This window comes from Hevea brasiliensis, chromosome 8 (assembly GCF_030052815.1).
Source record: "Hevea brasiliensis isolate MT/VB/25A 57/8 chromosome 8, ASM3005281v1, whole genome shotgun sequence".
Lineage (NCBI taxonomy): Eukaryota > Viridiplantae > Streptophyta > Magnoliopsida > Malpighiales > Euphorbiaceae > Hevea > Hevea brasiliensis.
In genome coordinates this window covers 92,426,331-92,498,419 of record NC_079500.1, presented here as the reverse complement: position 1 = coordinate 92,498,419, position 72,089 = coordinate 92,426,331, and the positions used below count along the sequence as shown (strand labels likewise).

Below are 72,089 nucleotides of genomic sequence, written 5' to 3'. Positions count from 1 at the left end.
TCCCTTATCAAACATTTATTAAATGTATTGACTTGTGAGAATTTAAACTCTTAATCTTTTACATTAGCGTTATGCCATTAATCCAGTGGCCCAATAGCTCACTTTCATATTCTTTGATATTATAACTTCCTTTTCAAACATTAACTAAAGAAACATTCATTTATTGTATTTATGAATATCTAATCTAATTGAAGTCCAACCAGCCAGAAAACTTTTATTGAGATGAATCATATTATATTAATAAATAATCATATACTAGAGTATATAAAATATATAATAAATAGGAGGCTTAATCACTTAAAAAAGTTAAATCTTTTTGTCCTTTTATAATTTAATTCAATTATTTATGAAAAAAAATTTCTCAAACTCACAATCAGATCTGAGAGAGAATATGCTTCCACCAATATATACCCAGATAATATATTTTAAGAGATATAAGTGAGTTTCAGTTGATTATAATTATACTAAATTTAACATTATTTTTATAATAAAAATGATTATAATTATAGTTCTATTTATATTTAATTAATATATAATTTTTTTTGCGACTAGTTGGATTATACGATAATTGATCGATTGGTTTCAATTAATTTTTTTTTAATTTTGATTTGATTTGATTAGTATTTTAGAGTTTGATTAAAATATTAGTTAATAAAAAATTTTATCCAATTTGATTCGATTAATCAAATGATCACTCTTAATTAACCCCTTAATGAAATTTTCTAACTCTTATCTCAAATGCTTGAAAAGACAAAAGATGATGCATCTGTATTCTGATATAGAGAATATGGATCAATTTTAAGAATGTTCCTTTCCTGTCCTCTTGAAGTAATGACACTACTCGCCTAAGACTCAGTCACAAAGTTAGTGCTTAGAATAAAATATCCAACGTGACAGTCAAAATGTCAAATGCTCAGTCAAAGAGTCAAAAACGAGCGAGAGGCTATTCAACCAAATAGTAACGAGCCAAATAAAAGGTAGTATGATCTAGGCCCAGACCGGATAGCAACAAGCCGAACGAAGAAGTAACGTTATCGTTCGCTTAACAAGCCGAGCAAAACTCATACCAAGCAATAGTAGCACCAATTGTGAATGAAGCTAGATTTTTATGAGACAATCTTGAATATTAACCTAATTCTCGAGATTAAGGCAATTATTATTTTTTTAAAAAAAGTCTATAAATACTAGAAGCAAGGAAGAATCAGGGACGTATATACTGTCCAAAATCAAAACTAAATTATTCTCTTATTCTCTCATTTTCAAACTACTATTTTCTAACTTGAGTATCGAAATGGCTGGTCGAAAGACTACCAACCTCACAGTTTTTTGTTTTACAGACTAACATAACAACACAATTAGCCTTTTGAAGCTCATAGTAGGAAGTATTTTGTTTTGGTTGAAGTCTTGCTTGCAAATGATGTATGTATGCTTTGCAAATTGCAATTTTAGCATCTCCATTGAGAAGCCATTTGCTATGCAGCAGCAAAATAGCTCAAAGCAAGGTACTGGATATTTCGTAATTCAATCTCGGTAAATCCTTCATTATTTTTTTTTTTTAAAATGGTGGTTGAAGTTTTTGAATCACACCATTGACTAAGTGTAACACCCCAAATTTTATTATTTATGAGTATTTTTGATATTTTAATTTTATTTAAATTTTAGGAATTTTTTTGAGATTTTTCGGATTTTAAAAATCGGGTTCGATTTTCCGAAAATATAAACTTTGATGATTTTTAAAAATTAATTTAAAGACCACGTGGCAAAACTAAAAATATATTTGGAGTCTACGTATTTTTACGAGTTTCACGGAATTTTTGAATTTTGGACCTCGTTTTCGGTCCGTGATAAAAATTCAAAATTTTGTATTCGAATCGAACCGGCCGAATCGAACCGGACTGGATCGGACCGGCCGAATCGAACCGGCTCCCTTTCCTTTTTCTTCTCCCGCGCGCGTCGTCCCTCTCTTTTCTCTTTCTTTTCTCTCTCCTCCCCTCCCCTGCGCGCGCGCGTCGCTCCAGTTTCTTCGGCCAAATCCGGCCGATCCGGGGTCTTGTGTCTAAAATCATCTACTCGGCGAGAGCTTTCCATAGACACCAAGAACGCCGAAATCCATAAAGCAGTTAGTCAGATTTTTGCTCGGGAAGAGTTTAGCACATTTCGAATATTGGGCTAGATTTCTCGGCAAGTGAATCCACGAGAAAGCGAGGCCACCAGCCGCGCTCCATTCGTCGAGAGCCGCAGCGACATAAATTTGAATTTTTCGACACCGTTTTTGGTGGGTCCCACGAACCGCGGTGTAATTTCGAGCATTAAATGAGCTTAGAAAATTCTGAAAAATTTATGTACTAACCCCGTGTTATGGGCTTCGTGTAGGTATCCTCGATTCGCGGAAATTCGGCGATTGGCCAAGATGCAAATTTCGGGCGAACGGACCGTGGCCGGAAAAGTCTCGAATTGGGCGAGGTTTTGGCTAGCCCCATTGTCGGGCGTCGGCGCGTCCGAAGTCGGAATCGGCAAAGGTAAACCGAACCTAGTTTTACGTAATTTTCTAGTGCTTAAATAGGATTAAAAATCCATAAAATATTCGTGGTAGCTTAGAAAATTACGATTCTTTTGCAATAGCTTAGTAATATTGCTAAGGACATGAGGCAAAGTTTTATAATTTTTAGAGCTTGTTTGGGCGGTTTTGCAAAAATGATCAATAATAAGGACTAAATTGAAATTTTGCGTATTGTGATGGATGATTGATTTGATGGGCGGAGGGCTGTGTGATATGATTGAGCTGTTGATGTATGGATTGTGAGTATAGAAGTGCGTTTTTAGCCCTTTTGCGGGTTGGGTAGGTCTAGGTATAGGGAGACTCTGTAGGATTTTAAACACGACTTAGGGCGTAATTGGTCTTTTCTTTATTTGTATTGAGTCAGTTGTATTAAATAAATGTAATATGATTGTCGGTGAGCGGAATGACCTTCTTCCTCCGCCCGCCGCCCACGATAATTTGTCGTCAAATGCGTGAGTAAAATATTAATTTTAATTATAATTTCGATATTATTATATGTTCGACATGCCCATGCATCACTTATATGCATATATTTATGTAGTTAAACTCTAGGCACGATTTATGTTGCATTCATAGCTGTTGATGTACCATGGATGTTGTTGTGGTAATTTGGAGGCGGTGTGCGTGCGTTGGCGTGCGTGTGATGTGGTGTGGACTATGGATAGGGCGGGGTAGTCACGGCTTGAGTAATTATGGGACCCGTTCCTTGAGGGTAGTCACGGCTTGAGTAATTATTTGGGACCCTCGATTTGGTTATTAAGTGGAAGTCAGAGCTTGAGTAATTGGCACGAGGTTGGATTTAAGAGAGTTGTATGGGGATCGGCTCCCATATGTTATGATTGATACTACGAGTGTGTGAGTGCTCCAAATTACCTTTTGATGTTATGATGTGAAAATGTTGTGTATGTTGCATTTCACTCTACGAGTTGCATTAGTTTGAGATAGTTATAGAGATTATAGTTAAGATTGATATTTTACTCTGCAGTCGAGCGCTCACTCTGTTCAAAAATTTTCTGAGCCACGGGAGGATATTTTGTTCAGGTTAACTTTGCCTTTTTACCTCGCGAGTTGTTTATCAATATTGTGTAATTTTAATTACTCCTAGAATTTCCGCATGTGTTAGCGATAATTATTTGAAATTGATGCGTAATATTATATTCATGTTGGACTGTAAACTTAATATTTTAAGTCTGTTTGATGGATTGGATGAGGAGTGAGCTCCCATTTATTATTATGTTGATGAGTATGTGGAGGGTGGTGAGCTCCCCAATGGATTGTTTATTGTGTTTCTGGTCGGGTGAGTCGAAAACTCCCGTTGGAAAGTCCATTTATGGCGGACTCTGTCAGTTTGTTTTCTTGATATTGGGCCCAAATGGGCCTTAGAGTTGGGTTAATGAATAGTTAAGGCTTACTACGGGCCTCGGGGGCTTTAGGTGGCCGAGTCCTAGTCTTGGTCAGGCCCATAGGTTGGGTCGTGACAAATGTGGTATCGAGCTTAGGCTCCAGTTCTTAGGGAATGTTGTCTAAAGTGTTGGGAAAAGTCTAATAGGAGTCACATGCGGAAAAATAGGGTCCATATTCGTCTTGCATTGTCATCTTTGCTTCTAGTTTACGCTTCATATATTGTGTATAAATATGAGTCTATAGAGTGTGCAATGTGCAATTTTGAATTTTGTGGGCTAATGCTGCTGAATTTCAGGAAAATGCGTAGAAGCGGGAGAGCTGCCTTGCACGAGAACGGATGTGCTGACGAGGTGTCGGCCACGGGATGGCGCTTTGCCAGGAGGCGGGGTAGGAGGCCTAGAGCTGCTCAAGTAGAAGAGAAGCTACAAAAAGTTCAGGTAAAGTCATTCATTGCACAGGGTCACATGGACCACATGGCGGCTACTCTAGATCTGCGAGAGAACCATCGACATGATGGCGCGATATATAGTCCACCCTCCACAGCGGCGATCCACGCACCAAGAGGAAACCTTACAAGCAGATCATAAATTTTAAGAAGTTGGTGCACGGTACCTATGATGTGTCGAGCGATGCATATCGGTTTTGGATTCTATGACGGTAGGAGCGAGTCTGATTGGTGATAGAAGATTGATAGAATGTATGCAGCACGTCATGGGGCCCATGCCTAGGCAATGGATGAATGACTACGTGTTACCCCGGATGGAGGGTTTGACATGGGCTCAGTTTGTGGAACTTTTTATCAATCGGTTTGTGCCAGAAAGCTTCAGAGATCAGAAGCAGTGGGCCTTTGAGGCCTTAAGGCGAGAATGGCAGTGCAGTAGATGAATATGCTCTGAAATTTACGGAATTGGCGAGATATGCCCCTACTGGCGGTATCTCTGAGAGACTATGAAGGTGAAAAGATTCCTAAAGGGGCTTGGCGGAGGTATGCGAACACGGCCATGATGTCGGATCGATCTTTTGATGTGGTGGTTGATCGAGCGAGACAGTTGAGATTAGCTATCTTTGTGGATGGCAATGGAAGAGCAAAGAAAAAGCAGGCGGAGGGTTCCTCGGTGTCCCTTCCATGGGTACTCGGACGGTGGTGGCGAGGTAATTCTGAGAGGAAAGGGTAGGAGCAAGAGAAGTGGTTTTGGAACCAGACCACGAGGATTGGACCGAGTGCGGATCGGCGGTGGTAACGATTCGAATACGATAGTTAGAGTGCAGTTGAGATCCTCCTTGGCACCTTGTGCCTGATGTGGAAGAGGACATTGAGGACCTTGTTTGATGGGATCGAGTATGCTTGAGTGTAGCCAAGGGTCACTTTGCTGAAGAATGCCCCATGTTGGCGAGCCACAGATGGGGTCACGGGGTTACATTGCGAATGTTCCTCGGCGATTGTATCCGGTGCTTCCAACATGGCGGCGATCGATTCGATGGCCAGGCGAGGACAAGGGGCGTGGATTTGGAGGCGGTCGGGAGGTAGAAGTCGATGTCGAGTTACGCCACTCGGGGTAGAGTCAAGCTCGGGTTTTCACCACGACCCACGGGATGCTCAAGCTTCAAATGCGGTTGTGGCGGTATTCTTACAGTTTGTTCTTATGAGGCTCGTGTTTTGATAGATCATCTTGCTACGAACTCATATGTCTACCCTGTGTTTGCAATGAGGTTGGTTATAAACCCTACAACCTTAGAATGTCCTTTGTCGGTAGCTACCCACTTAGTGACAACATAGATGTAGACATGGTATTTCGGGTAGCCCGGTGGTAGTGGATGGAAAGATCCTCCCGGCGGACTTGGTTCCTCTACCGATAATGGATTTCGATGTAATCACGGGGATGGGTGGTTGGCAACTCATTATGCCACCTTAGGCTGCGGGAACAAAGGTATACTTCCACATACCTGGTGTGGAAGAGTTTAGCTTTGATGGTGACAGGAGCGTGGCTCCATATAATTTGGTGTCAGCAATTAGTGCCAGAAAAATGTTGAAGCGTGGATGCCAAGGGTATTTGGCATTGGTGAGAGATACATCTGTAGAAGGTGTCAGCATGGAAAATGTTCTGTTGTCGGAGAATTCATGGATGTCTTCCTGAAGAGCTTCGGGGTTGCCACGAGAAGGGAATAGAGTTACGCATTGATGTTATTAGGGTACAAACCCCATATCGATGCCACCTTACGAGGATGGCACCAGTGAATTGAAAGAGCTGAAGAAGCAACTACCGGAGCTCGTGGACAAGGGTTTCATACGTCCGAGCACTTCACCCTGGGGTGCTCCTGTTCTATTTGTGAGAAAGAAGGATGGGTCATTGAGGTTGTGTATCGACTACAGACAATTTGAACAAGGTATTTGTGAAGAACAAGTATCCACTTCCTCGGATCGATGATTTGTTTGATCGGCTCAAGGAGCTAGATTCTTTTCAAGATAGACTGCGTCGGGCTACCATCAATTGAGAATCGGGAATGAGGGCGTGTCCAAAAGCGGCTTCGAGGACAAGATATGGTCATTATGAGTTCTTGGTGATGTCTTTTGGACTCACTAATGCACGGCTGACCTTCATGGACTTGATGAGCAGGTGTTCAAGCCATTTTTGGACCGTTTGTCATCGTATTCATAGATGACATTACAGTATACTCTCGACCGAGGAAGAACACGTGTGGCACTTGAGGATGGTGTTGCGGACTTTGAGGAGCACGGCTATCGCCAAATTTTGAAATGTGAATTTTGGCTAGAAAGCATCTCATTCTTGGGACACGTGGTTTCAAGTGGCGGTATTCAAGTGGATCCCAAGAAAATTGAAGGCACATGGCGATTGGCTTAGGCCTACAACGATCCTTGAGGTGCGAAGTTTTACAGGTTTAGCTGCTACTGAGGCGTTTTGTGCAAGATTTCTCGGGATAGCGGCTCCCTAACTAAGTTGACCGGGAAGAATGTTCCATTCATTTGGACGGATAGTGTGAGGTGAGTTTCGAAGCTCAAGGAGTGTCTAACCACTTGCCCTGTGTTGACACTACTGTGAGTGGTGAAGGATACAGGTGTCTTGTGGCGCCTCGAGTTGGCCTAGGGTGTGTTTTGATGCGAGAATGGAAAGGTAGTGGCTTATGCTTCAAAGCGGTGAAGAGGCATGGCGAACTACCCCACCCATGATTTGGAAATGGCGTTTGTAATCTTTGCACTTAAAATGCGGAGACACTACATGTATGGTGAAGTGTGCGAGATATACACGACCACAAGAGTTTAAAGTACATCTTCCAACAGAGGATTTAAACTTGAGGCAGAGGAGATGGATGGAGCTTACGAAAGACTATGATTGCACCATCGGTACCACCACAGGAAGGCCAATGTTGTGGCGGATGCCTTGGCGAGAAAATCTTACAGCGATTTGGCGCACATTTGTGAGAGAAAAGACCATTGATTCGGGAAGTACATGAGTTGATGGATCAGGTCTAATCCTAGATCTTTCGGATGAGGGGTATTGTTGGCTCACTTTTCGGTGAGGCGGACTTGAGACGAGTTAGAGTTTCCCGGCCACGAGACCAACAATTGATGAAGATCATAGAAAGAGTCTGACAAGGTGAAGGTGGTGAGTTTGGATTTGCCAATGATGGCGCCCTAGTGCAAGGTTCTAGGATATGTGTGCCCGATGTGGACAACCTCGGGAATGAAATCATGCAAGAGGCACACTATACAGCATGCTGATATCCACCCGAGTTCCACCAAGATGTACCATGATGTGAAAGATAGCTCTTGGTGGAATGGCATGAAGAGAGACATAGCGGACTTTGTGTCCAAGTGCTTGACTTGTCGAGAAGGTGAAGTTTGAACACGAGAGACCGTCGGGAAGCTGCAAGAGCTCCTATCCCGAGAATGGAAGTGGGAAATGATTACTATGGATTTTGTATTTGGGTTGCCTCGTACCACGCGAGGATATGACTCGATATGGGTAATTGTAGACCGCTTGACCAAATCAGCTCACTTCTTACTGTAAAGACTACATACTACGTAGCACGGTATGCGGCTCTACATTCGAGAAATAGTCGATTGCATGGAGTTAGGCTTCCATAATATCGGCAGAGGGCTGATTCACTTCTCGGTTTTGGAGAAAGTTGCGGGAGGCACTTGGCACCTGATTGAACTTGATCTGACCTTCCACCCTCGAACAGACGGGCGATCAGAAAGGGCGATCAAACAACTGGAAGACATGCTTCGCATGAGTGTCTTGGATTTTGGAGGTCGATGGGATGACGACTAGCTCAGTGGAGTTTGCCTACAACAACGATTATCACTCCGGCATAGGGTTGGCACCCTATGAGGCATTATATGGAAGAAAGTGTAGGTCTCCTGTGTTGGGCAGAAATGGGGAAGCGAAAGTGCATGATGTAGACCTAGTGCGGTACACTTGAGGTAGTTCCTTTAATCGAGGAGCGGCGAGGCGGCTTTCGATGGCGAGAAGAGTTATGCGGACCCAGACGGAGGATGTGGAGTTTGCGATGGCGACTATGTATTCTGAAGGTTTCTCCAATGAAGGAGTCATGAGATTTGGAAAGAAGGGCAAGTTGGCACCTCGGTATATCGGACCTTTTGAGGTTCTTGATAGAGTTGGGCGATTGCCTACAGGTTGGAGCTACCACCCAACCTTTCTCACGTTCATCCGTGTTTCACATCTCCATGCTCGGGAAATACATTCTGATCCTTCTCATGTCTGCATTAGGATGTGATAGAGCTAAAGAGAACTTGACATTTGAGGAGCGACTGTAGCCATAGTGGACTACCAAGTGAGGCAGTGAGATCCAAAGCAGATCCCTATGGTTAAGGTTTTGTGGAGAGTCGATCGGTGGAAGAGTGCACAGGAGTCGAGGCGGGACATGCGTAGCAAGTACCCTTACTTGTTCAATGCATAATCATGTGTTTTATTACGCCTTGTGTAAAAATTCGAGGGCGAATTTTTACGTAAGAGGAAGAATGTAACACCCCAAATTTTATTATTTATGAGTATTTTTGATATTTTAATTTTATTTAAATTTTAGGAATTTTTGAGATTTTTGGATTTTAAAAATCGGGTTCGATTTTCAGAAAATATAAACTTTGATGATTTTTAAAAATTAATTTAAAGACCACGTGGCAAAACTAAAAATATATTTGGAGTCTACGTATTTTTACGAGTTTCACGGAATTTTTGAATTTTGGACCTCGTTTTGGTCCGTGATAAAAATTCAAAATTTTGTATTCGAATCGAACGGCGAATCGAACCGGACGGATCGGACCGGTCGAATCGAACGGCTCCCTTTCCTTTTTCTTCTCCGTGCGTCGTCCCTCTCTTTTCTCTTTCTTTTCTCTCTCCTCCCCTCCCTGCAGCGCGTCGCTCGATTTCTCGGCCAAATCCGTGCGTCCACCGATTGGGCCGGGTCTTGTGTCTAAAATCATCTACTCGTGAGCTTTCCATAGACACCAAGAGCGCGAAATCCATCGAGCGGTTTGTCAGATTTTTGCTCGGGAAGATTTTAGCCCATTTCGACTTTTGGGCTAGATTTCTGGCAGTGAATCACGAGGAAGCGAGGCCACCAGCACGCTCCATTCGTCGAGAGCTTAGCGACATAAATTTGAATTTTCCGACACCGTTTTTGGTGGGTCCCACGAACCGCGGTGTAATTTCGAGCATTAAATGAGCTTAGAAAATTCTGAAAAATTTATGTACTAACCCCGTGTTATGGGCTTCGTGTAGGTATCCTCGATTCGCGGAAATTCGGCGATTGGCCAAGATGCGCAAATTTGGGCGAACGGACCGTGGCCGGAAAAGTCTCGGGTGGGCGAGGTTTTGGCTAGCCCCATTGTCGAGCGTCGGCGCGTCCCGAAGTCGGAATCGGCAAAGGTAAACCGAACCTAGTTTTACGTAATTTTCTAGTGCTTAAATAGGATTAAAAATCCATAAAATATTCGTGGTAGCTTAGAAAATTACGATTCTTTTACAATAGCTTAGTAATATTGCTAAGGACCGCGGGGCAAAGTTTTATAATTTTTAGAGCTTGTTTGGGCGGTTTTGCAAAAATGATCAATAATAAGGACTAAATTGAAATTTTGCGTATTGTGATGGATGATTGATTTGATGGGCGGGAGGGGCTGTGTGATATGATTGAGCTGATGTATGGATTGTGAGTATAGAAGTGCGTTTTTAGCCCTTTTGCGGGTTGGGTAGGTCTAGGTATAGGGAGACTCTGCGGATTTTATACGACTTAGGGCGTAATTGGTCATTTTCTTTATTTGTATTGAGTCAGATTGTATTAAATAAATGTAATATGATTGTCAGGTGAGCCGGGACAGCCTTCTTCCTCCGCCCAGCCGCCACAGTAATTTGTCGTCAAGTCTGTGAGTAAAATATTAATTTTAATTATAATTTCGATATTATTATATGTTCGACATGCTCATGCATCACTTATATGCATATATTTATGTAGTTAAACTCTAGGCACGATTTATGTTGCATTCATAACTGTTGATGTACCATGGATGTTGTTGTGGTAATTTGGAGCAGTGTGCGTGCGTTGGCGTGCGTGTGATGTGGTGTGGACTATGGATGGGGCGGGGTAGTCACGGCTTGAGTAATTGGGACGTTCCTTGAGGGGTAGTCACGGCTTGAGTAATTATTTGGGACCCTCGATTTGGTTATTAAGTGGAAGTCAGAGCTTGAGTAATTATGGCACGGGTTGGATTTAAGAGAGGCGTATAGGATCGGCTCCCATATGTTATGATTGATACTACAGGTGTGTGAGTGCTCCAAATTACCTTTTGATGTTATGATGTGAAAATGTTGTGTATGTTGCATTTCACTCTACGAGTTGCATTAGTTTGAGATAGTTATAGAGATTATAGTTAAGATTGATATTTTACTCTCTGAGTCGACGCTCACTCTGTTCAAAAATTTTCTGAGCCACGGGAGGATATTTTGTTGCAGGTTAACTGCCTTTTTACCTCGCGAGTTGTTTATCAATATTGTGTAATTTTAATTACTCCTAGAATTTCCGCATGTGTTAGCGATAATTATTTGAAATTGATGCGTAATATTATATTCATGTTGGACTGTAAACTTAATATTTTAAGTCTGTTTGATGGATTGGATGAGGAGCTCCCATTTATTATTATGTTGATGAGTATGTGGAGGGTGAGCTGAGCTCCCCAATGGATTGTTTATTGTGTTTACAGGTCGGGTGAGTCGAAAACTCCCCGTTGGAAAGTCCATTTTATGACCGGACTCTGTCCGTTTGTTTTCTTGATATTGGGCCCAAATGGGCCTTAGAGTTGGGTTAATGAATAGTTAAGGCTTACTACGGGCCTCGGGGGCTTTAGGCTTGCCCAGGTCCTAGTGCCGGTCCGGCCCATAGGTTGGGTCGTGACACTAAGGCCCTATTTGGCATTAAGTTTCAGAGCCTGAAATTGTTTTTTTGAATAAAAACACCATTTTAGATGCTGTTGAGAAAAACAGTTTGAAAAAAGTTGTTTTGTTATTTTAGTGTTCTTATGACTAAAACTGATCAAATTTAATTTTTAATTATTTTTTAACACTCTCTAACTAGTATATTTAAAAAAGTGATTTTCTCAACAGCAATGCCATACAGGTCCTAAATCTGATTTGAGTGATATTGTCCTAGATGATTAACTGTTTAAATGCTTTAATTATTATTATTATTATTATTATTATTATTATTATTGATAATCACAAAGATTTGTTCTCTAAAAATAAGTTGACCTGCTTATTTATAATAATTTTAAACTTGTAAATTGAGCTTATAAATTAAGAGATATTATTTTTCATTTTGGTGCTTATAAAATTTATTTTTATAAGCTAATTTAACTAAATATTGTACTATATTATTCTCATTCAATTTTTAAAATTTTTCTTTAAATCTTATTTAATATTCTTTTCAGTCATTTTAATAACAAATATTTTTATAAGTTATTTTTCACCAAACAAATCAATTATTTATTATTCTCTTATGAATACTTCAATCAAACACATAACTACTTAAAATTTTAAATATTTATAAGTTTAAATTAACTTATAAATATTAAATATTTATAAATTGATTTTCTTAAACCAACACCTTCCTAATATATATATATATATATATAGCTTTTTGGCAATGCATGTGCAATGAATTATAAATGAGGAATTTCATGTGCTTTTATAATGGGTTAAACAGCTGCATAATTATCACAAACAGCTACTTGTCCTATTTATTTTATCAATTCAATCATCTTATTTGTCTCTGCATAATCTTACTTGTCATAATTTTCATTGACATATTTAGCACAAAACACAGCAAAAAAATACAAAAAAAAGTCACGAATTTTTGCATTTTTTAATTTTAATAATGTTCCATCTAAACTTTGTAACAATCAATTTATAGTGAAATTGATGATGAATTTGCTTATCTAAGGAAAAATCTTTAAAATTTAGAGTCTGTTTATTTTATAGAAAATAATTTATATATGAAAAATATTTTTTATGAAAATATTTTTTATTATTTGATTGTATTATTAAATTAATAATATGTATTTATTTCATATATATTTAAGTATTTTCACATTTTAATAAAATTATTAAAATTTAAAAAATAAAAATTATTTCTTTTTTTTAAAAAGAAAGTTATTTTTCTTTAAAATAATTTAATTTTCCCTTGGATCAGAAAGTGCTGACTAAAAAGTTATTTTTCTTTAAAATAATTTAATTTTTCCTTAAATCAGAAAGTGCTGACTAATTTTTTTTAAGTGTTTCAAACATTAAAAAATATTTTTAAAAAAATATTTTTTATGAAACAAACAGAACCTTAATAATTAATAAAATAAAACTTTATTGCTAAATTTAGCAATAAATTTTAATTAAAGAAAAGTCTCTATCTTTTAGGCTCTGTTCGTTTCATGAAAAATAATTTTTATATAAAAAATATATTTCATAAAAAATATTTTTTAAAAAATATATTTTTTATTCTTTGATTACAATATTAAATTAATAGTATATATTTATATCATATATATAAATATTTTTATATTTTAATAAAATTATAAAATTTAAAAAATAAAAATGACTTTCTCTTATTATCTTTAAAGTTGATTTAGTTATCATTTTGACCAAAAAAACTGTTGACCTATTTTCCTAATTATCCCATAGATTAAAAATATGAAAAATATTTTTTTTAAAAAATATTTTTATGAAATAAATAAAATTTTAATTATAAAATAAAAAAATTATTATTAATTTACTAATGAAATAAAAATCTATTGCTAAATTTAGCAACAGATTATTAATCGAATAAAAGTCTATAATTTGGCAGTGGAATAAAAAATTTATTATTAATTTAGTAATGAAATAAAAATTTATTACTAATTAAAAATAGAGAAAATTTTGTTGCTGATTCATATATTTCTTATAGCTGACTCCAACGGCACCAAACACTTCAAAAATCAAAATCCACTCCATTCCACCCACCCCAAATTCCAAAGTAATTAGAATAGTAATTAATTAGTGGGTAAGTTAATTACATTATGGCTCCATTTATTTGGCATAAAATATTTTCTTATAAAATATTTTTTATATTTTTTAATATTTAAAGTATTAATAAAATTAATTAATAAAAAATATTTTTTTAATAAAAAAAACTATTTTTAAGAAAAATAATTTTTCTTTCTTAAAAGAAAAAGTCATTTTCTAGATTTCAATAATCTTATTAGAATATGAAAAACACTCATTTATACATAGCATAAAAATATACCATTAATTTAACATTGTAATCAAATAATAAAAAAAAAATTCATAAAAAATATTTTTCACATACGAATTATTTTTTGTAAAATAAACTCAACCCTTTATTTCTAATTGGGATGTTTTCCTCCCATAACCCTTATCTTGGACATTTGCCAATGTCCAAAACAACCTTCTTATTCATAGGTGCTTAAAATATTACAAGAGCAAATTAAATAATAAATCAAGACCTAACCTAATAGTATTTGGTTGTGAATAAGAAACTCAAAATTTGGAATTATCCAATCAATCATTAGTTAGAGGAGGGACAATGGAATTTTAATGATGTTTCTACAATTCCTTCCATTGTCCATAAGCTCATATCTAATATTTTAGTTTAATGATTCCATTTCCATGCAATATTTTTTTATTATTTGATTTTTATAAAAAAAAAAAATTGTGATGTGTCTTAATGAGTGAAAAAATAACTCAATTGAAGTAAATAAAAAGGAAATTTAAATTACCAAAAAGAAAAAAATATATTAAACAAATAGGAAATAAATAAAAATCAAGCAAGAATATTCAAAACACAAAAATTGAATTTTATCAGATTTTAACTCTTTTGATATTTTCTGATTTAACTTGCAACAAAGTAACAAAAAAGGATAAAAGAAAATCTTTTTATAATTTTTGATGTTTATGAACCGAAACAAATTCGATTGAAGTTTTGTTTTGGTGTTATATTGCTTAATCTTGGCTTACTTTTAGTGATTAAAAACTATTTCTTGTTTCTGGATTCATTTTAACAGAATTTCATTTTTTTATAATTAATCAATTTCATTCTCTTATTCACAATGCACATCAAATTGAAATTATATCATCAAATTGAAATTATATTTTGAAAATTATGTTAACAATGGAGATGCTAAAATATTTTATATTTTTATTAAGTTATGGAGATGCCAAAGTATTTTATATTTTTATCAAGTTTAATTTTAGAATTTTTCTATAAAAAGCTTAATTTTAAAGTCAAATAAAATAAGATTTTTTAATGAAATTTTAAATTTAGTATAAATAATTTTTTTTAATTAAATTAAAGAGATGAAAAACCTTGTTCACTTCTGCTAGCAATTGAGAGGTTAAATATAATTTTTAGAGTATAATTGTAATTTTAAATTATTATTAATTTTAAAATTTAATCTATAAATTATATTTATCAAATATTTTAAGTTAATGATTAAAAATTTAAAAGTTGAAAGCTAATCTTAAACTGTTTAATTTATAAACATTTTTTTAATTATTTATACTACAACAATTAAAATAGTACCATTAAAGTGAGTATCGAATGACAAGTATTGAGTAATATATAATCCAAATCGAGTAACTCTAAGATACTCGAATACTTAGACAAATGATTACTCTCCCAATCATATACATGATATTCGAATTACTTTATAAAAGATAAAGATCCCGACATATTCGCTAAATCAGGACTCTTAGACAGATAATTCCTTATTTTAGCAAGTATTTACATCAAAACTTAAAGCTTTCAGATATGCCTACTAATCAATTATCCTATCCTTTTACAATTCAATTCTTATAAGTGACTTAGCATTAAAGCGCTCTCTCTCCCTTATCTTATAGATCTAAAACCCAAATCTGGCATTCATTATCTATAGAAAATGAGAATAACATCAATTATTGATGCAAAATATTAATTTATATAATTTGAAAACTATTATTCTACTAAAGTTATTTTTATTTTTTACTATTTTTATATTTATTTGTTATCTTAATTTCAATTTAATAAATTTAAATTTTCCATTAAATTAATGACATTCTTATTTTCTAATTTTATATAATTTAATTAAAAAAATAGAGGTAAATATTGATGATAACCTCTATTTAATTTATAGAATATATTTTAAATTACAAAACATAAAATTTGAATTAATAATAGAAAGAATATTTAAAAAGAACAAGTAAAAAATGTTTAAAAATCCGTACATTGGAAAGTATTAATATTATTCCTAAGAAATTATTATTATTATTATTAAAGGAAGATTTCCTAAATGTGTTTTTTATTATTATTTTTGATGTAATTTGTTTTTGTATTATATTTAATAAAATTATTATTATTATTATATACATATATTTAATTTAATAAAAAATAAAAATTTATATTCAGATTATAAATTTATAAAATATCTTTTAAAATTTAAATTTTAATTAAAAATAAGAGAAATAAACTTATTTATCAATTGAATTAATATTCAACACTTTAATTAAAAAAATAAAGATTCAAATCAAAAAATGATTTGTTGATGTGAAATTACAACAGAAACTTTTATTAAACCATTGACCTATGCAAATGTTTCTTGTAGGTTACTTTTCTTATTTATTTAAGGCTTTCAATTAGAAAGACTCATTTAGTGCTCTTATTAAGTTGGAAATTTAATTCTTATCAATCATATTTTTTAACAAATAATTTATATATTATATAATAATTTTTAAAAAAATTGGTGATATATTTTGACCTGAAATGTGAGTTTTCCCTCACCTAATTAAAAAAAAAACTATTAACTCAATTAATGAAAAAATAATCAACTCATAGGTTATTGACTATAAATCAAAATCCAATTATGATAAAATAAGTTAAAATTTACAAAAAAAAAGATAAAAAAATTTGACCCAAAAAACCCTTTTTTATAAAATATTATATATATATATATTTTTTTTATTTTTCAAAATATTTAATATTTTTTAAATAGTACAAAATTTTCATTTATTATTAAAACATTTTGTATATAACATTTACGAATATTAAAATATATACTTAATAATAATATTTAAAATTTAAATATTTCTATATTATCTTTAAAATATATAAATATAATTTAATATTAATTAAATTAATAATTTAGATAAATAGCACAAGTGAATCTTATTTTTTTGTCATTATTCTTATTTATATTTATATTTATATTTTTTATATTATTCAATTCTCTTCAAATTCGATATAAATATAAAAAATTTTATTTTTCAATTAATAATAATTGATAGAGGCATATATGAATTAGTATAATTTTTCGTGGTATCATATTCAACTAATACTAATTTCAATAAATGTGTCAATTTGATAAATGTACCATAATAATTAGGGTAGATATCTCATATCTTAAAGTTGATAGAGTCTAATTATTAATAGACTTAGGAATATTTATTCATACATTGAGTATAATTAATAACTAATAGATGCTGATTTGATTTTATTTTTTATTTTAATTATATTATTATTTTTTATTTAACTTAAAAATTAATATAATTAATATTTTTAATTTTTTAATTTATAATTTTATTATTTTAATTAACACACTTCAACTTCGTTAAAATATTTTTTTTATTAATAATATAAAATTTAAAATATTTATTTATACTTAAAAACTTAAAATTAATTATAAATTTTTTCTTTATAATAATAATAATAATTATTATTATTTTATCTATATTTTTAAAATTTAATTATTTTTTTATTTCAATAATAAAATAAATAATATAATAAATTAATAATTATATATTTATTTTGATAATATAATAAATAATATAATATATTAATTAATAATTATATATTTAATTTAATAATAAAATAAATTATATAATATATACCCTTATTAACCATTTCACATATAACATAAATTAGCTATCATTAACTATCAATTATCAACTATCAATTAACAGTAACAGCTATCAGCTAACAATTATCAGTTATATTTAACTGTTAAACTAGATAGGCTTTTTATTTTATAATTAAATTTTATACAAAATATTATATTTATTTATAAATTAATTAAAATTATTTATAAATAAAAAATAGTCAAAATAATTATTTAATTTAAATTAAAAATATTTAAAATAAATTAAAATTTATAAATGATGAAACATTATATTTTTTTAATAATTTTTAAAAATATTAACAAATGCCCATTTGGATATTTTGATAAGTTATATTATTTTTAAACGAAATTAATTAAAAGAAACTTAATAATTTTATCAAACATTAAAATTATTTATTTTTAATTAATTTATAAATTAAAAAATAAATTTTAAATAACCCAAAGCAAGAGAGCCGAGTGTCCTCTCCACTGTCCTACGACAGGGCTCTTACGTCAGAGTTTATCCATTCTTCATTGATTATCCTAATAAAAATTAATTTTCCTTCAGTTTCTTTTATTTTCTATTCCTTTCATAAAGTTTCCTCAACTCCAAACAGGGGAAAATGAAACTAAAGGAAAAAACTGTCCAAACATCTTTACTAAGTTGAGCTCCTCTCTATTATCTCTATTCTTTAAATCCAAATCGTCTCTTATCAATTCATCCACAGAATTTTTATCTTCTCTTTTATCTCCAAAGTTATAACTATTAACTCCTCAATACAATCTTTCAAAGCTCACAATCCATCCATGCTCTGTCAATAAAGGAAAGAAATTCCAGAAAAGAGAAGAAAAAGAAAAGGGGGGGTTTGAGAGCCATCTTATTTCCCAGTTCTGTTAACAAGAAAAGGGAAGAAAATATTGATGGAAATGTATACAGTGCTATCCATTTTCAGTCCATTCAGTTACGGGTTTTCTGTTTCTTGCAGTTTCTGATTCAATTACAGTATCCAGAGCCTGAGGCTTCTTCAATGGATCTAACAATACGGTTCAGTGCACTGTGAATTTGCGGTTTATTATTCTTCTCTTTCTGTTTGTACAATCTGGGTTTTTTCATCTTCTGTATTGGTTTTGCCACGGATGCATGTTTTTGGGTGCCTCTCTTGGGGTGAGATTTGAGTTGGGATATATATAGAAGAGGAAAGGAAACTATTTGGTTAGTGCTTTTTGTTATTTTTTTGGGCAGTAATGGTGTCTGTAAATGACCCGATGGAATCATTTCTAAATTCTGTTCAAGGGGTGAAAGATGCAATGTCACCGCTTGAGCTTGGGATTCGGAAAGCGGCTAAAGATCTGGAGAGTTGCTGGGGAATTTCTAAGAACGATAAGGTTTATCATCTTGAATTGAATTCCACTGATAATAGGATTCATAACAATAAGGTTCAGATCTGTGCTGTGAAAAAGAGGAGTACTAGTAATATCAATGGCAATAATGGGAACTCTGTGTCTGGTGAAGAGAGAAAGAAAGGTTTATCCATCAAGTTTCCTATTAGAACTTTGTTGGGCATGTTTTCACAGAATCTGGAACATGGGTATAATAAGAACAATGGAAGCAAAGCTGAGTTGGGGAAGAAAGGGATGAAAGAGATGGAAATGAGGAGTGAAGATGGGTCTTGCACAAATTGTTTGCAGTTTGCAGTGACTTGGTCCTTCTTAGTTAATAGGTTTGTTCAGGCATTTCCTAGCCCTTTCAAGACAAGCAAGAAGCGGTTCCAGAACGTCGGTGATGATGATCGAGGTAATTTGCATTTGTGCGAACATGGATCGAAATCAAAGGTTTCGAGCGAATTAAAGCATAAGGAATCACAAGTTCAATATGTTAAAGCAGTCCAGAATGATAGTGAAAACCATAAAGAACGGAAACATGTATCGCTTGAAGGTGTTATAGGTTTTATTTTTGATCAATTGGCTCATAATCTACAGAAATTTGATCTGAGTTTACAGCAAGCAGACAGCAAAGATTGTGATTATGATTGTTCAACTCCACCCCCGGAATCCTTCCAGTTTGATCATTTGAGGGCAGTCATGAATATTTGGGAAGGTCGAAAGGTGGATGTAAATGGGTTGTTGGGGAATTTGAACTTTGCAAGAGTAGGCGTTCCTTCAGGTGTAGTTGGAGTATCTTCTTCGGCCAACGAAGAAGGTGATGGTGGTATCAGTGCTGGCAGTGGGGAGGAAACAGGGGGTAGTTCATCACAGAAGTTGGCAAGTGGGTTACTCAGTATTCCCTTATCAAATGTAGAGCGTTTGAGATCCACACTATTTACAATTTCATTGCCGGAGCTAATTGAGCTTGTGCCACAGCTGGGGCGATCTTCTAAAGACTATCCTGATAAGAAGAAGCTATTCTCTGTCCAGGATTTTTTTAGATACACAGAGTCTGAAGGTATGTTTGTCGTTTGCCTACACAATAATTTCATTGCTGCTTTAGTATTTTTTCATTTGTTTCATTTGAAAAATAGAATATCCAAAATGAAACATGACGAGGGTTCTTACTTTTAGTTATTGGAGAATGTATAATGTATATTCAATGTTTGATTGAAAAGTATACATAACAACAGCTGCACAAAGCTCTGCATGTCCGTCTAGTCTTGAAGAATGCGATATGGCTAACTGTAGTGACCATTTTCCTTCATTTTGTGGAAATGCAGAATTGTTCTCAGAATATTTTATGACCAAAGTGAAATTGGAGTACTACTAGCTACCTTTAATGTTTAATGGCATGTTGTTCATGCACCTTTTGTGGGATTCAAGCCTAAACTCTTGAACACATTCTTGCAACTTAGAGCAAACTTGAATTACTTGTGGAGATCTTTCGCATTTCTTAAAAAAAAAAAAAAAAAATTATGTTTTTGCAAATTTGAACCACTTGTCAAGAGCAGCAATAAGTGTAACTAAGTCTATACTTGTTTATAACATTGTGATACACAGATAGTGTAGAATAATATTCCTATTTTTGGTAATAAAAAGGTAAAAAAAAGTTAAAAGCAAAGGATCAGCAATCATCTGATTGTTTATCTTCTAATGGATTTTCATTATAGAACATTCTTTTGTTTATAAACTCATCTGAAAATATTGTTCTCATTTTAATCCACACATTCTTACAGGAAAGAGGTTCTTTGAGGAACTAGATAGAGATGGTGATGGTCAAGTAACATTGGAAGATCTTGAGATTGCTATGAAAAAAAGGAAATTGCCACCGAGATATGCTCGGGAATTTATGCAGCGTGCTAGAAGTCACTTGTTTTCAAAATCATTCGGTTGGAAACAGTTTCTGTCCTTGATGGAGCAGAAGGAACCGACCATTCTCCGTGCTTATACTTCCCTCTGTTTAAACAAGTCTGGGACCCTTAAAAAGAGTGAAATATTAGCATCGCTTAAAAATGCTGGACTTCCAGCAAATGAAGACAATGCTTTTGCAATGATGCGATTTCTAAATGCTGACACAGAAGAATCTATTTCTTATGGGCATTTTCGGAATTTTATGCTTTTGCTTCCTTCTGATCGACTTCAGGATGATCCTAGGTAAGATGTTATTTCTTATTTTGAAGGATGTTTAACAGAAGTTCGATGCATACTAGTCTATATTTTTAGGCCCCATTTATTCATAGAAAATAACTTGTCTGTGGAAAATATTGTCCGAGGAAAACATTCTTTGAGGAGATGATTAATTTATTTGCCGTGTGTTTGTAATTCTGAAAATCAGATGGAAATTATTTTCTAATGGTTGGAGTACAATGGAAATATTAATTTTCTTTCAAGTTATAAGGCTATGATAATAGTTGAACCCATAAAAACTATGCTATGATAATAGTTGGACCCATAAAAACTATGTTTCTTTTTTACTTGAATATGAGAAAAAAATTGTATAAAAAAATGATAAATTGTGATATATGCGATGGCTGGTGGCTGTTGATGGCCAGAGATGATTGGTGGTGATAAATGGACAAATTAGTATGTGCTTATGTGATTCTTTTATAAGTTCATTCCCTTTAAATAATTTTCTCGAAATCCAGAAAATGATTTTGTTTTCCCTTTGGCCAAGAATACTTTTTTGTTGATTAGTTTTCCTAAATGCCCCAAATGTTAAAAGTAAATTGTTTTCTGAGAAAATATATTTTTTCAAAATGGTCAGGTTGCCTTGCATCCTGGTAGAAATGTGAAGAGGTGATCAAATATATTGTTTGACTTGTATATTTAAGAAGTCTTTTCTGATTCTGTCAGTCAAATTGTTTATATTGATTGCTCAGTGCTTGTTGTTTCTAAGTGGACAGCAACAGTTACCCTATTTCTAGGTAATCAATACAAAGTTTATAGTGTGAAACTTGTAATGAGATTGCACAAGTGAGAAACTTTTGGCTGTTGTGTAAACATGATGGTTATTCAACACCTTTTCATGTTCCCTCAGAGTCCAGACCCTCCAAAATTTTTCCCCTCTTTTCTTCTTTTCTCTCCAATCCTGCGTAGGTTTAGTATTTTGCTTGCCTGATTGCATTTTGCTGATGGTGGCTTCTTCTAATACATGCAGGAGCATATGGTTTGAAGCTGCTACTGTTGTTGCTGTTGCACCACCTGTGGAGATACCAGCTGGAAGTGTTCTAAGATCTGCATTGGCTGGGGGGATATCATGTGCACTCTCTTGTGCTCTGATGCATCCTGTTGATACAATAAAGGTAAGCTCTTCTCCTCAAGAATCATATAATCATTTACTAATATTTTTACATAAGATATATGCCACATATTAAAAAGTAGAAAAAAAGGGCCAAAAAAGCGGAATCCTTTGGCTGCTGAGTGGAATTGCCAAGAGCAGCCACTTCATCAAAAGCTGTTCTTAGATCATCTCTCCCACAACTTCATTTTGGCTTTGCTAGCATAGCTTTTTATGGGGAAAGATGTGATAAAAATCATGATGACACCCTGCTTTGGGAGGACTTACCTTTGTTTTACTGCATTTCAGTTGATGATTGAGACTTTCTTGTGCATATAATTTTGTCCATGGCCAATGGCCAATTGCGGGCACCAAAGATTGTGTTCGTCACTTGGACTTATCATCAGGCTTTTGTTGAATATTACCTGAACCTTTTAACGTACAGCAGAGTATATACTATTTCAGCCCCTTGTTTTCAAACTGCTTATAGTACAGGGAACTGTGCTGCAAGAAATCTGTTCCTTGTGAAGATCTTGTAGTCAATTGGTTAAATCATAAATGTCAATATTGTGTCTTGCCCCTAATGGTCTCAGGCCAGGCTTCTTCCTTGTGATGCACCCTTAAGGGTCACCTTGGCATTACGGCATGCATATTAGGGGCCCAAGGCTTCTTTACATATATATATTAGTTTGTTCTACTTGCACTGTTGGATGCTTTTACCTTATGCCTTAGTGATGATGATGTGTTGATAAAATAAGTATAATTGCCTAGAATTAACTTTTTACAAGGTTGCTATCAACATGGGATTGGGTGTTCTAATTACAAATTGAAGTTGCCATTCTTCCTTTTACTTTGTTTGAAATATTGAATCTGGAATGGATTGATTTAAAGGAAATGAATGAAGAAAAAAGACAGAGCATTGAATTTTGTTGTTCTCAATTATAGCTTGTGTTGGTTGTGTGGTTGCTGACCTTTTGCACTCCTGCATGGAGGGGCTTTTGACAAACAAATCTAGCTTTAGGTTAGCTTTGTGCATTTGTAATTTCCTTGCGCTCTGTTGGGCATATGATTTGAGCTAGTAATCTTCTTTATACTTTAATATTCTTTTGCAATTACGAATTTCAAATGTTTTTGTAATATTATAATATAACTATTTTATACACATTTTAATGAATGTGTGCTTTACATCTCTCAAATGTGCGCTTGTGCCTTGCAGTAGGTCCTAGGTACAGGTACCTTATGCATCTTAAACCTTTTACACCTATGGGTCGAATATACTTCAACTCAACTCAACTCAACTCAACTCATTTTAGCCTTTATCCCAAGAATTTGGGGTCAGTTACATGGATTCTCTTTCTCTATTCTAAACGATTTTGGGTTAAATCCTCGGAAACGTGCAATGCTTCTAGGTCATGTTATACTACTCTCCTCCAAGTCAGTTTAGGCCTACCCTTTCTTTTCTTTTTATCCTCTAACCTAATGGGCTCTACTTGTCTAACTGGAGCCTCCGTATATCTACGCTTCACATGACCAAACCACCTCAATCTCGCTTCTCTTAACTTATCCTCAATTGGTATCACTCCTACCTTTTCTCGAATACTCTCATTACAAATTTTATCTAGTCTAGTATGACCACTCATCTACTTTAACATTCTTTTTTCCACAACTCTTATCTTAGACACATGCGACTCCTTCAGTGCCTAACACTCACTACCATATAGCATGGCTGGTCGTATGGCTGTACGGTAAAATTTTTCTTTCAACTTATTGGGAATTTTGCGATCACATAAAACTCTAATGGCACTTCTCCACTTTAACCATCCGGCTTTAATCCTATGACTAACATCCTCCTCATATCCCCCATCTACTTGAAGGATTGAGCCGAGATATTTAAAGTGATTACTTTGGGGCAGTACCACTTCATCCAAACTAACCTCTTCCCTATCACCAGTTCGACCTTCACTGAACTTGCAATGCATGTATTCTGTCTTCGTTCTACTTAACTTAAGACCCTTTGACTCTAGAGTACTTCTCGAAAACTCTAGCTTTCTGTTGACTCCTCGCGTCTCATCTATCAGAACTATATCATCTGTAAACATCAAGCACCAAGGGATTCTCTCTTGTATATGTTTCGTCAATTCATCTAAAACTATTGTAAAAAAGTAAGGGCTTACAGCTAAACCTTGGTGTAATCCAATTGAGATAGGAAAATCTCTTGTGTCCCCTCTCATTGTGTGCACAATAATAGTTGCTCCTTTATACATATCTTTCAACACTTGTATGTACCTAATAGATACTCTTTTTTGTTCTAACACTCTCCATAAGATATCTCTTGGAACACTATCATAAGCCTTTTCCAAATTGATAAAAATCATGTGTGGATCTTTCTTCACATCTCTATATTTCTCCATCAAGCTTCTAATGAGAAAGATTACTTCCATAGTTGAACGACCGGGCTTGAAGCCAAATTGATTGGGAGAGATAGAAGTGTCATGACGTAGTCGATGTTTTACAACTCTCTTCCACAACTTCATAATATGACTCATAAGTTTAATTCCCTTATAGTTTGAGTAACTCTGTATATCTCCCTTATTTTTAAAAATAGGTACTAAAATACTCCTCTTCCATTCATTAGGCATTTTCTTTGAGTTTAGAATCTTATTAAACAATTTAATTAACCATGCCACTCCCTTATCTCCCAAACACTTTTACACTTCAATTGGTATTCCATCGGGTCCACAGGCTTTACCCACTTTCATTCTCTTAAGTGCTTCCTTTACTTCTAAAGATCTAATTCTTCTAGTATAATTCACATTCTTTTCTATTACTCTGTAGTCTATATTCACGCTATTACCACTTTGACTATTGTTAAAGAGATCATCAAAATAATTTCTCCATCTTTCTTTAATGTCCTCATCTTTCATCAATACTTTTCCTTCTTTATCCTTAATGCTCCAAATTTGATTGAGATTTTGACATTTCTTTTCTCTCTTCTTTGCTAATCTATAAATATTTTTCTCTCTTTCTTTAGTTCCAAGTTTCTCATATAACTTTTCAAAGGCTTGCACTCTTGCTTGACTAACTGTCTTTTTTGCTTCTTTTTTTGCTATCTTGTACTGTTCATATGCCTTATTATTATCACACTTAGGTAATTTCTTATACCATTCTCTCTTTCTCTTCACTGCCTTTTGTACTTCCTCATTCCACTACCATTTCTCTTTTGAGGGTGGTCCATGTCCTCTAGACTCTCCAAGTACTTTTCTAGCTACTTCTCTAATATTTGATGTCATCTGTATCCACATATCATTGGCCTCCACATCCAGTTTCCATGCTTCGGACTCGAGAAACTCATTTTTGAACTTTACTTGCTTTATTCTTTTCAACTCCCACCACTTTGTTTGAGCTACACTATTTCTTATAACCTTACTTGAATTGTTCCTAAACTTGACATCCAAGACCACTAACCGATGTTGACTTGTTAAAGCCTCTCCTGGAATGACCTTGCAATCCTTGCATAGAGCTCTATTTGTCTTCTTGGTTAAGAGGAAGTTAATTTGGCTTCTATGTTGCCCACTTTCTCTACAGATTTCAAATAAAAACTGAAACTGTTCAATAAATTAAACTAATTATTAGTTCGAGGAAACATGAATTCGGACATACCATGAGAACAAATCAAAGATTGTCCCTCTCTAGAAAATGGACTGAATATTTGGATCAGCTGCATAATTCTACTGATTTGAAACGGATAATAGATAGAGAAAACGTGATTTGAGCTAATGCTCAGTGAATGATAATTATAGCACACAACAGAATAGGAACAGGCAGACGCTTGATTAATTTCATAATAAATTTTCTATTCAATAAAATCATGCTCATGCTATCAAAATCATTAATGAAATAATGTCATAAAACATATATATAAAAGGAATTCATTCAATAAAATTTTATGGTACAGTACACGAGGGTGATGATACCCCACATCATCAAAGGCCAGATGGTAAGCGTGCTACCAGATATTAGACACCTTCCTCCTCCTCCACAGATATCTATGATACTAATGCAAACTATAAATTGCAATGATGCATGACTCGATAATGCAATCTAATACCGTGATAGTCCACATGGTGAGGCCAGATAATAGATAAAGATATTGATACCAATTCAAAACAGAAAATCAATTTGCATAAATCAATCAAAATCAACTCAAAAATTTCAGATTGCAAATAATAACTGATAGTGCAATTCCAACAGTTTATTTCAAAAATTTCAAAGAGTCAATAAGATCAAATCAATTCAGTGTAAAACATTAGTAAATTTCATAGTCAGATATCAATCAATAAAAAGACATTAAAGACCTGTTCCCGTAATCCTAATGGCTCTAATGGAGAGATAATTGACAAAATAAATTATTTAATCAAAATTGAATTAAAATTCAATAATAAAATAAAACTCTAGAAAATCACATGTAAAATAATTATTAAAATATTAATTTAAATTTTCATCTAATAACAAATTGAATGCTAAGAAATTTTTAAAGGGACTAAAACAGTGCCATGTACTATAATTATCACTCACCTGAAACCTCTAAGACAATAGTTATATTCAGTGAAAGAGAGACAATTTCAGCTGACAGATTGAATAGTCGAATATCCTTGAAAACAGAATCCAAGGTGGTGAATAGAAAAATAAGAATTTAGGGATTCTCTATTTGAGAGTATTTGGCAGAAAAAGAAGGTAGTAAACGGGTTTTTGAGAGCACAGTTTAGCAGAAAGAGATGATTAGGGTGTATATATTTCAAGAGTTGTGTTAGGTTTAAAATGGGATAAGAGTTGTTATTGAACTGTGTTGTTCAGATTGCAAATATATATTTAATTTAAAAAATAATATATATATATATATATATATATATATATATATATATATATAAATAAATAAATAATTAATTAAGTAGGCTATCCAATAAAATATTTTTTTTATAAATATATTAAAATATTATTAGCTAATTAAAATAAATAAATAAATAAATAAAATATTGGGTTTCCACCTAAGTCCCCCCTTAAAAAAAATTCGGTCTCCGAATTTAAATAGACAAAATTCTAACCTGAAGAATTAAATAAGTGAGGATATTTAATTCGCATTTCAGATTCTGCCTCCCATGTGGCCTCACTACTTGAGTGATTATGCCACAAGACTTTGACCAAAGCCACTTCCTTAGACCGGAGTTTCCTAATTTGTCGATTCAAAATCTTTACTAGTTGCTCCTCATATAACATATCATCCCTAAATTGTATGATCTGAGGTTGCTAAACATGAGATGGATCTGGTACATACTTCTTAAGTATAGAAATATGAAAAACTGGATGTATATGTGCAAAACCAGGTGGAAGGGCTAAACGGTAAGCAACTGCTCCAATTCTCTCCAAAATTTCAAATGGACCAACAAAACAAGGACTAAGCTTCCCTTTCTTCCCAAACCTCATGATTCATTTCATAGGAGAAACTCTCAGAAATACATGATCACCAACCATGAACTCTATATCTTTATGCTTAGGGTCAGCATAACTTCTCTGTTGATTATGAGCAGTTAAAAGTCTATTACGAATCAAACGAACCTTCTCTGAAGTTAACTGTATCAACTCTGGTTTAGTAAGCCTTCTTTCTCCAACTTCATCCCAAGAAATTGGTGACCTACATTTTCGACCATATAATGCCTCGTATGGAGCCATCTTTATACTTGTCTGATAACTATTATTATAAGCAAACTCCACTAAAGGCAAATGATGATTCCAACAGCCACTAGAATCCATAACACATGCACAAAGCATGTTCTCGAACGTATGTATGGTCCTTTCTGACTGTCCATCTGTCTGAGGGTGAAAAACAGTACTAAAGTCTACTTGTGTTCCCAAAGCTTCTTGGAATTTCTTCCAAAATCGAAAAGTAAACTGAATACCACGATCAGAGATAATGGAAACTGGAACACCATGAAGACTAACAATTTTGTCTATATACAACTGTGCAAGTTTAGCAAAGTCATATGTAGTCTTCACAGAATGGAAATGAGCAGATTTTGTCAATCTATCCACTATCACCCAGATTGCATTGTAACCACCTCGTGTACTAGGTAAACCCACAACAAAGTCTATGGCAATGTGCTCCCACTTCCACTTGGGAATAGGCAACGGCTGAAGTAACCCAGACGGTCTCTGATGTTCTGTTTTAACCTGTTGACAAGTCAAACATTTAGCAACAAAGTCTGCAACATTCCTCTTTATGTCACTCCACCAATAATGCTCCCTTAAATCACGATACATCTTAGTTGAACCTGGGTATACTGTGTAAGCAGAATGGTGTGCTTCCTCAATAATTTCTCTTCTCAACTCATCAACACTAGGGACACAAAGTCTAGTGTCATAACGAAGAACTCCATCATCATTTAACATGAACCCTTGAACTTAGCCTTGATGAATACTATCTATAATCTTACACAACTGAGAATTCCTCTTTAGAGCAGCCTTAAATCGATCAATCAAGATAGGCCTAACTCGAAAACGTGCTAAGAATGATCCATATACGATTTCAAACTCTACTTCCTGATCTAGCAACTCATGTAATTCACCAATTAGAGGCCTCCTCTTGGTAGATATATGAGCTAAACTATCAGAAGACTTCCTGCTTAGAGCATCAGCCACCACATTAGCTTTTCTAGGGTGATACTGTATGGTGCACTCATAATCCTTCAGCAATTTTGCCCATCTCCTTTGCCTAAGATTAAGATTACGTTTGCCAAAGATGTATTTGAGACTTTTGTGGTCAGTGAAAATTTCACAAGTCTCACCATACAGAGAGTGCCTCCAGATTTTCAAAGCAAAAATTACTGCAGCCATTTCCAAATCATGAGTTGGGTAATTTTGCTCGTGCTTTTTAAACTGACGAGAAGCATAAGCAATAACCCGTCCATGCTGCATTAAAACACATCCTAAACCAACCCTAGAGGCATCACAATAAACTGCATTTCCCCCTGATCCAGACGGAAGAGCCAACACTGGTGCTGTAGTCAAATGATTCTTAAGCTCCTGAAAACTCTTTTCACAAGCCTTATACCATTGAAATTTCATATTCTTTTGTGTCAACTTAGTTAAAGGTGCTGCAATACGAGAGAAATTTTGAACGAACCGTTTGTAATATCCTGCTAAACCCAAGAAACTACGAATCTCTGACACAGTTGTTGGTCTAGGCCGATGAAGCACTGCTCAACTTTCTTCTTATCAACACACACCCCATCCTTAGACACTGTATGGCCTAGGAAAGCCATGCTATCCAATCAGAACTCACATTTTGGGAACTTGACATATAGCTTGTGTTCTCGTAAGGTCTGAAGGACAATTCTCAAATGCTGCTCATGCTCTTCCTTACACTTTGAGTACACTAGAATATCATCAATGAATACTATAACAAATTGATCTAAGAAAGATTTGAAAAATCTATTCATGAGATCCATAAAAGCGGCTGGAGCATTGGTAAGACTAAAAGGCATTACAAGAAATTCATAGTGTCCATACCTAGTCCTAAAGGCAGTTTTGAGTATATCTTCTTTCTTGACTCTCAATTGATGATACCCAGATCGAAGATCGATATTGGAAAAACACGTTGCGCCTTGAAGTTGGTCAAACAGGCCATCTGTGCGTGGAAGATGATATTTGTTACGCATAGTCACCTTATTCAATTGCCTGTAATCAATGCACATTCTCAAAGACCCATCTTTCTTCTGCACAAATAACACGGGAGCACCCCATGGAGAAACACTAGGGTGAATAAACCCCTTATCTAGTAGGTCCTCTAGCTACTCCTTCAAATCCTTAAGTTCTACAGGTGCCATACGATAAAGTGGCATAAATATGGGCTCAATTTCAGGAACTAAGTTTATACTAAACTTTACATCTCGCTCCGGAAACCTGATAAATCCTCTAGAAACACATCAGGGAACTCCTTAACAATTGTAACATTCTCCAAACCTGCACCTTTTGCCTGAATGTCTCTAACATAAACTAGATACCCCTTGCACCTCTTTCGCAATAATCGGCTAGCACTCACTGCTGAGATAAGATTACTAGAGGCTGTACTGCGATCTTCATGAAATTGAAATTTTGCCTTCTCAGGAATTTTAAAGAATACAACTTTATTATGGCAATCCAATGAAACGAGATAAGTGGCTAACCAGTCCATGCCTAAAATCACATCAAACTCAAACATATCCAAAGAAACAAGATCTGCAGCTAATTCCCTATTTCCAATGTGAACTATACATTCCCTATACACCATATCAGTGTCTATTGCATTCCCCATGGGCGTTGATATAGATAAAGGATACTCTAACAAAGTAGGTAGTGTACTAAATCTCATGGAAACGTATGGAGAAACAAAGGAATGAGTGGAACCGGGATCAAACAGTACTCTAGCATCAAATGAACAAATAGAAAGTGTACCTATCACTACTGCATTAGATGCCTGAGCATCCTACTGAGTCAAAGCAAAAACCCTGGCTTGACCTCTACCACCAGATGTCTATCCCTGAGTTTGAGTAGATCCTCTACCACCAGAACCTCTACCACCCTGACCACGACCACTAGAACCTTGACTTCTACTACTATACTGTGAAACTGGCTGAACCTGAGAGGGAGTAGAATGTATTGCCTGACCGGCACCTTGAGTTGTCCCACTAGTAGGACAGTCCTGTCTACGGTGACCCAGTTGTCCACAACCAAACCATGCTCCAGTGACCCAATGACAAGTGCCCTTATGTAGCTTACCACAATGCTGACAAGAAGTGGAAACATGCCCAGTGCTAATCTAACTATACCGAGCATTCCCTGCATGAGTCCTCTGCTTACGTCCCTGACCAACTCCATATTGATGAGCCCTATTGTCAACTGTAGAATGAGAACCCTGCTTATTACCCTGATAAGAACCCTGATGACTCTGTCCTCTATTAAACTGATTACCTTGACCATTTTTCTTAAACCGCTTGCGCTGCTCACGAGCCCAACGTTCATCATCATACTTCTCCATCTGTCTAGCTCGATCAACCACATCCTCATATTTAGGTAGTCGTAAAGGAGCTACACAGATCAATTAGTCTGCTTCGTAAACCCCTTTCAATCCTGTGAGCCTTCTTCTCGTCATTTAGGATCAAGTGTTTACCAAAACAGGATAACTTGGTAAACTTCATCTTATACTCTTTAACTGTCATGTTGCCTTGCTTCAAGGTTTCAAACTCCAAAGCCTTAGCCTCTTGAATACTAGGAGGGAGAAATCGCTCTAAGAAGAGAGAGTGAAACTCAGGCCAGAGGATAGAGCTTTCAGGTTGACCAGTCTTTTTAGAGAGATACCACTCACAAGCAACTCCCTTAAGCTGATTTCCTGCCAACATCGCCATCCTAGCACTACTGCAACCCATAGTGTCATAACACCTCTCTATGTCATCTAGAAAATCTAAGGGATCAGCTAATGCATCCTCTCCAGTGAACTCCTTTGGTTTTAGCTTGAGAAAGTCTGTAGAGTTGAGAAATCGAGTCCTATCTTGAGCTGATGCTGAAATAAGGCCAACAATTGGTTGCTGTTGTTGAGTTGTAAGGTACTCAGTTATAGTATTAACAGCACGATTCACTGCATGCAATCCCGCTGCCAGATCTGCCACAGTAACCTGACAAGCTTTAGGTGCTCGAGCTGCAATAGCTAATTGGAATAGTTGTGCCCCAATCTTAGCCATAGGCGTCTGTTCAGATGACTGATTAATAGTTTGAGGTGGTACCTCCCTTGTTGGATTAAGGTTTGCACCATTAAGACCCTTGGCCTTAGCTTTCCTCTTACATTTAACAGACCCAGGCACCAATTCATTTTAATAAATAAGCATTAAATCTGAAAATGTGAGCCAAATTAAGATAGGTGAAAAAGTACGAAGGATGCAGATACCTAAAACAATGATAAACTGAAAAGACGTTAAGGATCCTATGCTCTGAAAGTTTACTAGACCTAAACCGGGTTCTGATACCAACTTTGTCACGACTCAAAATTTTTTGTCACGACTCAAAATTTTTTGTCGCGACCGGCGCATAATTTAAAAATTTTTAAATCATGCAAGCCTTATCAGAGTATTTTGAATAAATATATTGTCACTTACTAACCCCAAAAAATAGATAAAATTCAAATAAACAAAACACTGAATAAACAACATAAATATCTCATAAGTAAACTGCAGAGTCTCTACAAATTTCAAATAAAAATTTAAAGTGTTCAATAAACTAAACTAATTATTAGTCCGAGGAAATATGAATTCGGGCATACTATGAGAACAAATCAAATATTGTCCCTCTCCAGAAAATGAATTGAATATTTGAATCAGCTGCAGGATTCTACTGATCTGAAACAGATAACAGACAGAAAATGTGGCTTGAGCTAATGCTCAGTGAATGATAATTATAGCACACAACGGAATAAGAACAGGTAGACGCTTGATTAATTTTACAATAAATTTTTTATTCAATAAAATCATGTTCATGCTATCAAAATCATTAATAAAATAATGTCATAAAACATATATATAAAAGGAATTCATTCAATAAAATTTTATGGTACAGTACACCGGGGTGATGACACTCCACATCACCAAAGGCCAGATGGTAAGCGCGCTACCAGATATTAGACACCTTCATCCTCTTTCACAGATATCTATGATACTAATGCAAACTATAAATTGCAATGATGCATGAATCAATAATGCAACCTAATACCATGATAGTTCACACGGTGAGGCCAGATGCTGGGCACAGGTACCAATTTAAAACAGAAAATCAATTTGCATAAATTAATGAAAATCAGCCCTAAAATTTCAGATAGCAAATAATAACTGATAGTATAATTCCAACAGTTTATTTCAAAAATTTCAAAGAGTCAATAAAATCAAATCAATCTCAAATCAATTCAGTGTAACACATTAGTAAATTTCATAGGCAGATATTAATCAATAAAAAGACATTAAAAGCCTGTTCTCGGAATCCTAATAGCTCTAATGCAGAGATAATTGACAAAATAAATTGTTTAATCAAAATTGAATTAAAATTCAATAACAAAATAAAACTCTAGAAAATCACATATAAAATAATTATTAAAATATAAATTTAAATTTTCATTAATAACAAATTGAATGCTAAGAAATTTTTAAAGGGACTAAAACAGTGTTATGTACTATAATTACCACTCACCTAAAACCTCCAAGACAATAGTTATATTCAATGAAAGAGAGAGAATTTCAGTTGACAGATTGAATAGTCGAATCTCCTTGAAAACAGAATCCAAGGTGGTGAATAGAGAAGTAAGAATTTAGGGATTCTCTATTTAAGAGTATTTGACAAAAAAAGAAGGTAGTAAATGGGTTTTTGAGTGCACAGTTTAGCAGAAAGAGATGATTAGGGTGTATATATTTCAAGAGTTTTATTAGGTATAAAATGTGATAAGAGTTGTTATTGAACTGGGTTGTTCAGATTGCAAATATATATTTAATTTCAAAAATAATATATATATATAAATAAATAAATAAGTAGGCTATCCAATAAAATATTTATTTTTTTATGAATATATTAAAATATTATTAGCTAATTAAAATAAATAAATAAATAAAATATTGGGTTTCCATAGGAGTATCTAAGTGTGAATATAAACTGCAGGATGCCTATTTTCTTTTTTTGAGGATTATAATTTGCATTAATGTTATAGAAAGAGATATATGATTTTTTCCTCCTAAAATTTCTGATGTTTCTTATGATTAATTTTATGGTCTGTCTTTCCTATGGTCTCTTAGACTCGGGTGCAAGCATCAACCCTTACTTTCCCAGAGATCATTTCAAAGCTTCCAGAAATTGGAGTTAAGGGATTATACAGGGGTTCAATCCCTGCAATCCTAGGACAGTTTTCAAGGTCCTTATTTTTCCTTTCTCCTTTTTTCGAATGGCAAGCATTTCTCTACTTGGATGACATTTTGTATTAATATTGCAGCCATGGCCTGCGAACTGGGATATTTGAAGCTAGTAAACTTCTGCTTATAAATGTTGCTCCAACACTCCCAGACATACAGGTAATGGTTATAATTTTTCTATTTTGTTTGTTAAATCTATAGAATACATATGCAATATCTTTTTTTTTTCCTCTGGTTTGTCATATGATGTTTGATGGAGCAAATAAACTCTTAGTGAAACTGAGAGCACTATTTCTTTACTGTGATGGTCGCAACGATAATGCTTTATGCTTGAACATGAAATATTTTATGATTCTAATGTTCTTTTTGTCCCAGTTCTCATTTAAGGAAGCTACTTAGGCAATTTAAGGAAGCTACCTAGGCAAGCTTACTGTTTTCTCATCCCTGCTCCTTTTGTAGCTATTATCACCTGTCTGAACAATTAAACAACAGCTCTCTCTCTCTCTCTCTCCACTGCATCTTCACTTAATTATATACACCTTCCTTGTTAATTTGTATGTAACTGTGAGGACTAAGGAGTCATTCCATTTTAAGAGGGAAAGGTGGATAAGGGTTGCATGCAAGCATTTACTTTAACACTTGTACTCTTTGATGATCAATTATGCAATTCGTGCTATTATATTAAGCATAAATTTTCCTACTCTGAAGGACATGACTGTATTCAATTCAAATAGAACATGTAGTATTAGTAGTGTGAAACTGTTCATAATGGTGTTCACGGTTCTCTCCTTTCATTTATAGCTTTTAGAAACTCATCTATGTGCACATTTGCGTTTAGCTGCACTTGCATTTCAGTGCACACATGAAGCCAATAAACAAGAATTGACAGAAGGAAAAATTATAATGTACTTTATTTTTCTAGTGTAGCCTTGACAAGGGAAGATTTGTGTGTGTTGGTGAAATTTATTAATCCTATCAGGGCCTCCTATGTGTTCGTATTGGATTTCAAGGGCTGTAAAAGTTATGTATGTGCATTTGGCTTACCTGCAGGTTCAGTCTGTATCATCATTCTGCAGCACATTTTTGGGGACAGCAGTCCGAATCCCCTGTGAGGTATTGAAGCAGCGCTTGCAGGCAGGTCTTTTTGATAACGTAGGACAGGCTATCATTGGTACTTCGCAGCAAGATGGTCTGAAGGGTTTTTTCCGTGGGACTGGGGCTACACTTTGCCGTGAGGTTCCATTTTATGTTGCTGGCATGGGCCTATATGCTGAATCCAAAAAGGTAAGGAGATTTGTGTGTACAAACATGCAATTTTTATCTATTTTTTCATTTTGATATTTCAAAGTTGCAGAGTTCTGCTTTTATCATGTTTCAACAACTGATTTTTTTTTCTTCTCATAATCCATTACCTACTCTTTCTTATAGTAAATTTCATGTCAAAGACTGGGCTATAAATCATATGTGGACGTTGTGATGTAGTTTGTTTAACGATAACACTATTATTTCATTACTATTATTTCATTCTTTCTTTTTTAAACTGTACAAGTAAACAGAATCTCATAATCATAGAAGGGGGGAAGCAATTATATATACTTGTTATATGGTAAATTTAATAGTTATACACGGATGATCTTATGGCTACACAAGCCTACGTGGAAATTGGGGAGAATATTACTATATAATGTCCCAAACATTAACTCAAGAATGTTTCTTTAAGCTTATTATCCATGTTACGACTGCCCTGTGCTAAATTTTCTAAGATGGCAATTATGGAAATGAGTCTTCTATGTTAGCATAAATAGTCTATCCGCCTAATATTTTTTCTATAGATGAAATTTAGTAGGTTGAGATACTGAAAATTAATCAGGTTACCTTCTTTGGGTACCTCATAAATTATTGATGGGGAGAGAGAGAGAGAGAGAGAGAGAGAAGAGAGGGCATTTGGTGCTATCGAAGATTCGAAGTTTGCATGTCTAACCTTTTACATTATGAGACAGACAGACAATCATTAAGCTACTAGCCCAAAATTATTTGAAGAACATATTTTGGAGATACTAAATAATGCTAAAATTCACATTTCCATTTGGAAATAAATGGATAAGGATTAAGGAAATCATTTGATTTGTAAATGAATTTTATTAATAGATTTAATTTACATATGTTTTTTCATGTATGGAATGCCATACTGATAAACCTGGTTCAGTGAAATGTTATGTTTGAACAAATGAATGTTAAATTCAATTTACTCTTCTCTAAAATCCCAACATGCCCCGGATTGGGTTGTTGCTTTAATTAAACAAGAATAGCTATTAAAATCTTCTTACTTTTATAGTTGAAGTGGTGTATAATTCATTTGCCAATTCTTCAGTATTTGTAGCAGTTATCCCAATTTTAAATTCTGCCAGATTTGTGGAAATCAAATGGAAATTTTTGAGATTCCAAACATAATAGACTTGCAGATGAATTCCTTAACCTTGTGTTTGGATGGAGAAATTTGAACTATGAGATTTGAATTTGATAATGTATATGTATTTTTTTTTTTTTGTGATGAATTTATGTTAGGCTCATACATATGGAAAACACCTTGTATAAGTGTGAATTTGAAATTTAACAAGTTCTTTATAAATAATTTTTTTTTCATAAATTTAACCAATTAAACAATAAGTCAACTTTCATTCAACAATATGCACAAAAATGAAATCCAATTCCCTTATTTGATATTTCCAACCATGGCGTCTGTCCAAACATTGCAAAACATTACTTAGATTTGTCCCTGAGGCTGTTACTGAAGTTTTGGCATTATGCACGACTCACTACCAGTTTTTTTAAACATCTGAACAGAGTAATACTTTTTAGTTGCAAGATGCCTTTGCGCATGGCTTGGTACAATTTGTTGAAAATACAGTTTCAGGGAGCATCTCTCTCTCTCCCTCTCTCTCTCTCTCTCTCTCTCTCTCTCTCTCTATATATATATATATATATATATATATACACACATATCAAATCACTGTTGTCTTGTTTCAAAACATCAAATATCTAGATTCTGTTACAATGTTTTCTTTGTATACTTTCTTTAATTATAGACTGAATTATTTTGCTGCTTCTAGTTTGCTCAACAACTTCTACGACGGGAGCTAGAGCCCTGGGAAACAATTGTTGTTGGGGCCTTATCTGGAGGGCTAGCTGCTGTAGTCACTACCCCTTTTGATGTGATGAAAACTAGAATGATGACTGCACGGGGAAGATCCTTACCAATGAGAATAGTTGCCTTCTCCATACTTCGTCATGAGGGACCCCTTGGACTATTTAAAGGAGCAGTACCAAGGTTTTTCTGGATTGCCCCTTTAGGTGCCATGAACTTTGCTGGTTATGAGCTAGCACGAAAGGCCATGGACAAAAATGAGGAGACAAATGATCCACTGTCTCAGAAGAAGTTGACCAGTTCTGGGTAGTTTTTGTGAAACTTTAAAAACATTTCTACTGGGGCATCCAGGTTTTTGTTTTCTGAATGCTGCCGGAAAATTTTGTGCTCTTTCCGAATTTTCAGCAGCATGTACATTAGATATCATCTGCCGGCAAGTCTATTTTTCCTTCAGCCAAGGCATTGTATTTTTCAGCCAGTTTCTTGTTTCAAATTTCTTGGTCTATAAGGGATGGCTGGGCAAATCCTTTTTGCTTAATCTTGTATCTACTTCATTTCTGTACATTTCATGTGCAGTTCATTTTGTTCTTTCCTTCATCTGAAATTCTTCTGTATTACGTGTATATCTTTTTAAGGAGTAGAAGTCTGTTTCTTTTTCCCCGTTAATCTGACTACCTATTATGATAGCTCCAACAAAAGTGGTGTTCTGTGCATGGTGTTTTGATATGTCTTATCTCCATTAATGATAGACGTTGTTTATCAATTATTAGTTTGGTTTCACCTCTCTGATGGTAGATGGTGTTTGTCATATCTTCCCCAACATCTTACAATCTGTTTAATAGGAGTATTTGTCATGTTTGTTTTATGTTTGTTTATATGTGTATTCATGGAATGCAACAAAATTTAATATATGATATTATTTTAATTTAAATTATCAATATTAAATTAATGATAATGATAATAGTAATTAGTGATCTGGTGATATTGGTGGCGAGGTGCTAGACCAATTCAGTTTCGAACTTAATTGAACTGAAATAATTGAAAATCAAAATTTAGAAAAATTTAAGACTAAATTGAAAATCAACCAAACCAAATTAAAATAAATCAGTTTTGTTTGGTTAAGTGAATTGGTTTCTCCCATCTCGTGTATTCCTTTTAGAATCTCAAAATTTTACAGAGAATTCAGGGTGAAAAATAAAGACAAAATTATAGTTATGATTTGGATGGGGGTAATTTTTACACATTCGAGATGATATTTATTTCGGTTGGTTTAATTCAACTTTTTTTTTTCTCAAAAATTAAACTGATTTATCAAATAAATCGAATTGAAATTTTAATTCAGATTGATTTAGTTTATTAATTAAATTTAAGTTGAATTTTGCTCAGCCCTACGAGGTGGGGGTGGTGGTAGCAGCAATGGTGATTGAGTACTTCTGATAGTGATAGTGACAGTGGTAGTAAAGTAATAGTGATAGTGGCAAAGTAAGGGTGGTGGTGATAGTGGTGGCCGAATAAGGATGATAATGGTTGCAATAGTTGTAATAATGTTTAATAGTAAATGAAATAAATTAAATTATGTAATAATGATTATATTTTTTTTTATATAATAATCTTTCCATTATTTAAAATATAATTGACCATGTTACATTAAAAAAATTACCAAACATAATAATCTAATATAATGTAATCATAATCACATTATACCTTTTATTATGCCTTTTATTATACCGCATTAAACATAGCCCTACTACTTTTAAAACCCATATTGTAAACTCGAGACATCCACAGCATCCAGGCAACATGTAGTCTACACTACACAGATGGTCTTGACAGAATTGAATCGTGTTTTAAAATTTATCAATTACGATAGTAGCTTGGTGCATCCGTAAAAAATCATCCAGCCCAAACTAGGGACTTCTGAATATGAAGGAATAACTACCACACAAGGATGGACTTGAAGTTTATCATCACAATAAACAACAGGGTCATTGGTCTCAGTAAGGGATGATTAATCCGAATTAATTGGCTAACAATTGGATATTCGGACATGAACATCTCCAGCATTCAGTACAGATCAATGGGGCAAAAATAAAAAAAAAAAAGCAGTCAAAAGATTGATTATTTATGTTGATTGAACAAAGCATCATCCTGTAAATTTGATTCTGCTTGTGAGATGGAACTCTCAGCGTTTTCCATTGACATCATAGAAGCTCAAATTCTACGAACTGTGAGCGACCAGATTACAAGGAAATAATTTGTTGGTAACTGTTATTGCCAAAAGAACAGTAACATGCTGAGTTCATAATTTTTTGGGCAGAGGTTTCATTTGCTGCCATAAATTGCCAATATGGTCAATAGCCCCAGTAGTCATTCCGGATTTCATCATCAAACTTCTTCTTGAGCTCAGGGTGCTTCTCAAAGTACTCATCAGCAGTCATGGTGCTGAGCTTTTTCTGCTCGAGTACATCACCAGACGTTAAAATCAAAAGACCAGAAGAGATTGAGAAAAAAAAAAAGATAGAACATTCTTTTTCTTTACCTTTAACTCTTGAACTTCTGCAATTTCTTTCTCCAAACGCTCTGATTCCTTCAGGGATTTCTCTTCAGCTTCTTTCAATTCCACCAACTACATCCCAAATAAAAGAATAGACTGTGAGACAGAGAATCAAACTGAGATATGACAATTAGAACTGGATGGTCGGTTCTCACCAATGAATCAAATTTAGGCTTGTACTGTGGAGTAACGGTGTCCACATACTTGGGGATCTCTATGCCTGCAAAAGAAAATAGAATAATGAGCTCAAAAAAGCATTCTACTACTCAGAGAAAATACTACACTAATTAGTCACTTGACGTTACAAGAATGAAAACCCAAACTATTTTGCCGCCACGTACAGATCATTTCTTAATAAGCAATTGCAGATTTCCTCAGCAGTGTAAAGATCCCTTGAAAGATCAATGCTATGATTCTATGCACACAGTTTTGAAGTTCATCGTAAATCAAGGTAGCCCTTGTTAGACAGTCAAACATAATACCAACCAAATTTAAGGTTACAAGATAAATCAGCACATATTTGACGGACTACCGGATTTGATTAGCGTGAACTCCATGAAGTAAGAAGCAGTATAAGAAAATTGGTACCTACTAAGTGATGAGAAAGCTGGTGTGTAAATAAGTGGTACCTAGAACCAAGATTAAACCTATCAATTTGATGAATAACATTGACAACAGTGTTTGAAGCACAGAAACAAAACAGTAGGAGTCCTCAAAAATGACAAAATAACAATGGAAAAACTGGGGGGAAATTGTAGAATACAAAAGAATGTCATGAACCATGAGTTACATTTATGGGCAAATAAAAGTACAGTAGAAATACTCACTAGGACTTAATAAATTGGTTAAATACAGAGAAGAATGATTTTTGGATTTGAAAGCCCACTTGGCATTACATTTTAAACTACTTATCTTTTTTCTTTTTCTTTTTTTTTTAAAAAAAAAGAGATGCTTTAACAAAAAGCAAAATTCAGATTGCACCTTGAAAACAAAATTAGCTGTTTTTAAACAAACATGCAATATGGTGTTTCTCTCAAAAACAAATGCAACAACAATGCTAAGAGCCCTTAAATTTGGCCAGATCAGAAGCCAATTCAAATGATTTACAAGATTGTGGATAAAGCGTGAAACACAAGTATGTAATGCATTGTAATGAGACAGTGAGTATGTACTCACTTCCACTACATCATCCCTCAGAAGTGACTCACTTCCACTACATCATCCCTCAGAAGTGAGAACTCAAAAGAGTTAAGTGTATGACTGAAACAAAGTTCAACTGAAATTGAACACCTAAACTCTGCTGTTCCTTAAATTTCTGGTTGGTTTTGTTTCATTCACTGAAAGAAAATAAAAAATTGCAATTAGGATGCTTAGAACTAAATTTATCATGAGAAACAAAAACTTCACTATTAACATTTTTCTGCAGAAAGAGTATTTGGAAAGTGACGACTGCTTTAGACCTTGATCATGATGGCAAAGAAATGAGAATTATAAAGCGTTTCTGGTAAATTGGTGAAGTTAAATTCTGGTTGACACGGTCGTGGTCACAATTAACAGAAACATGTGTGTAATGGTTGTGACATAACAGTAACGACTTATCGCTATGTAGAACTTTTTGACAAATTTGCAAATTTCATGCAATGAACAAATATTTAAAAATATAAGTAAAACTAAAATACACAACTAAATATTAAGCATAAATACATCAAATAAAGACATTAAATCCATCATTAGCATTAATAAATTTAAAACTAAAATAACTGTGTAGATAGTAAAGAATTAACCTTATTACCACCAAGATATGAATGTGTAGAACTAGAAAGACAGTTGCTTTTTAGCTCACTAGTTGATTACCTTAACTCCAGAGACAAGAAGTAAAAGATTTGTTTTCTTTCTTTTTCTTTGCCTTTAAATAATGAGTATTATGGTCACAGGAGACTAAAAAAACCTGTAAATAACAGTCATTATTTAAAACCATAGTTCCGGTTCAAGGTTCATGGGTTCCAGTATTGGACCACAGGGATCCCCTCGATTCCGGTTCTAATTTTGGTTTGGTTTTGGTTTTGGTTTTGGTTTTGATCAAACAGTTCAATTTTTTCAATTTTTTATTTTTAAAAGAAAAAATTTCTGTTTTGGTCCTAAACTGGACCGAACCAGGAGGTTCCGGTCTGGTTCAAGACTGGTTTTGGGTTCCGGATTGGAACAGTCCAATTCCAGTTCTAGTTCTGAACTGGATTGTGGCCAGTTCTAAGGCGCTCTCTCAATAATCAACTCTTAATAAGTATCTAGATTCTAGAACACAATAAGATTTAGGGAACCATAGTTGAAGGAAGAAAAAGCATACTGACATTGCTACGATAAGCATCACGATTGGAAAAAATTATATTAATATTGAGCCAACACTAGAAACATGAAAATGAACATATTCCTAAAGCTCTTTCATGCAGAAACTTTTGTTAGTTTCTAACAAACAAATATACAGTTCAAGGGTTTCTAGTTTATTGGCATTGAAGCAGAAAACTATATCATGTTACACTTAGACAAGCTACTACTACATACATTATTACTGAATAATAAGCTACAATATTTCTTTATAGGCATGATATGCATATATGAAAGAAAGGGCATCTTTAACATTGATGCCACTTTATTACTAGCAATTATAAATCTTCACTTGGTAAGGGTATCCCACTCCCATCTTAAATTGTTTATCACATACAAGGCAGCAAACCAAAGTATAATAATTAACTTCCAGGAAATAGCTCTGACACTCGAAACCTCTCAGTTGGTAGATCAAGATAAACATATTTATGGAATATAGGGGTGAATAAGCATTCGGCAGCTATGATAATATTGAAGATCAAGGTAAAACTAAAACATATGAGTGGCACATTTGCCAACAAAAAGAAAACTTACTGTCATAAGCCTCTTTATACACATCCACTATGCGTGAGCCAATTCCTTTTCTATAATATTCCCAGTCAACAGGTTCAGGTTCCTGCACAGAGAAATGATCAATAACCATACAAGAATACCTAAGATCAATACAAGAAACCAGTGAAAAAAAACACTAGCAAAGACAACTATGACTTTTAGAAAGCTGTCTTTGAAAGATAAAGCTAAATCTAAAGGACTTTTCATGTTATTGTAACATAATATCAGCCAAACATGGATCACATTCATAGAATCAATCCTTAGAGAAGTTCTTTATCTATATGAAAAGATTGCCCTTGTAATGAAGTCCTAAACCATAACCTCAAATAAAAATTATAGAAAACGATTCTACATAATTTTTCACGTCAAACTATTTCAACATTGAGCTCCTTCAACTTATGCAACACTAGAGGTATCCAAATCTATTTCAAGCAAAATAAATTGCTTCAAACTTAACATTTGCTGCTATAAACACAACAAAAGTCAATTCTTTCAACTCCATTTAATTTTGCTCATCAACCTAAAAACCCATGAGGCTCAACCAAATGATACATAACAAATTGAATGTTTTGTCTACACTTTCAACCAAATGAAAATAAAGTAACTAATTTTCCTCAATTTGCAAGACCAAACAAAGCAAATATAGGCTGTCGCTATCTCCTTAGCAAAAAGGTAACTTTAATATAAAATTAGACCCATTTCTTATTAAAATCTAAAATCAAATCTAAATGCAACATAAATGGCATCAACAGTAACCGATTCATTAAAGAAACAATAAAAACAAAAATTAAACCCAGATCCCAAAGAAACTTTCATCAAAGAGATAATCGCATTTCAGAACTGCCCCACAAAACCAGGCAACAATATTCATTTCAGTGGCCATAAAGTAAATATGGAACCATATCAGATCAGATTTCCCAATCCTAGATAATGAGGAAATACAAAACGAAAAGCAACAATCCCAAAGCATGATAAATCACAAGTACCAAATCTACCTAAAAAAATGAAACCAACAAGCAAATTCTTGCTAGAATAAACAAATTTAGCAAAATAAAATAAAATAAAATAAAATAAAAGCTAATTGATGAGGAGGGAGAATTGAAACCTGACTGAACTTGGTCTGTAGAGCGGAATTAACCTCATCGAAAGCACGACGAAGGGAGGCAAACTCCTTGCGAGCCTCGTCGGAGACGAGAAGCTTCGCCATCCCATCCCAATCAATGTTCTTTGATGCTTTAAATGCCACATCTGTCACCTTCTTTATGGTTCCGCTCATTTTCTCTTGGTTTCCCTCACTTTCACTCCCCAGTTCACAGCAGCCCAACAAATTTTGTCGATGTTGAAGCCTTGCTATAGTTGTTATTGTTGTGTGGATCGTGCGGTGTCGTTTTGAATGGATAGAAAAGATGTAGTGCCTGGCATTTTTAAATGAGTAGATTTTTAAATAGACAAAAATACCTTCAAATATTTAATATAATTATTTAATTTAATTGTTATAAAATATTAATTAATTAATTAATATAAAAATCTAATTAAATATAATTTAGAAATACTAATCTAATAGAAAGCCTGTATACTAATATTACAAATATGTTATTTGTATTTATAAAATATAATTAGATTATCATGAATATTAATCTAATAAGTTTATATACTAATATTATAGATTTGTTATTTATATTTTATAAAATATAATTAGATTATTAATGAAAAACTAAACAAGACTTAAAAATAAAATAAAAATCAAATTAATTGACATATTTTTCATAAAAAATCTTATTAAAAAGAGTAAGGCTAAAAATCATTATTGAATTTAACATTTTACATTATATTATATAAAATATATTATTTTAATTATAATGGTATATGAATTTTGATACTTATTGTTTATACGTGCAATTATAAAACGAGTTAATAATTTTCAAATTTTTAAAAAAATCCTATTTTTTCTATTTATTTTTATTTTCATTTTATTTTAATATGTAAAAAAAAATTATTACATATTAATTTCGTATTGATCATCTCTAAATTATCAACTTTTAATTTCAAGGTGAATAAATTTTCAAATTTTCGTCATTAGGTTTAAAAAAAGTTAAGTTTTTTTAATGAATTTTAATATAATTTATTTTTTGTAATATAGATTAAATATTATTAAATTCAATGATAATAGTTTTATAATTATCATAAAATTAAATAAATTGAATATATTTACATTTTAGATAAAAATTTTATAATAAAAATACATTTTGTATAAATAGATTTATCAATATGCCCACCAATTAAATGATTTAAAAGAAATTACATGTTACTTAGGCAAAATATTTATCTCAAACTATTTTATATTTTTAATGAAATTTAGGGAATATAAAATCTTATCAAAATCAATCTCTTCCAAATAAACATATATCAAATGATTAAAATTATATAAATAAATTTAGAAAATTACACAAGAATGATTATATAAATGACAACAAAATGAGAAAAGAAATATCAAAAAAATTAGCCCCTGAAATATTCGAATAGTTTAGGTAGCCAGTTAGATAGCCTTCAGTAGTAATAACCCTTCTTTTTTTTTTTTTGAAATTAATTTTAATAAAAGTTATGATAATTGATTTAGAGACTTAATACAATAAAAATTTTATAACTAATAATTTTGAATTCTTATTTTACTTAAAATATATTTTTAAATAATAAAAAATATAATTATAAATAATTGTTAAAATTAAAGATATTTTTGATAATCTCATTATTCTCGTTCTTACTTTTATATATATTATAGATATTATAGATAATAATTAATTTTCTCCAGTATCTTATCAATTAATTTGTTTAATAAATTAATAGGTTTTATCTAGGTAAATAAAATGAATATATTATGTATATATAATAAGTTAGTTAGATATTTTACAATATAAAATTTGTAATTATGATAGTTCATAATTATTGCTTTTTATAAATTTATATTATAAAAAATTAATAAAATAATTGAAAAAAAAATCATGTAAGTATTGATGATAAAATAATTTAATATAATAAAATTTTTATCAAAAAGTTAGAGAGAGTGGAAATAAGTTAGTATATAGCTTATATTTAATAAATCTTAATCAATTATTTTAACATATCACTAATCAAAGTCAATGTAAATGAATTTTTCTAATTTTTAATTGTATATTTTGATTAATAAAAGTAATATTATTTAGGTCATAAATTTTATTTTAATTTTTATAATTTTTATTAAATAATTACACAATCCGAATTTATATCTAAAACTTTCCAATTCTATTTTATAAAAATCTATTATTAATCGAGTTAATAAAAAAAAAATTTAGAATGTTTTAGTAACTCAAATAAGAAAAATTTATATTATCACTTTGGCAAATACCAAAAATTATATTATAAAGTTTTTTTAATATTATAATATAAATTTTTAATAACAATAATGATTCTAACACCAATTCATAGTAATATTTAAAAAAATATTAAAATTCATTAAATAAATTTTAATTAAATTGATTATAAATGAAAAAAAAAAAAACCATAACCATAAGAAATTATCTTTACTTTGACATCCTTTATAGAAAATTAATGACTTCATTGCAATACATTAAATTAAACAAATCTAATTAAAAAAATTGTTTTTTAATATTGAAATTATTTCAATAATTCTAATTTTGGTAATTTCCACCGATTTATCCTATTTAGATTTTTAATTTTTTCAATTTCAATTAATTTTATCAATATACTTAATTAATTATATTTTATAATTTAGACAATGAAAAAATATTCTTTCTTTTTCATGTGCTTAGTAATGTTTCAAAATTATTATTTTACAACAATAAAAATAGTTTTCTCTTGCTTCATTTGAGAATTTTTTAGGAAATTTTGTTTTTATAATTTTCAAATAGTGCAATTCTTACACATATTAAAGGTAAAAAAATTTAATGGATTCAAATAAAAACATAGAAATATAACAAATTTGTCAATTAAAGTATAAGATAAAATATTGTCTCCATCCCAAAAAATAGGTTTATTTATATTTCACATAATCTATATCTATATTATATACAAATGTATAAAGGGGTATATTGACTTTACCATTGCCTTTCATTCTTAAAATTAATTATAATTATATTTTTATTATTTAAATTAATTTTAAAATTTGTATAAATTTAAAATTCTTAATCTTACTTATACTTAACTTCAATTAAATATAAATTTTAAAAGGAGTAATTAACTAAAAAAAGAAATTAATAAATAAAAAAAATATTATTAATCTATTTATTATTTACAAAAAAAAGTATTTATAGCGATAGATAAATAATTCATTTCCAATAATGCATATTAAAGACAATAAAATGTAGCTAATCATATAAATATGTCACTAATACTAATTAGCGACAAATATATGTCGCTAATAATTTTAGTAATCAGTGCCTTCCAAACATTATTGTCACTAATCTTTTAGATGGACCTTAATTAATATATTTTGAGGTGCTATATGAAAAATGAGAGTAATTGGGTCAGATTACATTGAAGGTCTCACGTTAAGTGTGTTTAGGGTTTTTATGGTTAATTATGTAGGATCAGGAGTTAGGGCCTTAGTTGATGGGTTTAATTATTTTATTTAAGGCTCAAAATAAATAAAATAGAGGTGTGTGGATCCCCAAGGTCGTGCAAGTGATAGACTATACAAGGAGAGTTATTTTTAACTTGTTTTCCTACTTTAACTATGATTCTTAAGAGAGTTTAAAGTCAGAATGCAACTAGGACTCCTAAATCAGATATGTAGTTGTAGTTAACCTATTTTTCTCTATAAAAAGAGTCCAAAATATAGATCTAGAGCTTTTGAATTCTCTTCTACTCATAGTGGCCAAATTCCCTTTTTGTACATTCAAAGATATCAATTGCTTGATCTAGTTACTGGTGTGATTTCTTCTTCTTTCTTTTAGCTTATGGAGCGCTTTTACATCCTTTTGGAGTGCGTGGCATCATCATCAACATCAGATCTAAGTTGTTCAAATTACTTCTAAAAGGGGCAACATGCATTTCTCTCTTCTTTTATTAATTTATTTATGTTTAATATTCTTAGTTATGTGTGAGTAGTTTTATAATTCAATAGGTAGATTGTTGAAGCCATGGAACATGTTATCATGAGACTTTGATTTGAGTTTAATAAAATCTAGATTTTTTTTATATTGAGTATCACTTATCTTTTGGTTTATGTTATAAATGTTGAATGTATGGTTAGTTATGGTGGCCAACCGATTAATTGTGCATGAAAACATATTGTTAAGTTAAGATAATTTGAGTACGTAAGAGCTTGAATAATCTAACTACAAGTAGCATGATTTATTTCACTATAAAGATGAGTGTCTAGGTTAAATGAACCATGCTAAATGAGTTTGTTACCTTGAATTGGGATGTCTTTCTAATGATTAATGCTACCTCTAGTCTTAGATTGAGTGCGATGGTAAGGGATTAATTGTAAAGCACTTCCTGGTTAATCTAATCTACAAAAAAAAAAAAGGAAATTGTTAACTTCTATAGCAAATTTACTCAATTGAATAAATTTGCATCTTTAATCAATGATTGATACATGTTATGTGGTGGATACGCCCTCTTTACTGAATTTGTTGCAATCTAGTTGTGTTGATACTCATAAGTGTCATTAGCCTTAGTTTATATTCTAGCATTCTTAGTTTAGCTTTAGTAGTTTAGCAAATACAAATCAAAACCCCCTTTTATTTTACTTTGTATATTCAGTTTGATAGATTAGGTGTTTATCTTATCTGTTTTAAGTTTCTTTTGTTTATTTGTATCTCTAAGATCTGTTTTCTTGTTTGCATTTACTCATTCCCTTTGGGATTGTCCTCTAATTACCATATATGCAAGTAGTTTAGGTAGAGTTTTTTTTTAATTAGTGCATTCAGCACATATCAAATTTTGGTACCGTTGCCGGGGAGTGATTGTTATTTGTTTTAAACTTGAATTCATATATGTTTATATTTAGTTTTTATGTTTATTCTTAGGTTGTATGTCTGAAGAAGAACTTGATATAAGGCTTAAACGTATAAGGGAATTCGTCAAGCATCAAGTTGAATCATCCACTCCATTCAAACCTAAAACTTTTGTTGGAAATGAACCATAATTAGAAGAAAATCCTTCTCATCTTTTTGAGTAAGAACCTTCAGATTCATCAAGTGATTCGAAATTAGAAATTATGGCTGCTAATGCTAATAGAAATTGCACCATCAGGAAGTTTGCAACTCCTGACATGAACCAATAACCATTACGTATTAAATATCCTGCACTTACTATATCTTTTGAATTGAAATCTGGCTTAATTCACTTATTGCCTACTTTTCATGGTCTTGCTGGTGAGGATCCTCACAAACACCTTAAGGAGTTCCATGTTATGTGTTAATGCATGAAACCTATTGATATTACAGAGGAGCAAATTAAGTTGAGAGCTGTTTGCTGGTTTTACAACCCCGCAAGTGCACGGATCGCGAATAAGTAATAAAGTGATGAGTAGAGTATCATTCCCATGAGAAATTTATAAGCGTAAGTACTAAGCTAGACAACAATTTTGACTATTTAAACTACTGAAGGTCATGAAGGGATTAAATCTAAATTATTGTTGAGAATATTAGAAAGCAAGAGAAAATAAAACAGAGAATTTAAAAGAATTCTATGAGGTAAACAATTCCAGAATTAAGATTTCATACTTTAACCATGCTATGGTTTTAACCTTGTTCATTCAATGGATTGAGTGTTGTCACTTTGAAGGAAATTAATTCTAAAGTATCCTTGATCCTCTCTCAAGGCATCTAAGGTGTGTTTTAATTAATCTAAACTTTACTTTCGTAGTGATCAATCTTAATTAAAACCATTTAAGATCTTTGATTAATTATGGAATCCCACAAAGGTCATCAACCTATCTCTAGGTCAGATTTCCTAGGTTCAAAATCCTGATTTTTCAATACTAATCTTCACCTTTTAGTTCTTCAATTAGTATCTTAAATCATAGCTAGGTGGGTACCAACGCATAGCATGCATTAAGAATACAAGATATTGAATCAAAGCACAAAACTCAATTCCATTAAATAGAACTTAGTGTGTATCCATAACATAAATTAAAAGTGCTACTCTCCTAATTCCAGAATTAAAGGAACTACTCACTCATGGTGAGTTTAACAAGCATAATATAATTAAAGTAAAAGAACATAAAACCAGTTCCGAAGAATTAAAACAAAATAACCCAGGGAAAGATTCTGTAGCTTTGGACTTGTGGAACTTTGACTAAAAGATCTCCTCCTTGGTGTTAAAGCTATTCTCCTTAAAATGGCTTAAAAACTAGGGTTTTCTGGCTAAACTGAAAGTCTTCTGTCAAAGGTGTCTCCCCTCTTTCATGCTTTCTATTCTCAAGTATTTATATTTGGTGTCATAGGGTTATGTTTTAGAGTCCCAAAGGCATTAGAAGTCTGTTTGGCATGCGAAACTGGAGCTGAAATCAAATTAGGAAACTGACTATTGTATAGTATACGGCTCGTGTGGCACTACACGGCCCAAGGGCGTGTAAGTCTCTTGACTGTAATTGGATTCTTTCTTATAAGAGGCAGAAGATTACACGGGGCATATAAGGTTTACATGGATCAAGGTACACGGCTCGTGTAATGCTTTCCTCCTTTGGCTCTTTAGGTTTAAATGTCTAAAAGGTTACACGGGTCTATCCTCTATCTTACACGACCCATGTACTTTGGTGCAGCAATTATGCCTGAAAATACCTATATGATACAAGTGTATCAACAGCATTCCTATTCTCGTTGGGGAATGCAACTAAATATGGGCTCTACTATTTACCTTCTGGTTCCATAAGCACATGGAATGACATGAAGCGGCTATTCTTATAGAAGTGCTTTCCAGCTTCAAGGGTAGCCAACATTAGAAAAGATATTTATGGCATTAGGCAATATAATGGGGAGTCATTACATGAGTATTGGGAGAGATTCAAAAGATTGTGTGCAAGTTGCCCACATCATCAAATAAGTGACCAACTACTCATTTAATATTTTTATGAAGGTCTTCTTCCTAATGACAAAGGTATGATAGATGCAGCTAGTGGAGGTGCTTTGGTAGATAAGACACCTGAAGCAGCAAAGAACTTGATATCAAACATGGCTGCAAATTCACAACAGTTTGGAGTAAGGAATGATCCACCTACAAGAAGAGTCAATGAGGTAAGTACATCTTCCTTAGAAAATCAAATAGCTAATTTGACTTCTCTTGTTAGCTAGTTGGTTGTAGGGAATGTGCAACAAGTGAAAACACGTGGTATATATTTAGCACAAGGACATCCAACTATATGTGTCTTACATTGCAAGAGGATTCCATTGAGCATGCAAATGCAATTGGAGGATTTCCTGGTCCACCACAAAGGAAGTATGATCCTTACGTAAACACATACAATCAAGGATGGAGGGATCATCCCAATCTTAGCTATGGCAATCAAATGCAAAGGTACACCTTTCCTAGCCCCCTGATGTTAACCAAGTGCAACCTCAGTTTCAATGGTAACCACAACTAGCAGCTCAAGATCAAGGTATGTCTTTAGAGGATATTGTCAAATCTAGGGATGGCAACGGGTAGGGCACTCACAAACCCGAACCCGTGTAATATTTGAGCTACCCAAACCTAAATAAAATTTATCTTTTAATACCTGAACCTGATTAATAATACTCGCATACTACCCGAACCCGTTAACTTTATTATGCATTTTTCTGGGATCGAATAACTAAAACTCGAACCCGAACCCAGACATTAACATTAAAAAATTTAGTATTTAATAAACAATAAACATAATACTAAATATTAAACTGTCAAACTTAATACATAATTCAAACAAACTTAATATATAAAACATGACAAAATTATCATAGTACATGCCAAATCATATCAAATTAAATCCCTCTCAATACAAAAATAAATTAAAACGTAGATTATAAAAATAAGTTCAGAAATACAACACTTCTAAAACAACTCATAAAACTCATAAAAACACAATCTTGGAACTCCAAAAATCCCAAGGCATGATGAAATTCCTTTAATACCTTCAAAAATAAATCATAAAAAAAAAGAATATTACACTTTCTAAAACAATATATAATATGCACAACAATTTAAGAAAAAACACATACTCAATTTGAAATTGTGAAATAAATGCTTCAATCCACATCTTCCTCAATATCACATAAACAACTTGCTTCCTTAATTGAACAAGTGGCTAAAACATTAAAAGAAAGAAAATAAAATTTTTTAAACATCAGTTAGTTTTGCATTTAAAGTGAAAAACATAAATATTAAAAGGGATTATAGATGTGATAGTTACCTTCAATTTCTGCCCATAACCAATTTTGTGAGTACATCAATGCTTCTAAGGTATCCTCACAAAGCCCACTTCGATGAATACTAACAACTCTGCCAACAGTACTAAAAGCAGACTTGGATGCAACTGTAGACACTAGCACAGCTAGGAAATCTCTAGCAATCAACTGTAATGTGGGATATTTTATCCCATTTGTCCTCCACCAATTAAGAATATCAAATTTTTAAATCCAAGGCAAAACGAGCTCATCAAGATAATGATCTAATTCATACTTCATATGAACATTGCTTGAGAAAGAGCTAAGAAAGGCCATTAGATTACTCATATTTGGAGTTATAGAAGCCTAAGTTTTTGTCACTTAAATAGGCAAAATTGAAGACATTCCATGAGATTTTGACTTAATTTGAGATTGATAATCAATGAGCAAACTATAACAAGTTGTCTTAACTTGCTCAATCTCACTCCATGCATTCTCACCATAAATCATGGGAAAATAAAACTCCACCACTTTCATCTTATACCGAGGATCCACTATCACAGCAATAGCTAAAACAATATGAACCACACCCCAAAATATCTCAAACTTCTCAAACATTTTACTGGACATAGCCTTTATAATCTCATCATCAGAATTCATCCTTTCTACCATGTTAATTCTCAATTCACAAATTTGAATAAAGAAACAATTGGCTGTTGGATATTTTCTCCCAGAAAACAATTGAGTAATGGTATAAAAATTTTATAATTTTTTTGCAACCTTGTTTGCAAGTTCCCAATCAAGCTCAATAGGTACATTAGCATAATGTTTTTCCCTAATTCTCAATCTAGGAAAGGCATCATTATACTGAATTACTGTTTGAAGCATCAAATATGTTGAGTTACAATGAGTTTTACAATCTAAACTCAACTTTTTCCCATATGAAAGCTTTAATTGTTTGGCCACTTCTTCAAACTTTTCAACTCTCTGAGGAGTGGATGACCAAAATGCTACACTATCCCTAATTCTTGCAAGTGAATGCTCAATAGTGCACAACCCATCCGTTATAAGAAGATTTAAAATATGTGTACAACACCTCATATGTAATATGGCCCCATCACATAAAAGATCACCATACAATTTTTCAATAACTATAAAGATCATACCATCATTTGTGGAGCAGTTATCTACTGTGATTGTAGAAATCTTTGTATCTATATTCCATTTGGTAAAAACATCCATCAAATGTCTTGTAAGCATTTCCTTGGTATGAGGTGTTAGCATATAAACAAATCTACATATTCACAGTGAAACAAATACAAGAAAAATCAATATGTAAAAATATATAATTATTAAGCACTTAAGAAAGATAAGCAAATTACCGTAAAATGAAATTTTGTAGCACCCAATCATCATCAATATAACGCACAGTGATGAACATAGAACCTTTCTTTTAATTTGATGTCCACATGTCTATGGTGATTGCTATTTTACTCTTCAGTTTCTCCAACTGTTTGTATAGTTTCTCATAATTAATATCATAGATATTCAAAATATCTTTCTTAATAGTATTTCAAGAAACCATTTTGATAAGTGGTTGAAGACCAGTAACAAATTTTCTAAATCCCAAATGTTCAACAATGGAGAGAGGGTACTCATGTAATATGATAGCAGATGCCAACTCTCTTCTTGAAAGCTCTTGATCAAATGTAAAATTCTCAAATTGTATCTTCCCATCATTTTTTCTATCTAAAGAAATCTGTTTTTACTTCTATAAACATATGGATATGTCTTGATTGTTCTTCTTCCCAAACTTTTCTATATGATTATGCAAAGACTTGATGCCATTTTTTCTGTTAGCCTTAAGGCTTAACTTGCAATGATGACAAATTGCAAAATCATTCCCATTGCGATTAAACCCATCAAAATGATCCCAAACAAAGGATGTCAACTTCCTTTTCTTTCCTGATTGGCTAGTTGGAGGAAGGCTATGGGTGGATTTGTTTTTGCAATAGCCAATTGGGTTTGGGTGGGATTGTTTTGTGTTACTGGTTTATCAAGACTAGTATTATTAGATGATAGGATAGGGACACCCTCAGTTGGCTGAGAAACAAAGGGAGTATCTTTACAACTATCAGATGTCTGAGTAGCAGATGCAGCATCACTACTAGCATAATAACTCATCTCAAAATACCCTAAACACAAATAATGAAAGTAAAAAACAACAATGTTAATAAATCATAATTATAAGATTGCTATAATATCATGAAAATTATCAAATCTAATAACCCAAAACCCTATATCTTAATACTAATTGCAGTATATTTTCTCTTAAAATCAACAAAGAATTCAATAAACAAAAAATTAGTGCCAATTATAGTATATTTTAGTACCAAGTGCAGTATATTTTATCACAAATTATAGTATATTTTATCACTTAAAATCAATTAAGAATTCAAGAAATAAAAATTTAGTACCAATTGCAGTATATTTTACCATCAATTGCAGTATATTTTATCATTTAAAATCAACTAAGAATTCAAGAAAAAAAAATTTAGTACCAATTGCAGTATATTTATCATTTAAAATCATCTAAGAATTCAAGAAACAAAAATTTAGTACCAATTGCATTATATTTTAGTGCCAAGTGCAGTATATTTTACCAAGAATTGCAGTATATTTTTATCATTTAAAATCAACTAAGAATTGAAGAAATAAAAATTTATCACCAATTACAATGTGTTTTAGTACCAAGTGTAGTATATTTTATCACCAATTGCAACATATTTTATCATTTAAAATCAACAAAGAATTCAAGAAATAAAAATTTATTACCAATTGCAGTATATTTTAGCACCAGGTGTAACATACTTTACCACCAATTACAATATATTTTATCATTTAAAATCAATTAAGAATTCAAGAAATAAAAATTTAGTACTAACCGCAGTATATTTTAGTAACAATTGCAATATATTTGATTACCAATTGCAGTATATTTTATCATTTAAAATCAACAAAGAATTCAAGAAACAAAAATTTATCACCAATTGTAGTATATTTTAATACCAAATGCATTATATTTTATCATCAATTGCAGTATATTTTATCATTTAAAATCAACTAAGAATTCAAGAAACAAGATTTTAGTACCAATTGCATAATATTTTAGTACCAAGTGGAGTATATTTCATCACTAATTGCAGTATATTTTATCATTTAAAATCAACTAAGAATTCAAGAAACAAAAAGTTAGTACCAATTGCATAATATTTTAGTACCAAGTGTAGTATATTTTATCACTAATTGCAGTATATTTTATCATTTAAAATCAACTAAGAATTTAAGAAACAAAAATTTAGTACCAATAATATCAATTCCCAAATTTACAAAGTACCATAAATCTAAAAGCAGCAACAGTTGTCACAATATTTTAGATAGGATATTATTTCCTAAATTTACATAGTACTAGAAATATGATAGCAGCAACAAATCACAATATCACAATTTGCAATATATTTTAGATAAGATACTAATAATATTTTACAGAGTACCATAAATTTATAATAAGCAGCGGTAAATCATAATATTTTAAATAGGATATTATTTCCTAAATTTTGAAAGAATAAAAAATATGATATCAGTAGCAAATCACAATATCATAATATTACAATTAAATAAAGGGAGTACCAGAAATCTAAAAGCAAAAGCAAATCATAATATCACAATGTTACATTACAGAGTACTAGAAATCTAAAAGCACTAACAAATCACAATATCCCAAATTTACCATAAACTCACCCGTAAGGACTGAGCATTGAGCTTGATGGTGCTGTGTGTTGAAGTGAGAGGTTGAGCAAGAGGTCAAGCGAGAGTAAACTGAGACAGAGGCAGTCATAAATAGAGAGGTTGAGCGATAGCAGACTGAGACAGAGCCAACTGATGTAAACAAAGAGATTGAGCAAGAGGTTGAGTTACAGAGGCAAGGCGACCGACGTAAACTGAGAGATTGAGCGAGAACACACTGAGGCAAAGGGCTTATATGTTTGGTGGTCGTCGGAAGGTGAGAGGTGAGTGAGATATGTGTTGTATAGAGAATCGTGGGTTTTAGAGGTTAGAATGTCTTTGTTAGGCAGTGGGAGATAATGTTATTTAGGTTAAGTTTATTTGTGAACTTGTTTCTAAAATGACGTAGTTTTAAGGTAACCAATAAAAAGCTTTCTATTAATTAATCATGATATTAAAACTTAGTAAAGATAATCAATTAATCTTGCTTAGCTCTTTAAGTTTAAAAATAAAAAGTTTTTAAATTATTTTTACATTAATATGGTTTAATTTATCATAATTATTTAAAAATTGAATTTTAAATTATTTTTAATTAACTAAAAATTATTAACAAAGATTATATTATAATTTAACATATCATTCATAAATTATAATTTAACATATCATTAAAAGGGTTTAGATAGTTATGAGAAAATAATGATATATTGAGAGAGAAAGAGAGAGAGAGAGAGAGATTATGACATAGATAGAGAGTAATAAATTAATAATACATGCAATGAAACATATATATGATGATAGGAGAGAAGAGAGAGGATACATATATGAACTAATGATAAATATAGAGATAAAGAGATTGATAGTATTAGTAATATAAGAGAGGGAGATAAAGTAATAATACATGCAATGAAATAGATATATAACTACGAAGGAAAACAAAGGACACAAATAGAAAGTAATGATATATTAAGATAAAGAGATTGATAGTATATGATTAATTATAAATATATAGATATTAATAAAAGAAAGAGATAAGTGAGAGATTTCATAAAATATTAGTTTAAAATATTTAGAGAACTTTTAAAAATTGTATTCATTTAATTTAATTTATTAATGTTCAAATTATATAATATAAAATATTATTAGTATGCAAAAATATATAACTTTTTTTTATGTAACACTAATAATAAAAAATTTGATGTTTAAAAAATATATATACAATATAACTTTTATATAAAAAATATGAAGGTTATATATATAAATACACACACATGAATAACAAATTTGAGATGTAGCTTAGTGGTAAACTATGGTCTTATACCTTTGGAGGTCTAAGGTTCAAGTCCCACTAAAGACACTCATAGTGTTTTCCACTTTTACGGGTAGTAAAATCGGTTACCCTAAATCCGCATAGCTAAACGGGTTTAGTGTGCGGGTACCCACGAGTACCCTAAACCCGTTATCCACTTAGCTAAGCGGGTTCAAGTAGTGGGCACCCAGGGCTCAAAATCTGAACCCTACCTGAACCCATGATAGGTAGTTTTTTCTAAACCCAAACCCACCCAAATTCGAATAAAATAAACTCGAACTTGTCCCATTAGAGTTTGGGTAGGTCGGGTACCTACGAAAACCCACCTGCCTGCCATCCCTAGTCAAATCTCTTGCTATTAATGCTATGAATTTTCAGAAAAAGACAAGGGCAAGTATTTAGAATTTGGAGAATCAAATGAGCCAGTTGGCCATATTAATTAGCAAATTGGAAGCACAATGGTCTGGTAAGCTTCCTTCTCAACTAATTAAGAACCCAAAAGGGCATGCATGTGCAATTGTGTTGAGAAATGGCAAGGAAGTGGAAGCACCAAGCAAGGAGACTCTAGCTAAACAAAATGTCGACCATAGAGTTGAAAAAGAAAAAGTGGTTGACAAAAACAAGGAAGAAGAGCAAGAGGCAGAAATCCATTCAAAGGTAAGTTCTTTTACACCTCTTATAGATTATAAGCCTAGTAGAAGTCCATTTAAAGGTAAGTCCTTTTACACGTCTCTTAGATTATAAGCCTATACCTCCCTTTCTTAGTAGGTTTGCAAAGGCGAAGAAAGAAGAGCAAGAAAAGGAGATTTTGAATATGTTCAGGAAGGAGCAGATCAATATCCCTATTTTGGATGCAATACCAAGTGCCAAGATATGCAAAATTTCTCAAAGAGCTATGTGCATCCAAAAGAAAGCTAAAAGGTAATGAGAAAGTAAGTGTGGGGAAGAATGTCTCAGTTGTGATACAAAAGAAATTTCCTCTCAAAAGCAAAGATCCAGGTATGTTTACTATTTCATGCAAAATTGGTAATACTAGATTTGAGAGGGCTATGTTAGATTTAAGAGCATCTATTAATATTATGCCTATATACATTTATGCTTCTTTGAATCTTAGTCCTTTGAAAGAAACTAGTTTTATCATACAATTAGCTAACAGATCTAATGCACAGAGGATGTTTTGGTTCAATTCAATGAAATGGTATTCCCTACTAGTTTTTATATTTTGGATATGGAGGATGATAATTCTCTTAATACTACACCTATATTGTTAGGAAGACCATTCTTGAAAACTTCTAGAACTAAAATAGATGTGTATGATGGTACTCTCCCTATAGAATTTGATGGTGAGATTATGCATTTTAATATTTTTGAAGCCATGAGATATCCTACTGATGTGCATTTTGTTTGTTGTTTGGATGTTATTGAACCTTTGGTGCAGGAAGCTTTTGAGCTAAGTGGAGATGACAAGATGAATGTAGCTATTAGCTACAATTTGAATGATGGAGATGCCATAGTTACATAAGAGGAGATGTATTGGGAGATAAACTTGAGGAGATGGTTAAGAAGCTGAATGTGCTACCCCCACAACATTACAGGTATGATATTACTAACATTGAATTGGATATGTCTCACACAAAGTTTTCACCTTCTATTGAACAGGGTCCTAAGCTCGAATTAAAGCCTTTACCTGATCACTTGAAGTGTGTTTTCTTAGGTGATGGAGAAACGCTACCAGTCATCATTGCAAAGATTCTAACTCTATCGCAAGAAGATAAACTTATCAAAGTGTTGAAGGAGCATAAGACAGCAATTGGGTGGACATTGGCGGATATTAAAGGAATAAGTCCAGCCATATGTATGCATTGTATCTTGCTTAGAGAAGGTGCAAAACCAATAAGGGAGACACAGAGGAGGTTGAATTTGCCCATGATGGATGTGGTGAAGAAGGAGATACTAAAGCTCCTTGATGCAAGTGTCATCTATCCTATTTCAGATAGCAAGCATGTGAGCCCTATTCATGTTGTTCCCAATAAGACAGGCATCACTATGGTGAAGAATTAGAACAATGAGTTGGTTCCTACAAGAATTCAAAATGGATGGAGATTGTGCATTGATTATAGGAAGTTGAATGCTTTAACAAGAAAAGATCACTTTCCATTGCCATTCATGGTCAAATGCTTGAAAGGTTAGCTGGACGTTCTCATTATTATTTTCTTTATGATTATTCAGGTTATAATCGGATTGTGATAGCTCTTGAAGATCAAGAGAAGACTACATTCACATGCCCCTTTGGCACATTTGCATACTAGCACATGCCTTTTGGACTTTGCAATGCTCCAGCTACATTCCAAAGGTGTTTCTCATATTATGTACAGCACATTATTGAAGTATTTATGGATGATTTTACCATTTATAGAGATTTTTTTAATGCATGCTTACATAATCTTACACTTGTGTTAGATAGGTGCATCAAAACAAACCTTGTGTTGAACTTTGAAAAATGTCATTTTATGGTTGAGCAAGGTATAGTTTTAAGACATGTTGTGTCATATAAGGGAATTAAAGTTGATAAAGCTAAGATAGATATTATACATGCATTACCTTATCCCATAAATGTATGAGAAGTGCATTCTTTTCTTAGACATGCAGGTTTCTATTAGAGGTTTATTAAAGATTTCTCAAAGATTGCATTACCATTGTGTCTTCTACTAGCAAAGGGTGTAGAGAATAGATCTGAAGAGTCTTGCCAACAAGCATTTGACAGGTTGAAAGAGCTTCTCACTACTGTACCCATCATTCAACCACTAAATTGGAATCTACCTTTTGAGATTATGTGTGATGCAAGTGACAAGGCTGTAGGGGTTTTTTTGGGGCAAAGAGTAAGGAAGGTATCTCATGCAATTTACTATGTTTCAAAAACATTAAAGGATGCCCAATGCAACTACTCTACCACTGAAAAAGAACTCATTGCCATTGTCTTTGCATTAGAAAAGTTTCGTTCTTATTTATTAGGTATTAAAGTTATTGTTTATTTTGACCATGTAGCACTTAGATACCTATTGAAGAAGAAATAAGCCAAGCCACGATTGATAAGGTGGATACTCTTATTGCAAGAATTTGACTTAGAGATCAAATATAGAAGAGGTGCCAAAAATTTAGTTGTTGATCATCTCAGCAGATTAGAGCAAGAAAAAGATGCATTGCCATTGCAAGAATTTTTCGCAAATGAGCACTTGTACAACTTGATGAAGGTGAAACATGGTATGCAAATATTACTAATTATTTAGTTACCAAGTCTTTTCCTCTTAATTGTAGTAAACTCAAAAATTTAAATAAAGAATGATGCAAAATACTATGTTTGGGATAAGCCATATTTGTGGAAGTATGGTGCTGATCAAGTGATTAAAAGGTGTGTATTTCAATCTGAATATAACTCTATTCTCGCCTTTTGTCACTCGTATGAAAGTGGAGGTCACTCTAGACTAAAAAGAACAGCTTTTAAGGTATTAAATGTGGTTTCTTTTGGCCTACTTTGTTTCGTGATGCTTATAAGTTTTGCAAGACATGTGAACAATGCCAAAGAATAAGTAATCTAACTTCTACAGATCAAATGCCTCTTTCCCCTATACTAGCATGTGAAATTTTTGATGTTCGGGGTATTGACTTCATAAGGCCATTTCCTTCTTCTTTTGGTTATGTTTATATTATTCTTGCTATTGATTATGTTTCAAAGTGGGTGGAAGCTAAAGCCACCAGGATTGATGATGCTAAAGTTGTTATGGATTTTGTGAAGTCTCACAAATTAAACAGGCATGGAATCCCAAGAGCTCTCATAAGTGATAGAGGAACTCATTTTTGTAATAGAATAGTGGAGGCTCTCTTAAAAAAGTATAATATGACTCATAAAGTGTCCACTGCATACCATCCCCAAACTAGTGGACAAGTTGAAGTGTTCAATATAGAAATCAAATCCATCCTTGAAAAGAAAGTGAATATAAATAGGAAGGATTAGAGTTTGAAGCTTGATGATGCACTATGATGCACTAATTGGTTTATCGCTTGGTTTGTGGTAAGCCTTATCATCTTCTTGTGGAATTAGAACGTAAAGCATTTTGGGCTGTGAAGCAATGCAATTTGCAAATGAATGAGGCTGGTTAACATAAGAAGTTACAATTGCAAGAGTTAGAGGAGATATGGAATGATGCTTATGAAAATTCTAAGATTTACAAGGAGAAAACTAAAGCCTTCCATGATAAGATGATTTTAAGAAAGCAATTTGAAGTTGGACAAAAAGTGCTTCTTTTGCATTCAAGGCTTAAGCTTTTTCTAGGTAAGTTGAGATCTAGATGGATTGGTCCTTTTATTGTTACTAATGTTTTTCCACATGGTGCAGTTAAGATCCAAAGTTTAACAATAAATAAGGCATTTAAAGTGAATGGACATAGGCTCAAACCGTACGATAAAGGTTTCCAAGTTTGTAATGTTGGGAAAGTGGATTTGGAGAAACCATAGTATGATGGATAAAAAGGAGGCTTGAAGTCAAGCATGAGACTCTAAACAAAGGCGCTACTTGAGAGGCAACCCAAGAATCAAACAGATGTGGATTTCTATAGGCAACCCAAGAATCAAACATATGTGGATTTCTATCTCTCTTACTTTTTATATTCTTGTTTTTAGGTTATTTCCATAGATTGATGAACTTATGCATTTTATGAGTATGGATTGATCAAGTTTTATAAGAGCATGAATAGAATAGATATATTGACTTGCAACTTAGGCTTTCTTAATGTGGTAATTAAATTAAAAGGTTGAATATGCTAATAGGGAAGATCAATACCTTTTGTGAGCTTTTGAGCCTATGATTGAAACATCTATATCAATTTATTTCTTTGTTGCATGGATATTCATTCCTTGATTATGTATCTCTAGAACTTGCTTTAAATATTTTTGAGATTACGTAGATATATACATGCATTTAAGTGATAAAGGCAAATTATGCTAAACTTTTGACAACAAAAATGTTTCCCAATTAATGAGCCAATTTTATGCCTACATTATTCCTATTATTTGTGATTAAGCCCCATTATAAGCCTTAACCTATAAAATATGTGTTTTTATCCTAACCATAAGATTAGTAAAGCATCTAAAACTATTTGAATAGATTTTGGTTGGAATGTTTGTAAAAGTGATAGTGAATTGGGGATATGAGTTTGAAAGTATACAGTTGATGTTCTTGTGACTTAAAAAATAAAGTGAAAAGCATGGATTGAAATGCAAAAAGTTCAAAAAAAAAAAAAAAGAAATAAAAAGTTGAAGTTGCATTCATTCCTATAATGAGAAGACATTAATTGTTATAATTTTTGTTGTTGAAAAGGTATGAACAAGAAAGTTGAAGCTAGAAAATAGCTTGTTTGTAATGTGATGAATTCTAGTTGGTATTTCTTTAATGTTGTGAATTTATAAGTTTTTTATGCTCTACTAGTTTCTTTAGTTCTTTAACTTAATATATCTTTTGTTCCATACCTTGTCCTTAGCCTCGTTACAACCAAATGAAAGACCTTATGATTTATTTTATGCATATGATCAAAGTAGTAGAGATTAGATGGACAAGCAAACTTATAATAGTGCTTTTCATTAAATTGAATTGAGAGTAAACACAATGCCTAAACACATGAGAGATAGAGTGATTATTCTACCATGTGAGGATTTACTATTATAGTGTGCTTAGATTTTTTATGAGATTACTATATTAAATTAAATTCTAATGTTTGTTAAGTAATTATGTTTATGATATTTATGACACTTTGAGAGCTTGATTTTGTTCATGCTTATAATGTGTATGTTTTAGATGTTTATGGGAAGATTACTCAATGTTTTAGGTTTTAGTTAGTTTTGATCGAGGATGACCAAAAGCTAAGTGTGAGGGAATTTGATAGTTACTTAAAATGTCATATCTTTATCACTTTATACTTAGTCTTTTGAGTTTGTTTTTTATTCAATTAGCTTGTTAATTCTTATTTTTATGTTATTAGGTGTTTACAAGAATATGTAAGAGCTTATAAAGCATAAAAAGGTGAATTGAGCACAAAAAGAAGTAAAACATGCGTTAACCATTTTAAGGCAAAAGCTGCGATTTTGATGAGGAATTAGACAATGAAAAAATGAGCTTAGAGGTATCTTCTTCATGGTATACTAAGGCTAATGGTGACAAACGAACAGATTTAGACATCAATATATATTGAGCTTCTTTGGACAGTCTTAATGGAGCTTGTATGTGATCCATTGTTTAGAGTGTGAATCTGACATTGTGGGCTTAGATGGACCTTAGTTGATATATTTTTGAGGTGATATGTGAAAAATGAGAGCAATTAGGCTAGATTACATTAAGAGTCACATATTAAGTGTGTCTGGGCTCTTTATGGTTAGTTATATGGGATCAGGAGTTAGGGCCTTACTTGGTGGTTTTAATTATTTTATTTAAGGCCTAGAATAAATAAAATAGAGGTGTGTGGGTCTCCAAGAATGTGCAAGTTGTAGATCTGTATAAAGAGAGTTGTTTTTAACTTGTTTTCCTACTTTAACTAAGATTCTTAAGAGAGTTTTAAGTCAAAATGTAACTAGGACTCCCACATAAGATCTGGAGTCTTAGTTAACCTATTTTTCTCTATAAAAAGGGTCCAAAATACAAATCTAGAGCTCTTGAATTCTCTTTTATTCATAGTGGCCAAATTCTCTCTTTGTGAATTCAAAGATATCAACTACTTGATCTAGTTGCTGGTGTGATTTCTTCTTCCTTTTGGCTTGTGGAGTGCTTCTACATCCTTTTGAAGTGTGTGGCATCATCATCAATATCAAATCCAAGTTGTGCAAATTACTTCTAAAAGGGGCAGCATGCTTTTCTCTCTTATTTTGTTAATTTGTTTATGTTTAATGTTCTTAGTTATGTGTGAGTAGTTTTGTGATTCAATAGGGAGATAGTTGAAGTCATGGAACATGTTATCATGAGACTTTGGTTTGAGTTTAATAAAATCCAAATTTATTCTATATTGAATATCATTTATCTTTTGGTTTATGTTATGAATGTTAAATGTATGGTTAGTTAGGGTGGCCAACTGATTAATTGTGCATGAAAATATATTGCTAAGTTATGATAATATAAGTATGTAATAGCTTGAATAATCTGACTACAAATAACACATAATGATTTATTTCATTATAAAGATGAGTGTCTAAGTCAAATGAACTATGTTGAATGAGTTTGTTACCTTGAATTAGGATGCCTTTTTAATGATTAATGCTACCGTTAAACTTAATTATAAGCCGCTCTAGTCTTAGATTGAGTGCGATGGTAAGGGATTAATTATAGAGCACTTCCTGGTTAATCTAATCTGTAATGAAAGATGAGGAAGTTGTTAACTTCTATAACCAATTTACTCAATTGAATAAATTTGCATCTTTAATCAATTATTGATACATGTTACATGGTGGATACGCCCCCTCTACTGAATTTGTTGCAATCTAGTTATGTTGATACTCATGAGTGTCATTAGCCTTAGTTTATATTCTAGCATTCTTAGTTTAGGTTTAGCAGTTTAGTGAATACAAATCAAAGCCCTCTTTTATTTTACTTTGCATATTTAGTTTGCATATTCAGTTTGATAGATTAGGTATTCATTTTGCCTGTTTTAAGTTCCTTTTGTTTATTTGTGCTTCTAAGATTTGTTTTTTTATATGCATTTACTCATTCTCTGTTAGATCAACCTCTGCTTACACTATATAAAAGTAGTTTAGGTAGAATATATTTAATTAGTGCATTTGGCGTGCATCACCAAGCATAATTTAAACCATTACATTTTAGTTTTCTCTTTCATACTTAACATAAAATTGGTTCAAAATTTGAACCTTTACCTACATAAAATAGCTAAAGTGTAATTAGTTCATACATACGTTCTCACATGAGGAGTTAACTTAGATTGAAAACATACATAATTACATCATTTGTGTTTAAGATAAAACATCTATCAAAACTTCAATACCAGCATAGAAGCTATTCCTTTACATATTATGTATCCACTAATTATACAACATAAATAAAAACACTCTATGGTTACCCTTGTTGCTCAAGCTCCAAAGGACTCTTTTATTCCTACACTCCTACACCTAAGGTTAAGGGAAATGGGTGAGCTTACACAAGCTCAATGAGTAAACTACTTTATTTCATATATATGTAATGCATCATCCATATGAGTTTCACATCATAAACATTTCATATAAGATAGACTTGTCACCAGTGATTCTCCAAATTCAATGTGCCCAGCTTATATAGAAGCTCCTCAAGACTTTCGCTTAAAATATGACATGCATCATGCACCAAGGGCCATCGTTAAGATCTCACCTTGGATTTTATTGATCCATAACATACATAACATAATATAGTTATAACCATGGGGAAAGTTAGTGGGTCATCCATAATCCATCATACATGAATAACAATTATGCAACTATGCAACATATTTGTATTCTAGATATATACACCCTAAATAAACATGTCATGATGCATGAAGATGATCATAAATTAAAATTAATAAGTTTACACTTATTAATGTTAGAATTACTCACCTCTTGTAGCCTATCAACTACCTAACACGAATGGTAGCAAACATCGAATCTTTAGCTTCTTGAATCCCTCTAGGTCGATCCTATAACCATTGGAATCTATTCAAAGCTCTAGAACTCTATACACATATCAAACATCTTATCTAGGCCCTTAGGAACCATAAAATCATGTTTTGGAACCTTGAAATTGAATGAGAAATAAAGCAGGTAGAACCAAGTTCGGCTGCCTGACTCTTAGACTTCGGCTACCAAACCCTTGATCATTAGGTGCCCATTTTAGGCAATAGCCACTGCGGCTGTCGAAGTCTTGAACTGCGGCTACCAAAGTCTTGAACTTAGACTGCCAAACCTGGAATTTCTCTAGATTTTTTCCTGAGAAAAATATATGCTTTGGTTACCAAAATAATGGTTTTTGAGAGTCAAACTTGGGAATTTCCAGAATTTCTAAGTTAAAAATCAGTAGAAATTCTCACCCAAAACCTCCAAAACATACCACAAGGCTCCAAAACACAATTCAAACACATATACACATTCCCAAGGCCTAAAACAACTTGAATCCATGCTCCAAGCTCACATGAAATAATTAAAAGCTAGGATTCAAGGTTCCATCAACTTCTATTATTACAAAAACAAGAAATCCTTAGGTTTAACTAAGGAAACTAATCATTCCAAGTCCATAAACACTTGGACTTGATAGAAAGCAAGAACAACACTTCATTTAATAATCAAATACCAAAATATAGCAAAGAAAATCATATTTTTCATCCAAAACTTAACTTGCAACTCTTTTCCCCAATATCAAAAACTTAAAACCATGCAAAAACTACATGCAATTCAAAACCCAACCATCTAATACATTTAGGCATATCTAGATTCTTCTAAAAGGCCAAAAGAAAAGAGAAATTACCTCTTTACCTTGAAATGGAGAAGGAAGCGAATTGACAATTCTAGCTTCAATCCACCTTCACCAAATTTTCCCTTAGAAGAATCAAGCTTCAAAAGGTGTAATTGCTACGAAAATTCCCTTGGAAAACCCATTACATGTCCAAAAAGTTGAGAGAAAAAGAGAAGTGAGAGTTCAAATTACTTTTTGGATAGAAAATAATTGCTGGCATTTCGTACCTCACTTATCGAGGGACTTTCAGCTGCTGGAAGTCTTAAATTCGGCTGTTGGAGTCTATTCTACCCGAAAATGAATTTGAATAGTAAAAAAGACTTCGGCTGCCGAAGTTCCTTTTGCCCAACACACTTGAAATTTTTCTTTAGTTAAATCATAAAAATATTTTTATTTTTAAATACAGTTTGAAAATATCATACATACAAACGCATGCACTTCTTACCACCACTCCTTATTTAAAGAATCTTCGAATTCGTTAGAATATTTCATCAATGACAAAAATTATAACATCGAAAAATGGTAGATGTTACATATATCTCATAATACTTATATATTTTTAATCATGGATTTTTTTCATTTCACAAAATGCTTCATCAAATGTTATGCATTACTTTTATATATAAAATTTGTCTTGATATCAAACTAACCTTGGTTTGAAGAAAATATTACATATATTTAATTAATACATATTTAATTCTTAAATTTTAATAATTTTTTAATATTTTTTAAATTTTTATTATTTGATTTCAGTATAAAAATTTAAATTATATTATAAAAAAATTATATAAAAAAAATTGTCATTAGATAGTGGTGAATTGACATTCTCTTTCTTATTAAAAGAATTCACCCATTAGTTAAATTACTTGTTAATTATCAATGCTTACTTTTTTTTATTATAATAATATATAAATAACATCTTATGTTATGAATATTTCATTTTAATTTCCTTGTTTAATAAATTAATTTTCATCCATAAATTAATTTTAATCCAATTAATACATATTTATTAATTGTGTTAATTATGCCAAATGACTTCATTGCGTTACTATTGAATATCCCTTTAAATTTCTAATATCCGTTTGAAGCTAATTCTCTTTAATTAGTATCATATATATAAATATTGATTTTACCCATTAATTATTTAAAAAAAATTATAAAAAAATTACTGATAGGAAAAGAAATTAGATGGATTTATTTAGAACAACATAACTATGTTTTTATGGATTTTTAAATTTAATAAATAAAAATGTATATATTAAAAATATTAATTAATTAAATATTTTAAAATTATAAAAAAAAGAAATGGTACAATACACGAGGATTCAGCTAGTTTGTCCATAATATTTGGCCTACTAAATTAAAGTCCATTTCTGACGTTTTGGGTTTATAATGGGTCAACAATTAATGGGCAAACATCAATAGGCCTAATGACATTATCATTCCTATCATTCACTTATCTGTGTTAATCATATAGACTATATATATTTTTTTAATTATTAAAGTATGTTTTTTTTTTTTTATTTAATAGAGACTCGATGAATCAACATAGATAATAGATTCGAACTTGAAATCTTTTCACTCTGTTATACGTTAAAAATAAAGAAATACTAATTAATTAAATTACTCTTAATTGACTTAGACTTAAAAAGCGCGCGCGTCCGCACACACACACGCATAGATATAAAAGGTTCGATATATTAAATTTTGAATCATAACCTATTCTATCCAATTAAATTTTATTTTCTTATTATTTTTTTATTTTTATTATATTAAAAATAATGAAAGCATTATTGACAAGCTGTTGAATCAATAGTGTAAAACTAATTTCCAGACAAATTTTACTTATAAGATTAGAGTTTGAATCTTGAAATCATATTTGTTAAAAGAGTTTTGCCTGAATAAAAAAAATAATGAAAATATTGAAATGTTCTATTTCTTTATTTTTTTTTAATTAAATTGATCTATATGACACAAAATCATTCCACATCTACCTAATATAATATCTATATTTTCTTTCTTGTAGTTATTATAAGACATGAATAAGAATTGCAAAGAATAGAAAGCTTATATGTAAAGATTGCTATATTTAAATTTGAATTTTTTTTTTTAAAAAAAAATTTACATAGTTAGATTCAATATGAATTCAGTTGAAATGTATTTTAAAATATTCATACCCATTTCAAATTTAATATTGTTACTTAAGTATAAATTAAATCCGTTTAATTTTATATATTTATTAATAATTTTTATAAAATATATTTTTATAAATAATTTATATTTTATAAATTTAATAATCTTATAAATTATTTAATTTTATTATTAAAATGTAATATTTTAAAATTTGTAAATAAAATTATAAAATATATATTTTTTATTTAATAAATAATTTAGATTAATTAATTAATTCATTCATTCATATTAATTTATCACTAATAACGTTTAATGACAATTATTCCGTAACTAATAATTTTAAACCATGAGAGTTTATGAAACAAAATAAATTCGTACATAAATTTAATTTTTAATATTATTATTATTATAAATTAAAATTTTAATAGTAAATCAATTTATAATTATAAATATTTTATAATCATCAAATATAATACCAAAATATAATATATACAAAATTGAATATAGTAAATTTTATTTTTAAAATTTATAATATTGTAAAATGTATAAATAAAATTATATATATATATATATATATATATATATATATATATTTCTGAAGCAGATTGTGCAGGAGCTGAGTTTCTTGCTTCTATAGCTCGTTTTTGTTGCCTTTCCATTTTTGATTTTGCTACAGCTGCTGCAACAGTTGCTTCAAGCTTCTTTGCAGCTTGACAGTTCTTGAAATTTGCCTCCTAAGCTTCATCAATCAGCATATGAATTATTTCGTTGCAAAGAGACCTTGCTCGAATATGATCTGAAGATAAAGTTGATGATGGATGTTCTCTATTAGGCCATGGCGAGGTCTCTGAATTTGAAAGAGAACAGCTTCTCATGTTGCCATATATGGAGGCCATGCAACAATTGTCAATGAAACGGCAATTAACCTCTGTTAATTTTGGTGTTACATGTGCCCTTTTTGGATTCAAAGATAATTTAAAGTCTTATTTGACTTTTCGCTAATAGTTAAAGGGCTAAAATGAGCTTTTTATCTTTTTATTTTTTTAAGTAATAAAAGATTAGCTAGACTTAATTATAGTCATTATGCATGCATCATTATCAATCTTAGATAAGGATTTTTCTTGCCTAGACTTGTCAAGATTGATGTGATCTACTTATTAAAAATTTTTTAATAGGAATTTTTTGTTGAAGGTAATGCATTAGACTAGTATTAAGAAAGGATGGAAAAATACAAATATTGAAGTAAATAATAAGGGACAAAGGGTTAATATCACACATAAGTCATTCCACATTATGAAAATAAATTCTCTTTACCCATTAATTAAGGGGATAGTACTCTGGTTCTTCCAGGTTTCCCATAGAATGGGTGATACATGCGACTCTACCAACATCAAGTAAACTCTGAAATTTCAAATGCATTGAAAACCAAAGAAAAGAACAAGAACTTATAACCCAATTATTCCATATTTAAAAATTTAATTCAAGTGATTGGTTTTTGTTAATATATGAATTTTTGGTGTAACTAATAATGTGAATTTTCTCTATCAATTTTGTACTATTCAGACTTGACTTACTTAGCTTATAAATACTTCAATTTGAATATATTTTAATAAAGTTGAGCTACAACTCATATTAACTTAACAATGGAGTCAAGTTTTTAACCTTTTTTCTTGAGAGGAAGAATGGAGTGAAGTTTGGGTATGACATTGTTCTACATGGTGATATTTAATTTTTGCATTTTAATTTATAGATATCCCAAACAACTCAAAAATAATGGAGCTATATATAAAATAATCAACAATTTTCAGTTTTCAATGAGATGAGTATAAAGTGAAAATTAATTATTAAATGAATTTATTGAATTAAAAATACTAAAAGTTGTTCTTGTAAATCAGAAAAAAATTTTAAAAAAATATTATATAATTTTAAATTTTGACACATGAGAGATCGTAGTTTAATTTTTATCAATTTAATATTTTGTATTTTTCTTTGTTAATAAATGTGGTATAAACCGGTGGTAACACATGACAAATGTGGCGCTTACATAATGTTAAACATGTCACCATGTCAACACCACGTGTTTAGCATGTTATCATAATTTAATGATAACTGACGGTTTAGACCATATTTAATAATTATTTCAAAAAGCATATATATTTAGTAATATTATTATTATCATCTATAAAATTATAAATTTAAATTCTATATATACACATACAATAAAATTCCTAAAATTTCTATGTAAAATATGTAAGATCTAAATTTTAACATAAAAATCATCACTACATAATTATTTTGGCTAAATAATTAAAAAAAAAATTCAAATCCTCGCAAGTTTTTTATTTTTAACCAAACATTTAAATTTATTAATTTGATTCTAAAACTTTTATACTATTTTCAATTTTAACAATAAAATTATATATATATATATATATATATATATATATATATATATATATATATTAATTGATAAAAAAAAATTTTAAATCTTTCAATTAGCCAATCCTTTTTATTTAATTAATTTTAGCAAATTCTGTATTGATAAAAAAAAAATTAATAATTAAACAATATATTGTTATCTTAATCTTTAAAGTTTCTCTATTTCTTTTTATAGTTCTAATTCACATCTTTCTCGATATTTTATCCCTAATTTAAGAACTAACAAATAAAAACTTGACATTTTAAATATAAAATAATTGTAAATAATATAACTAAGAAAATATAATTTAATATATATGGTAAAATAAAATATCAATTTAAGAATTAAATTGATAAAATTAAAAAGTTTGATTAAAATTGAAAAACTTTCAAATGTTTTATTTATTTTTTTTAATCATTTGACCAATTATTTATTATTATATATTTCATTGGCATGCAGATAATTAAACAAGTTATTAATTATGAGAAAAAAGGGAAATTTTACTAATGTCATTTTCGTTTTTTATTCATAAATTAAGAACGAGGAAAATACTTAAATTTAAATCTTTATTGAAATTGAAAGATATAATCTATCATAAGTATTTTTTTTTTTGTTAAATAAAAATAAGAACTCTTTGTGTATGACAATCATAGCTCCCCTTGTACCTGAGGTTCTGGGTCACTAGTTGTTGTCCTTGATTTAACTCAATCCTATAATAAAATTGGAGGTGGCACCCAATGGAATAAACCATTGAGAGCCCGCTACCGCCTTCTATTGCATTCCTAAGTAGAAATAATATTTAATCATCTAGCTGGTGCAGAGAGTTAAACTGAGATGGGACAAGGTTATCTTATCAAATTAACTACTATACT

General features: G+C 32.0%; 2 protein-coding genes and 1 non-coding gene across 3 annotated transcripts; 1 reads left to right on the top strand and 2 right to left on the bottom strand.

The window, feature by feature from the left end:
• The first annotated feature begins 17,931 nt into the window (after nt 1–17,931).
• On the top strand, nt 17,932–37,878 carry LOC110648218 (uncharacterized). The gene is made up of 7 exons (XM_058151634.1): nt 17,932–19,833; nt 20,555–20,972; nt 21,976–22,120; nt 33,954–34,069; nt 34,148–34,226; nt 35,118–35,351; nt 37,178–37,878. Exons 1-7 carry the CDS (start codon nt 18,636–18,638, stop codon nt 37,520–37,522), a joined length of 2,535 nt encoding a protein of 844 aa, XP_058007617.1. The 5' UTR covers nt 17,932–18,635; the 3' UTR covers nt 37,523–37,878.
• Nucleotides 37,879–39,304: 1,426 nt separating this feature from the next.
• On the bottom strand, nt 39,305–44,064 carry LOC110648220 (ATP synthase subunit d, mitochondrial). The gene is made up of 5 exons (XM_021802383.2): nt 43,806–44,064; nt 42,683–42,764; nt 39,922–39,986; nt 39,752–39,838; nt 39,305–39,665 (listed from the first exon to the last, which is right to left on the bottom strand). The coding sequence occupies exons 1-5, from the start codon at nt 43,974–43,976 to the stop codon at nt 39,564–39,566; spliced, it is 507 nt and encodes a 168-aa protein (XP_021658075.2). The 5' UTR covers nt 43,977–44,064; the 3' UTR covers nt 39,305–39,563.
• A 6,576-nt stretch (nt 44,065–50,640) lies between these two features.
• LOC131182637 (small nucleolar RNA R71) lies at nt 50,641–50,747 on the bottom strand. Its single transcript, XR_009150899.1, has one exon. It is a non-coding gene; the product is annotated as a small nucleolar RNA R71 (small nucleolar RNA).
• Between the last annotated feature and the right edge of the window lie 21,342 nt (nt 50,748–72,089).

Coding starts and splice junctions, on each gene's coding strand:
- LOC110648218 (XM_058151634.1), top strand. CDS start 18,636: ATGGTGTCTGTAAATGACCCGATGGAATCATTTCTAAATTCTGTTCAA. Junction 34,070..34,147: donor ATCCTAGGACAGTTTTCAAG/GTCCTTATTTTT, acceptor TTAATATTGCAG/CCATGGCCTGCGAACTGGGA. Junction 34,227..35,117: donor CAACACTCCCAGACATACAG/GTAATGGTTATA, acceptor GCTTACCTGCAG/GTTCAGTCTGTATCATCATT.
- LOC110648220 (XM_021802383.2), bottom strand. CDS start 43,976: ATGAGCGGAACCATAAAGAAGGTGACAGATGTGGCATTTAAAGCATCA. Junction 42,765..43,805: donor TACAGACCAAGTTCAGTCAG/GTTTCAATTCTC, acceptor TTCTCTGTGCAG/GAACCTGAACCTGTTGACTG. Junction 39,839..39,921: donor AGCCTAAATTTGATTCATTG/GTGAGAACCGAC, acceptor TTTGGGATGTAG/TTGGTGGAATTGAAAGAAGC.